General features: G+C 37.1%; 1 protein-coding gene across 17 annotated transcripts; it reads left to right on the top strand.

Annotated features, from left to right (window-relative positions):
- Positions 1-27,105: 27,105 nt before the first annotated feature.
- LOC135584157 (uncharacterized) lies at positions 27,106-41,515 on the top strand. 17 transcript variants are annotated; one of them, XM_009419781.3, is made up of 8 exons: positions 27,107-27,596; positions 29,872-29,952; positions 31,688-31,798; positions 32,224-32,367; positions 32,482-32,694; positions 32,838-33,048; positions 40,217-40,308; positions 40,816-41,093. In XM_009419781.3, exons 1-7 carry the CDS (start codon positions 27,228-27,230, stop codon positions 40,285-40,287), a joined length of 1,200 nt encoding a protein of 399 aa, XP_009418056.2. In that variant the 5' UTR covers positions 27,107-27,227; the 3' UTR covers positions 40,288-40,308; positions 40,816-41,093. The 17 variants fall into 17 exon arrangements, with proteins under 17 accessions (XP_065039757.1, XP_009418056.2, XP_065039753.1 ...); XM_065183681.1 differs by having other exon boundaries at positions 40,649-41,093; XM_065183675.1 differs by lacking the exon at positions 40,816-41,093 and adding an exon at positions 41,313-41,515 and having other exon boundaries at positions 27,111-27,596; positions 29,872-29,994; positions 40,221-40,308.
- The last annotated feature ends 30,574 nt before the right edge of the window (positions 41,516-72,089 follow it).

Below are 72,089 nucleotides of genomic sequence, written 5' to 3'. Positions count from 1 at the left end.
GAAGTGCAAGTCCGAGATCTTTGAGAAATTCAGAGAGTATAAGAATGAGGTGGAGAACCAGACTGGAAAGAGTATCAAAACTCTTCAATCAGATCGAGGAGGTGAGTACTTAAGTACAGAGTTTACTCAGTTCCTCAAGGACCATGGGATATTATCCCAATGGACACCTCCTTATACACCTCAGCTCAATGGTGTCTCTAGAAGGAGAAATCGTACACTATTAGACATGGTACGATCCATGATGAGTTTCGCTGACCGACCCATTTTATTCTAGGGATATGCCCTAGGACCGCAGCTTACCTTCTGAATAGAGTTCCAACTAAGTCGGTAGTGTCTACACCGTATGAGATATGGAAAGGGAAGAAGCCTGATCTTAAAGTTGTTAAGATTTGGGGCTGCCCTACCTACGTTAAAAGACACAACCCCAATAAGTTAGAATCAAAGACAGAGTGATGCAAATTTATGGGATACCCCAAGGAAACTTGTGGGTATTATTTCTATCATCTCGAGGACCAAAAGGTCTTTGTAGCTAAGAGAGCAGTGTTCCTTAAGAAGGAACACATTCTTGGCGAAGATAGTGGGAGCATGATAGAGTTAAGCGAGGTTGGAGAACCAAGCTCAAGCACCACTCTACAGCCCGAGTCTATTCAGGTACCTAATACATAAGTTTCAACTTTACACGGGTCTGATAGAGTATCTCATCCTACTGAGAGATATGTGGGACATATTAGAGGAGAGGATGTTGAGGATATTGATTCTCAGACCTACGAGGAGGCTATTATGAGTATAGACTCCGGGAAGTGGCAAGAAGCCATGAATTCTGAGATGGATTCTATATACTCCAATAAGGTTTAGAACCTAGTTGATGTGCTCGAAGGTATTGTACCCATCGGTTGCAAGTGGATCTTTAAGAAAAAGATCGGAGTAGATGGAAAGGTAGAGACCTATAAAGCAAGGCTAGTGGCTAAGGGGTATCGCCAAAGGCAAGGTGTTGATTACGATGAAACCTTCTCACCCGTAGCAATGCTAAAATCCATCAGAATTCTATTGGCTATTGCAGCACACTATGATTATGAGATCTGGCAGATGGATGTGAAAACCACATTCCTCAATAGGAACCTCGAGGAGGAGGTGTATATGATGCAACCTGAGAGATTCGTGTCCAAGAACTGCCCAGATAAGGTGTGTAGGTTGCTTAGATCCATTTATGGACTAAAGCAAGTTTCCCGAAGTTGGAACATAAGATTTGATGAGGCAATCAGATCTTATGACTTCATTAAGAACGAAGATGAGCCTTATGTGTACAGAAAGGTAAGTGGAAGCGCTATCACCTTTTTGGTGTTATATGTGGATGACATCCTCATCATTGGGAATGACATAGGAATGCTATCCACAATAAAGGCTTGGTTATCTAGACATTTCTCCATGAAGGACTTAAGGGAAGCATCCTATATCTTGGGGATTAGAATCTATAGAGATAGATCCAAGAGGATGCTTGGCTTGTCCCAGTCCCGGTACATAGAAACCATTGTCAAAAGGTTTGGCATGGAAAATTCCAAAAGAAAGGGCGAACATGAATATGATACCTTATGCCTCAGCAATAGGGTCTATCATGTATGACATGCTATGTACTAGGCCTGATATAGCGCATGCTCTGAGTGTCACGAGCATGTTGAATCTCGTATTTTGATGATGAAACAACTTGATATATGTTTATGATTTAATCTGCGTTTTGAATGACGCAGGGTGCTTCGATCAGGATGAGACAATTAAAGCAGGAACATCATGTTGTGCCGGAGGAACATGTCAGAAGATTGGACGTCAGGCCGGTGGATCGGTCAACGTATCGACAGAAGGCTTCGGGTCGTGGACTCGGGCAACGGGCCAAGAAGAGTGGGTATTGTGCCAAGGATATCAGAGTTGCGGAGTCAACTGGCCGATTGGGCAATAGGCTGCAGGAAAGGACGATGCGCCGAAGAATCGGACGAAGCGTCGAGGGACCAATGGCATGCCGGACAACTTGGTTAATTACTTAGGATTAATTGTCTCGATCGAAGTTTTTGTTTTTGTGTGTGCAGGATTAACTACGATGAAAGTAAGACATGCAGTAGGAGTTGCGCCGGAGTCATGACAATGATCACATTGGGAGTTCGTGAGCTCGATGAAAGTTCGGATAGTCGTCGGAGGTTCTGCGGGAACAAATCCGAGAAGTCCAGAAGCTTGCCAAAGGAGCTCGTCGAAACTTGCCATGTGGATCGTCACAAGTCCAGGAGTTTGCCGGAAGTCCACAGGAGCATCACCGAGGGTTCATCGGATGATCGACGGAAGTTCACCGGAAACTCGCCGGAAGAAGCGAGTGACGCACCGAAGCAAGCTGCAGAATGTCTTAGGAAATAATCGTAGTTAGCACTTTGATTAAGTTAGAAATGGGAGGTGATCCCATTAGCTTAATCTTGGGGCAATTGGGCTCCCGAAGAACTCAAATTGGGTCGAATGGTTCAACCCATTCGGACCCAGGTTACTATGGGAGGTGCAACGACCTAGGCAGGGAGGTAGCACCGCCCAGGCTATGTCTCCCAGCGAGACTGGGCGGTGCAACCGACCCAGCCAAGAGGTGCAACCACCCAGGGCTCAGTCTCCGAGCGAGGCTGGGTGGTACAACCTCCTCTGTCAAGAGGTAGCACCGCCAGAGCTCAAGTTTCGAGCTCTGCCAGGCGGTGCAACCTCTCCAGTCAGGCGGTGCAACCGCCTGAGCTCAGTCTTCGAGCTCTGGCAGAGAGGTGCAACCGCCCCTGATAAAGGTAGCACCGCCCAAAGGCTCAGTCTTCGAGCTCTGCCAGGAGGTGCAACCGCCTGATCCCGGAATTCCGGGAATTGACAAAATTGAGCTCCAAATTTGAACTGGGTTGGGGCCTATAAATACCCCACCCATTCAGCACTGAAAGCACAGAACACACACACGAAATCTTGTTGTCTTTCTGTGATTCTTAGAGCTCAAAACTGTTAGTTCTCCTCTTTCTGTTCTTCAAAGTTTGAGTTGTAAAGAGAGGAGAGAAAACTTCTATAAGGGTTGTCTCCTAAGCCCACTAAAAGGAGTGAATCTGTAAGAGGGTGGTTGGCCTTCGCCTATTGAAGGAAGGCCTCTAGTTGACGTCGGTGACCTCATCGGTGGAGGAAGCCAAAAGTGGAGTAGGTCAAGATTGACCGAACCACTCTAAATCTCGGTTTGCATTTCCTTTGAGTATTTTACCTTCACTGCAAACTTCTCAATAGCTTACTGCCCTCTGCAATTTTACGAACGAGTTTCAAGGTTTAGACAAAAATCTGCATTTAGACGTAAAACTGCGTTTAGACATAAATCGGCTTTCCTCGTACAATCATCAGATTTCAGTTTACGTTTACGTCTTGATTTCAACTGCTTACTACCTTCTGCGATTTTACGAACGAGTTTCAAAGTTCAGACGTAAATCTGCGTTTAGACGTAAATCTGTGTTTAGACGTAAATCTGCTTTTTCGTATGATGATCTTATTGCAGATTACTTTTATATTTTGAGCTATACAATAGCAGCACACTATCTTTATACTTATGCTTAAACTGTGTTTTATCTAAACAAGTGATTTACGAATCGGCACTTAGATGTAAATCTGTTTCTTCGTACGAACGTCGGATTTCAGTTTGCGTCGATATTCTGGTTTTCTTCATCGCTGCAAACTGCCTGCATAGATTGACTGTAACCTTGCTTATTATCAACTTTCATATACTGTTGTCTTTATCGTTCAAACGTAGCTTTAGGTTTTAATCGCTGAAAGTTTTCCGCTGCACTAATTCACCCCCCCCCCCTCTTAGTGCTCTCGATCCTAACAATTGGTATCAGAGCGGGGTATTTCTCATTTCGAATTTACACCCGAGAGAAATGGCTCTTCAAGAGGGCTTTTCGGTCTTTCATCCACCGTTCTTTAACGGATTGGACTACACTTATTGGAAAACTCGAATGAGAGTTTTCTTGATTTCTCTAAATCTGGATTTATGGAATATCGTTGAAAACGGTTTTCAACTTCCCTCTAAACCGATGAACGAATTGTCGGATTTAGAGAAGAAGTATTTTTCTTTAAACCCAAAGGCTATGAATGCCTTATTTTGCGCTTTGGACAAAAATGAGTTCAATCGGGTTTCTTTGTGCGAAACGGCTTTCGATATTTGGCGCACTCTTGAAATCACGCACGAGGGAACTAGTAGAGTCAAAAACTCGAAAGTTAATATTTTACTGTATGATTTCGAGCTTTTCCATATGAAACCAAGCGAAACCGTTGTTGACATATACACCCGTTTTACGGATATCGTCAATGGTTTAAAATCACTTGGTAAAAGCTTTTCGGATTTTGAACTCGTTAACAAAGTTTTGCGCTCACTTTCTAAAACTTGGGATTCAAAAGTAACTGCTATTCAAGAATCGAAAAACTTGAACCAATTTCCACTTGAAGAACTAATTGGTTCATTGATCACATATGAAATGACGTGCAATGCACGTGAAGAACTTGAGAACCACCTTCCAAAGAACAGGAAGGATTTGGGACATAGAACATTTGAAGACCACTCGAGCATAAGCTCAAGTGATGGTGAACTTAAACTACAAATGAAACAAAAATTAAAAAGTAAAAAGAACGGAACTACTTGCTTTGAACGCAAGAAGAAGAACAAAAATTGGGATGAATCGAGCTCCTCCGAAGACGAGGAGAAAATCAACAAAGGCGAGGTGGCAAACTATGCCTTTACGCCTTTCGACGCTGAGGTAATCAAAATGCCTTTAATTTACTTTGAAATTACGTAATGCTTTTCATAATGCATTTTTCTTTTAATTACATGTTTAATAATTTTATAATGAAAATACAAAAAATTAGGAATCATGGTTATCATTCTAGTAATTTTGAAAATAATCATGAAAATTGCATGTTTATGATAAACAAAATGATTTTGATTAAAAATACCTTATGAAATCATGCTATATGTGGTTGAGAAGTAATAATGTGTATCATGTTGATTTCCATTGTTATTTCTCAATTTTGAGTATATGAAATCATGTTCAATTTGAAGTTATGATTAATGAGTATATATTTTTGAAATTATAATGATTCTTGATTATCGATTTTCATGATAATAACAGTGGCTTTAAAAAAATTGATGCATGTTTTCATAAATGAAAAGGCATGCTAACATGAAATCGATCACTTAAAATGAAACGATTAAAAAGGGGGAAAATATATTATCAATGAAATCATGAATCTATTTATGTTATAAATTTTGTGAGCCATAGAAATGATTTTGATGACTTAAAATTGAAATGAGTTTTATCAAAATCATGATCTTGATTTATCAAATTGAATGAATTGAAAATGAATAATGATTTTTCTCTTGAATGATTATGACTTGTATTCCTTGTATTCATGAAATATTTATCTCATCACCCAATTATTTCTTTTCAATATTCCTCAAGTGATGATATGAATGCATGAGATATTCATGAATTTATTTTTTCGATCATGCATGGTAGGATGCAATGTGATAAATTAATACCATGATGATTTGAAATATTTATGATTTGGGATAATGCATTTGCTTTTTATTATGATAATGTATGATGTGTATCATGAATGCTTAAAAAAATTAAATAAATAAATGTTTATATCATGTTAGATGGTTTTACATATTATGCATGATAAGCTATAGTGATGAGTGAAACAATGATTGAAATAATATGAATGATGATTTGGAATCATGCATATAATAATGAGTTTATATGTTTTGAAAATGTGCATGTTTTAATTTGAAAATATAATGATGCACAAATGAGATTGATACTAACCTTTGTCATGATTGATGTAAAGGATTTTTCTCTTGTTTTTGACAATGACAAAAGGGGAGATAGCTAACTTGCACAATTCAAGAAGAAAGCAAAAATTGCACTTCTCAAAAGAGAAGAAATTGCTATCTTGAACATCACCAAGAAGTGCTATCTTGCAAATCTCAAGACACACAAATGCAATCATGCAAAATTTATAATTTTGCACATCATTAAAATTTATGATGCTTTGGTGATTATGCATGTTCTAAAAAGTTATAAAATTCACTAGCTTGCATGATGTAGAACTTAGCTATATTGAACATCACCAAGGAATGCTATCTTGCCTATCTCAGGAAGCAAAAAGTTAACTTGCACATCTAGCAAAACTTATATTTCAAGAAGCAAGAGTTGCTTTCTTGAACATCTCAAAATTGCTAGCTTGCGGGCCTTAAAATGTAAAATTTTTTTGCTAGCTTGTATATGGTAAACTTGCTATCATACTACCATGATGATGAGCATGCCTTATCTTCATGATTATATTTGAAAAACTATGGCAAAAATATGTCTGAATGATTAAACGTGTTAAAATTATTTTTCGGACTTTTTTGATTGAATGATCAAATCACTTGATTGCCATAATAATTTTACATAATTACTTGCCATGATTACATGTTGAAAATTATGTGCTTGAATACAAAAATTTCCATGATAATAAGCATGTTTTACCTTCATGATTGTAATTGAATATCTCTAGTAAAACCCTGTCCGAATGTATGAAAGTGTCAAATTTCATTTTCGGATTTTCTTGATCCTAACAATTGGATTTTCTTGATACATTATCCTCTTCAAAACTTAACAAGCATATGTTATATCTAGTTTAATTCACATCATTGATTTTTGACATATGGAATCATCTAGCAAATGCACTTATCATGTGAAAAATATTTTTCGAGAAACATATTTGATGGTTCCCTCTTATAAAAGGAAGATATTTTTACATACAAGGATTTGAGTCACTTACATATCTTAATCCTTGCAAAAATGAAGTGTGCTTTAATATCTTATCGATTTGAACTTCACATATGGCTTTCCTCCTTCATGTAAAAAGATAACAAATAAAAAGGAAGAAGCAATAAAAGCTATCTCCATGTCATGTTTTCCTCGAGATGTTTGCATTACTGGTATCCTATCACTCATTGTTGGAAAATGACATGAACCAACTTATGGCATCGCACTTATATTTAAAATTTGCTTATATCATTCTCCTTGTTGTTGATGACAAAGGGGGAGAAATATATGAATTGATATGTTTGCTATCACTAATGATGATATGGTTGCTATTACTGATGTTGATATGTTTGCTATCACTGATGTTGATATGGTTGCTATCACTAATGCTATGATTAGGCCATACTTGCATCACCAAGAAATATATGATTGCTATCATTGCTATGATTAGGCCATACTTGCATCACCAAGTAATATATGATTGCTATCATTGCTATATGCCCTGTATCAAGATATCAAACAAAAATTTGCATCGTACGAGCTGATATCTTACCATGTGATGCAATGCTACACTTGCTAAAATATTCGAAATGTGTACATCATGAAATGATATCAAAATCTTGCTTCACGGCTTTACATGTCGATATCATGCCATATGATGAAATGCTACAATTGATAAACACTTGAAATAGTTGCGTTACGATATCAAAAGCTAACACCGCAAAGGAAGCAAAAATTTGCTAGCTTGTAACTTGCATATTTCAAGAAGCAAGAGTTGCCTTCTTGAATATCTCTAAACTGCTAGCTTGCAAGTTCTAAAATGTTGTAACATTGCTAGCTTGCATGTGCTATCTTGTATGCCGTAAAACTTGCATATCTAAAACTTGATAGCTTGAATGTTCTAAGCATGATGTAACATTTGCTAAATTTTCTGGCTTCAAACTTGCATGATGATAACAAAAGATATTATGTTTTTCATGCAATGAGTTAAACTTATATCACAAACACTTGATTGTAGTATTTCTCCTTTTTGTTGATGACAAAGGGGGAGAAGTATGTTGATGACATGACATGTTATACATAAGTTTATGATGACATTTTGCTTGGATTTTTGAATCCAAGAGTTTCTATCAATATGACATATTGATAGAGGGAGTTTGTTTAAACTCTGGGAGTTAAGGTTAACTCCGATTATGATGACATGTTGCTTAGATTTTTGAATCTAAGAGTTTCTATCCATATGGCATATTGATAGGGGGAGTTTGTTTAAACTCCGGGAGTTAAGTTTAACTTCGTCATCAAGTAGTTGTCATCATCAAAAAGGGGGAGATTGTTGAATCTCATATTTTGATGATGAAACTACTTGATATATGTTTATGATTTAATTTGCGTTTTGAGTGACGCAGGGTGCTTCGATCAGGATGAGACAATTAAAGCAGGAACATCATGTTGTGCCGGAGGAACATGTCAGAAGATTGGACGTCGGGCCGGTGGATCGGTCGACGTATCGATAGAAGGCTTCGGGTCGTGGACTCGGGCATCGGGCCAAGAAGAGCGGGTATTGTGCCAAGGATATCGGAGTTGCGGAGTCAACTGGCCGATTGGGCAATAGGCTGTAGGAAAGGACGATGCGCCGAAGAATCGGACGAAGCGTCGAGGGACCAATGACATGCCGGACAACTTGGTTAATTGCTTAGGATTAATTGTCTCGATCGAAGTTTTTGTTTTTGTGTGTGCAGGATTAACTACGATGAAAGTAAGACATGTAGCAGGAGTTGCGCCGGAGTCATGACAATGATCACATTGGGAGTTTGTGAGCTCGATGGAAGTTCGGACAGTCGTCGAAGGTTCTACGGGAACAAATCCGAGAAGTCCAGAAGCTTGCCAAAGGAGCTCGTCGGAACTTGCCATGTTGATCGTCGCAAGTCCAGGAGTTTGCCGAAAGTCCGCAGGAGCATCACCGAGGGTTCATCAGATGATCGACAGAAGTTCACCGGAAACTCGCCGGAAGAAGCGAGTGACGCACCGAAGCAAGCTGCAGAATATGCATTAGGAAATAATCGTAGTTAACACTTTGATTAAGTTAGAAATGGGAGGTGATCCCATTAGCTTAATCTTGGGGCAATTGGGCCCCTGAAGAACTCAAATTGGGTCGAATGGTTCAACCCATTCGGACCCAGGTTACTATGGGAGGTGCAACCGCCCAGGAAGGGAGGTAGCACCGCCCAGGCTATGTCTCCCAGCGAGACTGGACGGTGCAACCGCCCCAGCCAAGAGGTGCAACTGCCCAGGGCTCAGTCTCCGAGAGAGGCTGGGCGGTGCAACCTCCTCTGTCAAGAGGTAGCACCGCCAGAGCTCAAGTTTCGAGCTCTGCCAGGCGGTGCAACCTCTTCAGTCAGGCGGTGCAACCGCCTGAGCTCAGTCTTCGAGCTCTGGCAGAGAGGTGCAACCGCCCCTAACAAGGGTAGCACCGCCCAGAGGCTCAGTCTTCGAGCTCTGCCAGGTGGTGCAACCGCCCCAATCAGGAGGTGCAACCGCCTGATCCCGGAATTCCGGGAATTGACAGAATTGAGCTCCAAATTTGAACTGGGTTGGGGCCTTTAAATACCCCACCCATTTAGCACTGAAAGCACAAAACACACACACGAAATCTTGTTGTCTTTCTGTGATTCTTAGAGCTCAAAACTGTTAGTTCTCCTCTTTCTGTTCTTCAAAGTTTGAGTTGTAAAGAGAGGAGAGAAAACTTCTGTAAGGGTTGTCTCCTAAGCCCACTAAAAGGAGTGAATATGTAAGAGGGTGGTTGGCCTTCGCCTATTGAAGGAAGGCCTCTAGTTGACGTCGGTGACCTCATCGGTGGAGGAAGCCAAAAGTGGAGTAGGTCAAGATTGATCGAACCACTCTAAATCTCGGTTTGCATTTCCTTTGAGTATTTTACCTTCACTGCAAACTTCTCAATAGCTTACTGCCCTGTGCAATTTTACGAACGAGTTTCAAGGTTTAGAGGAAAATCCGCATTTAGACATAAAATTGCGTTTAGACGTAAATCAGCTTTCCTTGTATAATCATCAGATTTCAGTTTACGTTTACGTCTTGATTTCAACTGCTTACTGCCTTCTACGATTTTACGAACGAGTTTCAAAGTTCAGACGTAAATCTGCGTTTAGACGTAAATCTGCTTTTTCGTATGATGATCTTATTGCAGATTACTTTTATATTTTGAGCTGTACAATAGCAGCACACTGTCTTTATACTTCTGCTTAAACTGCGTTTTATCTAAACAAGTGATTTACGAATCGGCACTTAGATGTAAATCTGTTTCTTTCGTACGAACGTCGGATTTCAATTTGCGCCGATATTCTGGTTTTCTTCATAGCTGCAAACTGCCTACATAGATTGACTGTAACCTTGCTTAGTATCAACTTTCATATAGAGTTGTCTTTATCATTCAAACACAGCTTTAGGTTTTAATCGCTGAAAGTTTTTCGCTGCACTAATTCACCCCCACCCCCCCCCCCCTCTTAGTGTTCTCGATCCTAACAGAGTAGGTATCAGGCGGATCCAGGCTTGGAGCACTGGAAAGCAGTAAAGTATATCCTTAAGTACTTGAGAAGGACTAAGGATCTTTTACTAGTATATGGAGGTAATAGCCTTAAGGTTGAAGGCTACAATGACTCAAGTTTTCAGTCTGATGTCGATGATAGCAAGTCGAATTTAGGGTATGTGTATACCTTAAATGGAGGAGCAGTGTGCTGGAAAAGTTCCAAGCAAGATACAATTGCTGACTCGACCATAGAGGTGGAGTACATTGCTGCATTAGATGTAGCAAAGGAGGGAGTCTGGTTGAAGATGTTCATCATAGATTTGGGAGTCATTCCGGATAGCGTGAAGTCGACTTCCTTATATTGCGACAACTATAGGGCGATTACTCAAATAAGGGAACCCGGGTCTCATCAGAAGTGTTATGAGGAGGTTCCAGCTTATCAGAGAGATCATAGCCCGAGGAGATGTAGCAGTGGAAAGAGTTCCATCCGAAGATAACATTGTAGATCCACTGACAAAGCCGTTGTCTCAGATTGTCTTTGAGCGTCACAAGGGTCTGATGGGGATCAGACACATAGGTGATTGACTTTAGGTCAAGTGGGAGATTGCTAGTCATAGGTGCCCAGCAAGCCAATCACGTAAGTGATGGCACGTGTGACTTGATACAGAATCCTTTTGCTTATTATATTTTGAAGTATATCACTTTATAACTATTGCATAAATGCATATATATATTGTGATGTCCTTGGATTTGTGCAATGGGAATCCGATCATGATGAGATCACGATAATGAGATCGATTCACCTTTAAACACATATCCTAAATAATCCCGGTCATAGGTTACTCGAGAGGGACATCGTGATAACCGGATAGACAAGTGTGCTGTATACCCGTCCATATGATGGATGCAGTTGGTCTCATAGCTGCTTGTGTAGGGACACTAGGGATACAGTACAAGTGCTCATTGGAGAATGTGTTCATTGATTGATCCGCTTACGGAATGCTGGATGGTTAATGATGACTTATTGTCAGACAGCAATTTCGTAGTCCTAGTGGTGTATCTGGTCCTTAGACTTGAGACACCAAGGATGTCCTATATGAGTGCTCCACTCTTTGATACCACACTTATAGGTTTGGCTGTCCCAGATCTAGTACAGCTGGTCATTGGGAGTGGTAGTCGACCTTACGAGGGCTATTGAGTGTCGATAGAGGATCATCCACTCTCGGCGTCATGAGAGGAATATCCCATGTGTTCTTGCTCAGACAAATCTCTGGCCAGGGTCATTCGGGTTAAGAGAGAAAGAGTTCTCCGGGAGAATCCGATTAGAGCGAGACTCGAGTAGAAACCGTATGGGTATGACAACACCATGCTCGATATACGGTCTCTGGGATATTAGATGGATGAGGGACTATAGGTACACGATAACTGAGGACAGACAGGTCCAATGGATTGGATTCCCCTGTATCGTCTGGGGACTACGGCGTAGTGGCCTAGTACGTCCGTAGTCGATGAGTCAAGTGAATTATTACAGAGATAATAATTCACTGAGTTAGAAGGAGTTCTGATAAGTATGACTCACGGCCAGCTCGATATTGGGCCTAGAGGGTCACACACATGTGGTAGGCATTGCGATGAGTAGAGGTTCGGATATGAGATATCTGACGGAGCCCTTGTCTTATTGGATGCAGATCCAATACCCAATAGGGGAGGACCCATTAGGGTTTGACAGGGGACCTCTATAAATATGAGGGATTCATAGCCTCATAGGCTAGAGTCTTTGCTTGCCTTTCCTATTCTCCTCTTCCTCTCCACCTCAGAGCAGGCCTGGAGTTTTGAGGAGCGTCGTCACAACCCTACTGTATGGATCACCGCTAGAGAGGAGGACACTTGACCTCCTTCACCCTCTCCTAAGGATCTGCAAGGAAACAGGGATATACGATCTCCCTAGGTAACACAATCTACTCTATACGCAGTTTTGAGTTTTGCGGATTTTGCGCATCAATCTTCGCACGACGATGAACATCTTTTTGGGAATCGGAGATTTTATTTTCTTGTTCTTCCGCTGCGCATGTGATGTCGCCCCCAAGATTTCCCAATAGATATGTATATGTGATGTATGATATGTGGATGGATGATCTTGGACTGTATGATGTGTATACTTGTGATTATTATTGTTGGGGCCTACGAGCCTCCATTTTATTTCTCATTTATTGTCAGGCTTGCGTGCCTATGATTATATTGTAATCACATGAGGAGATGCAGTAGGAGCGTGGAAGCGATGGCAGGACCCACGAGACCGAGATGGATGATCGTGATGCATGGAGATGTGTCGAGATGCCAACGGAACTGACGAGGATGAGATGGACGATCACATAGCATGGAGATGCACCGCTATAGACATAAATCTTGATGCGAGTGATTAGGCCCACTAGCTCGGGCCTGATCACATTAAGCTATGGTTCATGGTCATTTGGTGGAATTGCTAATGTGATGTGTGATTGCTTTTATACCTACTAGATAGGTATATATATTTATATACGATGTAGATATATATTAAATATGTATGTATGTGACACATTACATTAGGACACCAAATCAAAATTCCATCTCTCGATAATATTAAGTTGGTAAACGTGAGACAATTAGATTGACCCACGTTGCCTTTTTGTTAGGAACGAGTCGGCACTAAGAGCGGGGGGGGTGAATTAGTGCAATAGTAAAATATGTCGGTTTCGGATAATTCTTTGTATGTTGAAAATTGATTTCAGAAACTTAACTTGAAACACGTGTTCATAAATATATTGAAGGCGATAAGCAAGTAAAATGGTTTGTAATAAAGTAAATGATAATCGATAGAAATGCAAACCAGAGAACACGCCAATTTTATAGTGGTTCAGTTGTCGTGACCTACATCTACTCCGTCGATTCCTCTTCCGTCGAGGCCACCAGCATCCACTATCGATCTTCCTTTAATAGGCAAAGATCAACCTCATTCTTACACCCCTCTTCTCCTTTTCATAGGTTTAGGAGACAACCTTTACAAGAACTCACTCCGCCTAAACATAATTCTAAACTTAGACTAGAGGAGGAGATTTCTTAAGTGATTATAACATCGTTTCTTCACTTTTAAACTCTCTATGCTTGTGTATCTTAACCAAGAATAACAGGGGTATTTATAGACCTCAAGTTGATTCAAACTTAGAGCCTAAAAACATCTCATCCTGGGTTTCCTAGGTTCGGGCAGTACCATCACCTATGTTGGGCGGTACCACCGTCAGTGTTAGTCTGACACTAACATTGCATTGGGCGGTACCACCACCTGACTCTCTGCCACTGGGTAGTACCACCACCTAGACTGGCGGTACCACCACCTGACACCCTGCCAGGGGTGGTTCCACCACCCAGAATAGCGGTACCACAGCCTGACACAGTCTCGAAGACTGTGCCACGATAGTGTCACCTCTTGAGGCACTGTTTGGGCCTTTTGATTGAGCCCAACACAGTTCTTACATGGGCCTAACTGGCCCCTAATTGGGTTGGCCCAATTCCAATCCCAATTATGTGCTAATTATGAATTCTAAGACATTTCCTAAGCTAAACAAGTCCGTAAGTCTAGTTTCTTCCGGCGAGCTTCCAGTGATCTTCTGGCAAACTTCCGATGAACGTCCGGACTTCCGACGAACCCTCGAACTCCAAACGAAATCACGTTCTTGACTCTGAGACTTCATTTTGCTTTATTTCTTACTATCGTAGTTAATCCTACACATGTAAAAATACACTTTGATCTAGATAATTATTACTAAGCTTGAATCATGTTGTTCGACATGTTATTGGTCTATCGATGCTTCGTCCGATTCTTTGGTGCATCATCCTCTCTTACAGCCTATTGCCCGATCGGTCAGTTGACCTCCGCAACTCCGATATCCTTAGTGCAATATCCGCTCTTCTTGGCCCAATACCCGAATCCATGGCCCGAAGCCTTCTGTCGATACGTGACCGATCCTCCGGCTCGACGTCTAATCTTCTGAAATGTTTTCCTCTGGCCTAACATGATTTTTTCTGCTTTAATTATCTCTCCTTGATCGAAGCATCCTATGTCACTCAAAATACAAATTAAATCATAAACACTTATCAATTGGTTTAATCATCAAAATTTGATATTCAACAATCTTCCCCTTTTTTATGATGATATCAAATTAATGACGGAGTAAACCTTAACTCCCGGAGTTTAAACAAACTCCCCCTATCAATTTGCCATATTGATAGAGACTCTTGGATTCAAAAATCCAAGCAACATATTATTATAAACTTATGCATAACATTATACTTCTCCCCCTTTGTCATCAACAAAAAGGAGAAGTATAACTATCTTAGTGTTTGAGATACAAGTTCAAATTGTTGCATCATAAATCTCCAGTTGTATCATCATGCAAGCTAGCAAAAATTTTACAAAATTTTAGAACATGCAAGCTAGCTATGTTTGCTTCCTTTTGCAATGTGTAAATTGTAAGTTTTGCTTCTTAAGATAGGTAAGATAGCACTTTTACTTGATATTGCAAGATAGCATTTCTTGCTTTTGAGATGAGCAAACTAATAAGTTTTGCCTCTCTTTGCGATATGTATGTTTATAATTTTTTCTTTTCTTTAGATGTGCAAGCAAACTAGCAAGTTTTTTCTCCTTATAATTTGTGAGCTAGCAAATTTTGCACATGAAAGTTGGCAAGATTATTGCATCTTTTGAGATGAGCAATCTTCTTGCTTCTTCTTGAAATATACAAGATAGCTAGCAAGTTAGCAAAATTTGCTACCCCTATGTCATTGTCAAATAGAAGGGATGTGCATTCTAGAAATTCTTTCTCCCTTTTTGTTATTGACAAAAAGAGGGGAATAACTAAAATAATTGTGCAATTCATCAATTTTCAAATTATGACAAAAGTTAAACAACAAAGATAAAAAATCAAGTCATGAATGTTAAAATAATTTTTCATCATAAACATTTCGTCATTGCATACATCATTATCATAAGTTGAAGTATAGCATGCATAATACCAAATTATCATGTATATTTCTAAAATATAAAATGTATGATTCCAAATCATTACATCAATATTTCAATCATAAAAAATGAAAGATCAAGTCTAAAATTCAAAAGATTAAGATCATAATCCAAAAAATATATAAAAGGAATTTATGCATTTGGAAGATATAACATGTCTAAGTTTATCATTCAAGCTAGCAAATTTGGTTCTCTTTAAGATGCTAGCTATTTTCTGTCCCCCTTAGGTTTACAACCACAAATACAAAGGAATTTGCATATCATGCCATGAAAGATAATAATATCAAATCATGAATGCCACAAGACATGATTTATTTAATCAATTTTCAAAAAAAAAATAGTAAAAAGAAACATAGGAGATCAAATGATATAATATCTTGATTCATGTATAAGAAATCTCAAGTTATAAATCTCAAAAAATCAAGATAAGTCTCATTCAAATTCAACTCATTAAAATCATTTTCATCATCCAAGAGATTCATAAAAGTGATATAAATAGATTCGTTAATCTTCTTTTTAGAAAAATCAATAAAGTAGGGAAAAATAAAATTTTCAAGGAGTAACCTTTCCTCTTTTTAGTTATTTCAATTCATGTGATTTATTTTATTTATGCTAAATAAAAATATGCATCAACGTTTAAAAACCGAAAAAGCCACTTTTATTACCGTAAAAATCGATAATCCATAAATCTCAAGAATCATCATGCATAATCTCGAAATTTATTAAGCATGATCATTATGCATGACATCAAAACATGATTTCAAAATATTTAATATTTTCATTACATAATTACATCATTATGCATCATCGAAATTGATTTCATCAAACATAAAGCATTTTTCATCAAGATTATTTTGTTTGTTGTAGTCATGTATTTTTCTTTTTAGGTGAATCTAACTTTTTATACTTAGTTTTCCATACAAAAGCCATACATCATCATTAAGCATGATATCAAACTTCTTAATATTTTCATTAAGACATCAAGCATGGTTTCAATCAAAATCGGAAATCATCAAGATACACATTATTTCTTCTTGAAAAACAAACATAGGATCATTAGATTTAAATTTAACATTTTATTCCATTAACATAAAATATGTAATTTTCATTATCATTTTCAAAATTACTAGCATGATCATTTTTTTTGCATTTTCATTTTTAAACATGTAATTTTTAAGAAAAATAATTATTATAAACTAAATTAAAAATAACTCATGAAAAGCATCATGTAATTTCGAAATAAATTAAAGACATTTTGATTACCTCATTGTCGAATGCTGTTAAGGTGTAGTTTTCCACCTCGCCTTTGTTTTTCTCCTCGTCTTCGGATGAGCATGATTCGTCCAAAGTCGTCTTCTTCTTTTTAAGTTCATTTTTTATTTTTGATTCTTGTTTTAAAATTTTCATGAGGAGTTCAATTGTTCTAAGTCCGAAATCATTCATGTTCTTTGGAAGGTGGTTCTCAAGTTTTTCACGTGCATTGCACGTCATTTCATAGGTCATCAAAGACCCTATAAGTTCTTCAATTGGTAAATAGTTCAAGTTTTTTTATTATTGAATAGTCGTTACTTTTGAATTCCAAGTTTTAGAAAGTGAGCGTAAAACTTTATTTACAAGTATAAGATTCAAAAAATATTTGTCAAAAGCTTTTAAACTATTGACAACATCCGTAAAGTGAGGTGTACATGTCAATAATATATTTGCTCGGCTTCATTTGAAACAGCTCAAAATCATACATTAAAAAATTAATCTTCGAATCTTTTACTCTATTCGTGCCTTCATGTGTGATTTCAAAAGTGTGTCATATATCGAAAGACGTTTTGCAAGTAGAAACCCGATTAAACTCAGTTTTATCTAAAGCGCAAAATAAGGCATTCATACCCTTTACATTTAAAGAAAAAGTCTTCTTCTCCAAATCATTCCAATGGTTCTTTAGAAGAGAAGACCTTCGAAAACCGTTTTCAATAATACTCCATAAATTTAAATCTAAGGAAAGTAAGAAAACTCTCATTCGAGTTTTCCAATATGTGTAGTTCATCCCATTGAACAAGGGAGGACGAATGAGAGAGTGACCCTCTTGAAAGTCGAACAGAGAAATTTCTCTTATGTGTTAAACCAAATGAGAAATTACGAGGCTCTGATACCAATTATTATGAACGAGTCGGCATTAAGAGGGGGTGAATTAGTGCAGTGGTAAAACACGTCGGTTTCGGATAATTCTTTATACGTTAAAAATCGATTTCGAAAACTTAACTTGAAACACGTGTTCGTAAATGTATTGAAGACAGTAAGCAAGTAAAATGGTTTGCAGTAAAGTAAATGGAAATCAATAGAAATGCAAACCAGAGAACACACTAATTTTATAGTTGTTCGGTCATCGTGACCTACATTTACTCTGCCGATTCCTCTTCCGTCGAGACCACCGGCATCGACTATCGATCTTCCTTTAATATGCAAAGATCAACCTCCTTCTTACACCTCTCTTCTCCTTTTCATAGGTTTAGGAGACAACCTTTATAAGTACTCACTCCTCTTAAACAGAATTCTAAACTTAAACTAGAGGAGGGGATTTCTTAAGTGATTGGAATAGCGTTTCTTCACTTTTAAACTCTCTGTGCTTGTGTATCTTAACCAGGGATGAGAGGGGTGTTTATAGGCCTCAAGTTAATTCAAACTTGGAGCCTAAAAATATCTCATCCCGGGTTTCCTGGGTTCAGGCGATACCACCGCCTATGCTAGGCGGTACCACCGCTAGTGTCAGTTTGATGCTAACACTATACTGGACGGTACCACCGCCTAGTCTAGATGTACCATCGCCTGACTCCCTTTCATTGGGCGGTACCACCGCCCAGACTGACGGTACCACCGCCTGACATAGTCTCGGAGACTGTGCCATGACAATATCACCTCTTGGGGTACTATTTGGGCCTTTTCATTGGGCCTAACACAGTTCTTACATGGGCCCAACTGGCCCCTAATTAGGTTGGCCCAATTCTAATCTCAATTATGTGCTAACTATGAATTCTAAGATATTTCCTAAGCTAAACAAGTCTGTAAGTCTAGTTTCTTCTGGCGATCTTCCGGTGAACTTTTGACGATCTCTCGGCAATGTTCCAACGGACTCCCGGCAAGCTCTTGGACTTCATGACGATCTTCTTGGCGAGTTTCAACGAGCTTCTTTGGCAAGCTCTTGGACTTCTCGGTTGGTTCCAGCAGAACTTCCGATAAACGTCCGGATTTTCGATGAACTCTCGAACTCCCAACGAAATCGCGTTCTTGACTCCAAGACTTCATTTTGCTTTATTCCTTGCTATCGTAGTTAATCCTGCACATGTAAAAACACACTTCGATCTAGACAATTGTTACTAAGCTTGAATCATATTGTCCGGCATGTCATTAGTTCATCGATGCTTCGTCTGATTCTTTGGCGCATCGTCCTCTCTTGCGGCCTATTGCCCAATCGGCCAGTTAACCTCCGTAACTCCAATATCCTTGGTGCAATATCCGTTCTTCTTGGCCCAATACCTGAATCCATGGCCCGAAGCCTTCTGTCGTTATGTCGACCGATCCTCCAGTCCGACGTCCAATCTTCTGACATGTTTTCCTTCGGCCCAACATGATTTTTCCTGCTTTAATTATCTCTCCCTGATTGAAACATCCTGCGTCACTCAAAATACAGATTAAATCATAAACACTTACCAATTGGTTTCATCATCAAAATCCGAGATTCAACACTTCCATCATCATAGGTAGGGACCGATTCTTGGTGTAGGTTAAGTTAGTCAAGTCCCTCGAGACTCACCTATATCGTAATTTGCTATCTTGCTTATGACATAGAGATGTCACTGGTGACCTGAGGACATAGTATGTTTGGTCGAGTCCCTCGAGGGTATATCATCGAATCAGACTCATCTTGTAATAATGGTGTTGACTTAACCGAACATCATGGTTGGTCGAGTCCCTCGAGACCATGGTAGTTCGGAGGCCGAACAGGATATGAATCACAAGGAGTTATGATCAACAAGAGTTGCCTACCTTTTGGGCTTAGTGTGATTGGTCGAGTCCCTCGAGGTTACACTAATACGCTGATTGGATCCTGATCCCCACTAGAAGTCTACCAAAGACTTCCATTTCACATGCTGAGGGTATCGCGTGACTCCCTAGTAAAATATTGGAGCAGATTAAGATAGAAGTTTATATCTTGATTGTTTATTTTTTATAAAATCTATATGTTATTTATTTCTACTACATCTTTATTTTTAAAAAATATTGCTTTCAAATCCCTTACATTGCATACTTGATGTCAACCGCATCATTGGTCCAAATTATATAAATTGGCTCCGTAACTTGAGAATTATTCTCACGATGGAGAAAATCACGTATGTCCTGTTGGGAAATCTTGAGGCGACATCACATGCGTAGCGGAAGAGCAAGAAAACAAAATCCCCAATTCCCAAAGAGATGTTCGTTGTCATGCGAAGATTGGTGTGCAAAATCCGCGAAACTTAAAACTGCGTATAGAGTAGATTATGTTACCTAGGGAGATCGTATATCCCTGTTTCCTTGCAGATCTTTAGGTGAGGGTGAAGGAGGTCAAGCGTCCTCCTCTCTAGCGGTGATCCACATAGCAAGGCTACGACGACGCTCCTCAAAACTCCAGGCCTGCTTTGAGGTAGAGAGGGGAAGGAGAATATGAGAGGCAAGCAAAGGCTCTAGCCTATGAGGCTCTGAATCCCTCCTATTTATAGAGATTCCCTGTCAAACCCTAATGGATCATCCCCTAGTGGGTATTAGATCTGCATCCAATAACCTAAGACTTTTAGATTAGTGGATCTCTATCCAATAATCTCTCATGGGCTCTTATTGGATCTCGTCCATGGGATCCAATAATTCAGGGGCTTATTGGATATCCAAGAAGAACAAGGGCTCTATCGGATATCATATTCGAACCTCTACTCATCGCAATGCCTACCATATGTGTGTGACCCTCTAGGCCCAATATCGAGCTGGCCGTGATTCATACATGTCAGAACTCCTTCTAACTCAGTGAATTATTATCATTGTAATAATTCACTCGACTCATCGACTACGGACGTACTAGGCCACTACGCCGTAGTCCCCAAACGATATAGGGGAATCCAATCCAATGAACCTATCTATCCTCAGTTACCATTTACCTATAGTCCCTTATCCATCTAATATCCCAGAGACCATATATCGAGCATGGTGCTATCAGACCCATATGGTTTCTACTTGAGTCTCGCTCTAATCGGATTTTCCCAGAGAACTCTTTCTCTCTCAACCCGAATGACCCTGGCTAGGGATTTGTCTGAGCAAGAACACATGGGATATTCCTCTCATGATGTCGAGAGTGGATGATCCTCTATCGACACTCAATAGCCCTCGTAAGATCGACTACCACTCCCAATGACCAGCTGTACTAGATCTAGGACAGCCAAACTTATAAGTCTGGTATCAAAGAGTGGAGCACTCATACAGGACATCCTTGGTGTCTCAAGTCTAAGGACCAGATATACCACTAGGACTATGGAATCGTTGTCTGACAATAAGGCATCATCAACCATCCAACATTCCGTAAGCGGATCAATTAGTGAACTCATTCTCCAATGAGCACTTGTATTGTATCCCTAGTGTCCCTACACGAGCAGCTATGAGACCAGCTGCATCCATCATATGGACGGGTATACAGCACACCAGTCTGTTCGGTTATCACGATGTCCCTCTCGAGTAACCTATGATTGTGATTATTTAGGATATGTGTTTAAAGGTGAATCGATCTCATTTTTGTGATCTCATCATGATTCGATTCCCATTGCACAAATCCAAAGACATCACAATATATATATACATATATGCAATAATTATAAAGTGATATATGCCAAAATATAATAAGCAAAAAGATTCTGTATCAAGTCACATGTGTCATCACTCACGTGATTAGCTTGTTGGGCACATATGACTAGCACATCATTAATACAGTGATGCCTACGCCCGAGGAAGGGGCAAGCGAGGATGAGATCGCTCGCTACGTGAAGTACATTGATACCTTGTAATATAATCAAATGAGTGATGGCATATGTGACATGACATACATTCTTTTTTCTTATTATTATTATGGTATTTCTCACTTCATATTACTTATTGCATAAATATATTGTGATGTCCATGAATCTATACAATGAAAATCGGATCATGATAATAAGACTGCACCTTTAAATACAAACCCTAAATAATCTTAGTTATATGTTACTCGAGAGGAACATCGAGATAACCAGATAGGTTGGTGTACTATATACATGTCCAGATGATGAATGCAATTGGTCTCATAGTTGCTCGTGTGGGGACACTAGGGCTATAGTGCAGGTGATCATTGAAGAATGAGTTCACTGATTGACCCGCGAAACTGAAAACCACGTGTGAGCCCCTATCTTATTGGATATCCATTAGAGGCCATGAAGGCGAGGGCTAACAGTCACTATTAGGCTAATTATTTATTACACTTACCTTTAACATCCTTGTTTCTATAATTTCAGAAGTTACATTATGATCTCTATACTTATGAAAGTAAAACATTTAACCTCGTTTCTCTTTACGTTATCAATTTTGTTGATGGAAATACCATACATGCTTGGTGGTAAACTTAAGTGAAGTAGAGTCATCACGTGCTCAAGGGTAAACTTTACGGTATTTTCTCCAGCAAAGTCAAAGACATAAAGAGAAATGAGATTAAATATTTCACTTTCATAAGTATAATGATCACAACATAACTTTTGAAAGTACAAGGACCATATAACTAATTATAGAGGATAATATATAATTAGTCTATCACTATACTTAATCTATTCAACCTTAGGACTTGCACCATTCAGGCTAAACTAACGAGTATGTTATCAAACGTTGCAAGGAGGTGGGTCATTAGGGAGCTCGATATCTTTCGAGTCTCATCAACATGCTATAAAGGTCTCGAGGATAAAGGTAAGACTATCAACACCAGTCAGATTTCAGCCTTTTTTTTTCCCCTTAGCAACATGTTCACAGCTTAAGGGTAGTCTCCAAGATAAATTAGGAGAGTTTTCAAAATGTTTATAGTCTTTTTAACGACCAAAACCCCATTAGAGAAGACCAATGTAGGGGATAAGGAGGCTACCAATGGTTATAACTTTGAAGTCATGGTAAGAAAGGTTATTAAAACTTTTCGATGAGCATCAAAGGAGGGAAGCGTGGAAGACATAAGAGTTACAAACGAAAGTAGCTGAGCCAGAATGGATGATCTTTGCTCCATCTGAATGACATCGAACAAGTAAGATAAAAAAAATTGACAAGACAGAATATTATAGGACCAAGGGAAAGTCACCAGAACTTCAAGTTAATCTTGTTAAGATAATTTTATCTTAAAATATAGAGGAGTCAAAGACATATATTGTTGTGCTTTTATTTTATTTCCCATTAAGCACCGTAGCATCTCTATTATTGTTCTATTGGAAGACTGTCTTGTAGGAGAAAAGTGCTAGGATTCTAAGTGGTTGGTAAGGCAATGGACGGGTGCCTTCATCCAATAGATGCTTCGGTGAAACCATTATCGCATGGGAAGTTTGGACTCTAACGAGGGAGAAAGTTGTATGTGCTCTCAGTCATCAAACAATGTATTGAAATGGTTAAATAAAATCCCTTGCTAATTACCGCAATATATGTTTAGTAATAATGCTGGTAGGAATCAATTTTATCAATGTGAATTTTTTATTTCTTCGTGGATTATATATGTGGTGACATAAATGTTATTTCTCGTCGTCGTATGAATAAATGTGAATTTTACCCATCTCTATTAAATATTCGGGATTTTATCTCTAAAACTAGGCTGTTTAATCTTGGTTTACAAGGTAGTGGATACACTTGGTATAAATAACCACTATAGGAACTCGAGGATCTCAGCTTGTCTTTGTTAATTAAAAATGCTTCTCTTCCTTCGATGGTCTTTGACTATTGCATCTACCTATATCGATCTGATCCATACCCACGTTCTTACTAAAGTAAGCCATACTAGTCAAGCCCTTAAGCTCCACTGGTTGGTCGATTCAATGGTTGAATCTTTGGTTAATCAGAACTGGGAGTATTATGAGCTCTGCAAACTTGACAAAAGACTTTTCCTTATGCAGAAAGTCTAGTAATGGCAACTTAGATGTCAACATTTATGAAACTCTTGGTGACATTGTCCAACTTGAAGAGAAAGAGCTAGAAATGACTTTTCTGAGGATTATAGAATCATAATAATTTAATCGCTTCAAATCATCAGTTATACTTAAAACTTTGGACTAAGGCTGAGTTTATCATGACAAAAGAGGGTGATGAAAATACTAATAGGAAAAGAATTACTTCAATCAAGTCCATTATCTTAGATAAAGGGCACTGCATTAATAATAGCAAAGACATCGAGAAGGATTTGTTAACTGGTATGTACAACTCTGGAACGAAGGGACAATGCATTAATGATCAGGGACAATCAAGCTGAGTTCGAGTTGAACTCTAATATGGCTCAACCAAAATTCGAATCAAATTCCAAATCGATCTTAATCTAACTCAACCAAGTTCAAGCTCGAATCTAAGCTCAAGGACTAGATTCAAGTCTTATTAATGTTTAACTCAACCTAAGTTCAAGTTGAACTCTAATTTAGGTCAACCGGACTTGAACTCAAACTCTAATTCAATCTCAATGCTGCTGGACCCAACTCGAGCTTAATCTTAAGCTTCAAAGTTGGATGTGGCTAAACCAATTACATATCTGACCACCTCAAACTAGCAACATGGAGTCGGATTAGGAAAGGAGCTGGCAGCCAATTGAAGGCAACAACAAGGGGCGCCAGCCCTGGGAGAGTCCTAAACTCCCTGGCACTCTCCCTTATGCCCCAACCTATAAACTAAGGGGGGTGCACAACCATCCCTTATGCCCTAGCCTATAAGCCTAGAGAAAGAGAGAAAAAGGTGAAGAAAATAAAAGAAGAAGAGGAGAGTTTGACATCTTCGTCTTCCTCAAGCAGCAACTCAGTTTAACCCTTCTTCCTCCAAGCCTGCTGCAACCACCTTATAGCAACCTACAACCTGCAACAAGAGTAGTCGACAGCAACCTACAACCAAAAGAGTTGCAACTGCAATCATAATAAATAAAATTATTATATAAAAATTTAATATTAAAATTAAAATCAAATATTTTAGATGTGTGTCTTTTGAACATGATAATCAATACAATACCTCATATGTTGCGAACATTAATCTACACATGAAAAGAAGTTAAGCTCTTCTCTCTTCATATTTTCAGGATTACTAATAGAGTCGGAACCTATCGAGAGAAATGAACTTTATAATCATGATATGATGTATCTAGAATATAAGGTCTAAGAAAATTAATTAGAAAAGTCCTTTAGATCATGTATCCTAATATAAGTAGACATCCTTTTTATTTGCTAATGACTTTAATCACAATCAAATTTGAATCTCAGTATATCTTAATCAATTAATTAAGGTCATAAAATATAATATTCTTCTACTTTACTTATTAATTGATAAGATACAAAAGGATACAAATCAAAATAAATAAAATAAAATTTATTTAAAAGTAGTTTTACCCAATTGGATTAAAAAAATTTAAAAATTATTTATATGCACATGAATATAAAATAGGTCAATAAGTTTAGTAAATATAATAATATTATATTAAGTTTAACTAATCATGTGAGTTATAGCTATTGTATATCATTAGTGTCATACTTTTTTCTATGTATTATAATATTGTTAGTTTCTCCTAATACAATCCAAGATAATTTATATAACTTATCTTGTCAAGATAATTTTATTATTCATATTCAACCATAATATATATAAACACAAATACAAAAATAATAATAGAAATAAATAACTTTAATTATGTAAATAAGAATATCAATCATAAAGTCCATTCAAACAAACATCATTATATCTTTTATGGGCTGCTGATAGGTCTAATAATAATAATATATTTTTTTAAATACTTTAGACTGTAATACCTAAGTGAATGGATCAATAACAATATAGTAAAATTTAGGTTCTTAATTGCATTAGTTATTTCTGGACTCTTTCTCTAACCACAAAGTATTTTATGCTAATATGTTTAGTCATTCTCAAAGAAGAAAGTTGTTGTGGTATGTCATAAAATATATTTAGTGATTGGTCACTGTCATACTAAGTCTTAAAATAAGATTTCATAATCATAAAGTTTGATTAGTAATCTCAAATCATATCATAAAATCAACTTTTGCTATTGATAATATAATTTATATTATATTATGCTTGTAAATTACCTCTCTAGCTAATATAAACATAAATAATAAAGTGGACTTCGTATATATAATTTTAAAATTAGCATATGAAAATATCATCATTTCTAATATCTGATTTCTTATATACGAGCAAATAGTTTTTCATCGCTTACAGATATTTTGCTAGTTTCTTTATAATTTTTAAATATTTTATTTCTAAATAACTCTAATATCTATCTAATATTCTAAGTATAAAACTAATATCCAGTTTAAAAGGTGTATTGTATTAAACATTTTTCAACTGGCGGTTCTACAAAGAATTTTGACATTGCATGTGACAGCTCATTCAGTATTTCCTACTGAGGTGTGGCTTATGGCCTTGCAATTTAGAAGGAAAATAACACACACCAGCAACTGCTACATACCTGAAGTTGTACTGGTTGAATCGGATAGCAGAGGCCTGCCAAAGTTGTACATGCGACGGAAATAGTCACGAGTAAATTTCTCTATTCTATTAAGAAAAATCTTCTATTTTATTAAGGAAAATCTTTTCTCCTAATCTTTATAAATAGGAGAGGAAATATGTTAATATATTGAAGTATTTTTTATTTCTTTAATAAAACTTCTTCACTTCTTCAATAAATTTTTTTTAATAATTATTCTTATCTTATATTCTTTTTTTTTAGTTTGAACTTTAAGATCAAATTTGATTGATATTATTTAGCTGGCACAGAAGGTTAGGTTAATACGAGTGGTCCAATTCAGGATTTGCTCGTAGCTAGAGAATTTGTTTTGGAGGGTTCCCTCTCCATTTTGATTTTGATTTTGATTTTGATTTTGATGTTTTGATTTCCTAATTGAATGAATGCCTTTTATTTTTATACAAAAACAAAACTGAAGATAAGGAGGAGCCTTATAATTAATTAGTACTAAGCAGAGGTGATTGATGCAGGAACTATTTTTGTTCCCCGCATCCGAAATGGATTAAGAGTTCCTGGTCCCAAAGATGATCTATCTGTCTATGGTGATCTTAGATATACATGATATGACATGGTTGGGATTTGTATTACTATGATCAAATTCAATATCGGAAGTACCAAAGAAGAAATATTTTAGATGTCTTTTTAATTTAATTTTATAAAAGATAAATAATAATAATAATAATAATAATAATAATAATAATAAGAATAATAATAATAAATAATAATAATAATAATAATAATAAAAGCGGGATTTCAACCTAGAATTATATGATAAATTATTAAAATCTTTATAAATGACACAGGGAGCTAGCTGTATAATCATATTGCCATCGCAATTGCATCATAATCGAGTAAGGAAGCAATAAAAATGCTCTTCGGAAGGCTGGGTTTGGCACCAGTCTTCGGGCTTCCTCCCAAGTCAATCAATCGTATCTCTCTCCCCTCCACCCCAAACCTACCCCCTCCCCTTGCCTTACCATCGAACAACGACCCATGTGGCGCTCCTCCTCCTACTCTCGATCCCTCCTCCGCACCCTACTGGGCGGCTCGCAAAGGCGCATCGAGTGCCGCTCCGTGAAGCACCCGATCCTGCTGTGGCCCCCTCTTGCTTTCCTCTCCTCCTCCTCCCTTTACGTTGCGGCCGGAGGCGTGGGCGGCGGCTCGGCGGCGGAGTCGATTACGTTTGTGGATGCGCCGAAGCAGAAGCTGGAGCGGGACGGTGCGGAGGTGATCGGGTACCCGCAGCTCCTAGAGGGAACCGGGTTGGGGCGCTTCCGGGATGAGGCCGTCGCTTGCCGGATGTTCCACGGGCCCGGCGCCGTCCTCTTGTTCAGGACCACGGTCTGTTCCCGACCGAGTAAGGTGATACATCTCTCCTCTTCTTCTTTCGTTACTAGTTCCTATATTTGTTTCTACTTTCAATCTGTTTTGTTCTTGATCCTTGATATCAAGTAGTCAGAAGTCAAAATTTTGATCTCGTGTATGCTCAGGCGCTCAATTTGAATTCTTCTGTCTAAAAATGATCTTTTCTTCATTTATCCTATCTTTGTGGGTTTTGATATTAATCGAGTATACCATAACTATTTTCTTTCAGTGAGATCTGTGTTTATCCTTCACTTATGCATTGGAAAGATCTCATAGTTGTAGCATAGGAAAGAACTTGAACCTGACAGGTTGATGCACTTTTCTTTCATAAATCAAGAATTTCTTTGCTTCCTGCAATATGATGGTTCTTTGTTTAAATGTTAAGTAGAGGATCCTTTCTTCCGTCATTTACTTGTGCATATCTTTAATCTTATTAACGCTAGTCCTCTGGGATTTGATGTTTTGGTAAGTCGGTATGAAGATTCTTGTGATTATGTAATGGAAGAGGATTGGCATTTGTCTTCAATTGCTGAGATGATAGGATACATGCAAAGTAAAATGAAGGACAAATGAACAAGAAAAAGAAATAAGGTACTTAAACCTTCATTTCTTCTTCTTGTTTTCCTTTTGTAGAATTCATAAAAGCATCTGAATGAAGGACAAATGAAGTCAAAGAACACATGCAAAGTAAAATGAAGTATTCCTCCTTGTCAATTGATTGCTCAACACAGCAAGTTTGATTGCTTTTGTTTTTATTGCTCAACACCTCAAATTTATTTGCTTTTGTTATTTTTAAATCCATATGGTAAAGCGATAATTATCCTAATTCCAAAATTTTCTTTGGAGCCCAATGTAGATGATCATCTTTTGCTCAAGCTGCTAATTCCAATGTCAAATTTCTATTGTTTAAAAGTTCTACGGAACCACAAAAGAAGTAGTTTATTTTATCCAATGAGTTGTATTTATTTGCTAGGATTTGTCAGTTTGTTGAGCACTCTCATCTTGTATAATATAAACTATAAATTGATAACTCTAAATTTCTACCTCAATTATCATCAGTAATATGCAAAGTTCTTTAATTATTACCATAGAAATATCATTGCTCATACAACCACTTTTTTAATCAGTGGGTATCATCTTCGAGTTGCGATGCTTGAATAAGTAATGAGAGACCAATATGAATCATTGTAAACATATAAAAAGGTAAAACACAAAACAATAAAATTATTAATGAAAATCCTATTAATAAAATAAGAGATAATACTACTGAATTATTCATCCACTTTAATGAAAATACTATTATTAACTTAATAACATATGAGAGTTATTAAATCCTAATAAAAAATATTTACAATTTCTATAAGTATATGGATATATCTTAAAATTAATTATGTATAAATTTTAGGATCTTATTATTCTATGATCCAATCCTTCAATCTGAGTTTATGATCCCCTTTGAAATGAAAACAAGTTTGACATCCTTGGTGGACTTGCATATCATTTTTTGTGCAAAAATAGGTCTTGGGGCAAAATAGACATTCTTGGAATTTAGAATTATGTCATCTAGCAATGGATCACTTGTAAGTCACCACTGTGATCTGTCTTGAAGCTTCTTGAGCAAATCAGGGTTTGCATTGAGGTTGGCTGAGTTATAATGTTAGTAGAAATCTGGACTCTATATGTTGGTATTTCAAATTGTACAAGAACTTTTGCTTTCATTCTGGATGCTATGTTGAAGGACATTTCCCTACCTGTCATTTTGCTCATCATTTGATTGGCTCTATCTTCCCTTGTCTAGGTCATGTCTTGTCTCAATCCTTGAAGGATAGTGTGACTTATGACTTTAACCAGATTGTTGATACGTGGGTGAGTCATTGAGGTGATTTGGTCTGCCATACTCGTGTCACTTATTCGACTTATGAACTTGACAGTAGTCCTTGTGATATTCGTCCTATGTTTAATTTCAAATCTCTTGCATATTTTCCAATGTCTTGCTTATTTTCTCTTCTGCATCTTTATATGATATTGTTTCTTTTGGTGAGGCAGTGAAAGTTTTATTTCTTTTATTTTTCATTTGAGTTTCATTTGACAAGTATAATTTATGGAAACCAAGATTAGCCTTCCTTTCAGTGTATGTACTTTATAATGGAATACATTATTATCTATTCCAGAACACTGACTTACAAACTTGATCTAAGGTATTTCTTTGTTTGGCATTAGTAGTGTTTATTGTTCATGCTGATATAATTATCCAATTATGTCTTTTATGTAGTTTGTAGCAGGGTACTGTTGTGAGAATTATGCAACCAGCTCGTCTAGTTATTCTACATATGATGGAACAATGGATGGTCAGGTACAAATGCAAAATAGATTGGGAGCAATGATGTCTTTAGAGGTTTCTCCGTACTATATTTCGAAGGATCTGACCCTGTTGCTCATGTTATAAATTCATTTACACAAATTTTCATTATTAAGTTGCTGTCAAGCAATTCTCTTTTATGCATGAATCAACCAGTGATTTGTTCATTTGATTTATTTTCTTCAAAGCATGTCATAACTTTTAATAACTCCAAATGAAACACTGATGTTAAGGAGGTGAAACTTGAGTTTATGATCAATGTTGTTGTTTTGCTTTCTGGATTTTTCCAAATTTAGTCTTTGTAATTATTTCCTAACTAAGAAGCATATAACTTGGTGGAAGAATGGAAGAACTGTGCTGCTGTTATTGTTACTTTTCTTTATGGATTAATTAGACCATTTTACTTATAAGACCTTAATATATGCATTTTATATTTTATAGACTACAATAGTGCATATTATCTTTGACAGGACCTCATTTCTCATCCTATATTCTTTGATGATATTGTATTTCTTTAACAAGCCATCTTCTGAAGTTTTCCATTATCCACAATCCACCCGTCCAAAAGCTTAAAAACCACAAATCTTTAGGTTTAAGTATTTTAGATCACATTCCTTAAGTTATTTTCTAAATAAAATGGCTTGAGAATGAAGATAAGTTATCGCTTGAAAAGTTATTATATCAAGAATGTTGGAGTGTGAATATCAAGAATGTTATTATAGTTGAGATTGAGATTTACAAAAGATCAAGGAAGGGACAAATATGCATGGGACAAATGCTAGAGTAATAAATCATTAAACATTTAACCTGAATGATAGGAATGTTCCTGGAACATTGGTGGTTGACATGGTTTGATAAATCCGAAGGACTTCATATAGGTTTTGAGTTTTGGGGATTAAATGTGTTTATAAACAGTTGAGGGATTTATTATTTACATTTCAAAGACATTAGTTATTGGCAATGCAAAAAGAAAAACTGCTATCTACAGAAATGCATTTCATAATATCAAGTTAGCCATTACTACTAGAAATAGAAAGTAGAAACACATTTTTTTAGGTTTTGAATTTTGGGGGTTAGATGATCTCATGAGCAGTTGAGGGATTAATATTCACATTTTAAAGCCATTACTTATTAATAATGCAAAAAAGAAAAAACTATTTACAAAAATGCATTGCATAATAACAAGTTAGACATTACATTACTGAGGAGAGGTGATGCAGGGGTTCGTTTGTTCAGAAACTGAGCTATTTTGTTCCCTACATCAATAGGCATTGGATGGATAGTTTTCTGATCTCAATGAGGGATCATAGATGGAGCATAAGGGCTTTCTATTATTATTTTTATTTATTTTTGATAAGTGTGTATGGGCTGATCTAGTGTGTTCAGATGTTCAGATGAACAATTTTCCAAATATCTGAGATTGGATGATCGGTTCTTCAATCTCATATGTTAAATGAGCTACCAATTATCTATGAGTATTTGGTAAACAATCTCTGATAATGATTGATTCCTGTTTTGAAATTTCAGATGTAAGAATATATTGTTTTTTTCGGAGAACTAAACATGCAAAACATTAAATGCATCAGTTTTCTTACATAAAAAATGCTGACAAACATTAATGATTCAACATGCTCTTAAAAGAAAATAATCTGTTTGTGGGCATTTGGTTAATAGTTTCAGCTTCTCAGATTCTATCTAGTAAAAGATGAATCATTAACTATTTCTACAGAAAGTTTGTAAAGTGCGTGATTGCAACTATTCTAATCTTGAAGAGCCAGTGGAGAAAAAAGTTGGGAAGAACATCTCATCAGTGGAGAAAAGAAAGTTCCTTGTTAACACGGTATGCAGTATGTTTTTGTTGTTCATTCTTTCTTGTACTAATAAATTAACAAAAAAAAGGACATTTATCTAAAGCTTTTGGAATCTAGTTCTTAAGAATTCATATTCCTAGGATAGGTGATTGGGCTTCTTAAGTATAATAATGCTTAGTTTTCTGCTGCATTCCTTGAGTAAAAGTAATTGTTACAAAATAATATTAAGCATTACCCAGGATAATTGATGGAGTATGTTGTTCTCTGAATGATGACCAGATGAGGAATTCTTGTTTAAAGCATCTTCTAGGATAAACCATAGAGGATTCTGTTGTTAGAGAAACAAATGCTCTTTATCATTTTTTTTACAATATCAACTATATAAATTTTCTTCATATGCACCACCTTTTTTCCTTTAAATTGATCATCTAATAAATAAAACACGCTTTCCTAGCTTCTTGACCTTAAAGATTCCAAAGAGGCTGTATATGGTACCCTTGATGCTTGGGTAGCATGGGAGCATAGCTTTCCTTTGGTTACACTCAAGAAGGCACTTCTTGTTCTTGAAAAGGAGGAACAGTGGCATCGAGTTGTACAGGTATCAGCATTTTTTGTTGAAGTGTTTTGAACTTCATTAGTTTCACCTTACTTGTGCTCCTATTTCTGTCTTCTTCTAGCATCTAAATTAAGGGTGAAGTATAATTTCCATTAGGTGATAAAATGGATGTTAAGCAAGGGCCAAGGAACAACAATGGGTACATATGAGCAATTAATACGTGCTTTAGAAAAGGACAACAGGGCTGAGGAGGCCCACAGAATTTGGGTGCAGAAGATTAGCCATGACTTGCATTCAGTCCCTTGGCGATTTTGTGATCTTATGCTTTCCATCTACTACAGAAATAACATGCTGGAGAGGCTTGTAAAGGTACTCTTTTCTAACCATATGCCTTTTCACTAATGGACAATTATGTCAAAATAATTGTCTCTATTTTGTCTCGAAGTTGAATGTTAGATCAATGATTTCTGGTATTTTTATAGTTCCCTTTTGTCCTTCCTCCAACTATGCAGCTTTTCCAAGAACTTGAGGCATATGATCGAAAACCACCAAGTAAATCAGTTGTGAGAAAAGTAGGAGATGCATATGAAGTCCTTGGTTTATTGGAGAAAAAGAATAAACTATTGGAAAAATATAATGATCTATTCAGTGAGATTTCAGACAAAACTTCCCGGAGTTCTAAAAGATCCAAGAGAGTTGCAGGAATCAATGGTGAAAGAACAGGTATATCGCTGCTTTGATTTTAAAACAAGTAACTTGACATCTGAACTTGGTAACCTTAACTTTTACCAGCCTGAACTGTCAATGAAAAAGATTGATAATAACAAGTCACAAAAATATCACCACATTATGCTGATCCAGTAATGAGAAGCCATAAGAGTCAAGAACATACAAAATCTTCAGATATTCACATGCATAGCAAGCCAAATCTAACTTTGAAAATCTGTATTAGTGTCTGAGATGTTTAGGAGCTTTCTGTTGACGATTGACCTTTATTTTACATATATTCACATCCATACCAGTGATTATGCTTCACTGTTACTAGACTTCTTGCCTTTAAAATTTATGTCTTTTAGCTTTATAGAATTTCTTTCTTTATATTTTGTCCGTGGTTATAGTTGGATGCCTAGACAGCTGGACACAAACAGTTCAAAGCCTCTCTTACTTTCAAAACTTTACTCCTAGACCAATATAAAAGAAAATGGGCACATTTTCTAAAAGAGCTCCTAGTTTTATTTTTTTTCCTGCGCTCCTATTTTGATTTTTTCCCGCACAGTGCTTCTAATTTTCAAAACAATAAAAATACACTCAACAACTTATTTGTCCTTTACCTCATCTACCTCCCTTTTCAAACTCATATTAAACCAACTCATTCAATTTGATCAACTAATTCAAACTAAATCAATTGATGCGTTACTCAAAAATTTGAGAATTTTTGAAAAATGTTTGATGTGATTTTCATTAGGACCTCAAAAATAGTGTAGCCCCATTCAAAAATAATATAATAATATTCAAGTGGTTTTAATCCCAAAAGGTGATAAAATAAACCTTAAATTAGGTAAAATTAAAAATAATAAAATTTATATCTTTAAAATATGAAAATAAATAAAAGTATCTATTAAGGATTTTAATTTCGAATAATACCGTCCGTACCAAGCGGTATGTATCAGTTCGTCAACAGACCGGTACACGGACCGTCCGCTACCGAGTGGTAGCATCGATCGGTGTCGGAGAAGAAAGAAAGGGAGAAGAAAGAAGAGGGAGAAGAAAGAAGAAAATTTAGAGATCCGGTGCAGCAACAAAGCCTCGACGATGTCGCGGGGAGAAGCGATCTCTTCTCCCCAATAGAAGAAACTGAGTGAGGCGATGCCTTTCTTTTTTTTGTTTTTTTTCGCACGGGAAAACCGAGCGATGTCGCCGAGGAGATGTCGCCTTTCCTTGTTTTTTTGCGTGGGGAAATCGAGCGACATCGTCGAGCCCTTTTTGTTTTTTTTTACATGGGGAAACCGAGGCGACGTTGCCTTTCCTTTTGCGTTGGGAAACTGAGCACTTTTTTTTTTTGCGTGGCTCCTCATGCAGGCAGAGCTGTCGTTTTATATATATATATATATATATATATATATATATATATATATATACACTGAGCGGTATACCGAAATGTATCGCTCGGTATACTTATATCATACTATACCGAACTGAGCTCAAAACTCCGGTACAGTACGAAATCACAAACCTTGGTATCTATTTTAAAGGCTTAAAAATAGAAAAAAATAATCACTTAGGCCTTGGTAAGTTATTTACGAGGTTTCCTAAAAGTTTAAGAAATTAAGAGACAGATCAAATGTGAGCCACACTATTTTTTAATGGGTTACACTCTATTTGAATATAATCCAAAAACAATATAATCTCATTGAAGAACTTCATGTCTTCAATTTTGTTTATATTATTCAAATTTTCTATAAAAATATTCAAATGATTTTTGTCCCAATGGGATGGTAAATTCATCTTAAATAGGTAAAATTAGAAAAAACATAAATTCATGCTTTTAAAAGGCTAAAATAAATAATAAATATTTATTTTAAAAGCTTAAAAAATCATTTAGGTTTTTATAAGTTGTTTGAATGATTTTCTAAAACCTTGAGAATTTTTGGAAAAAAATGAGATATGATATATATTGTTTTTGAATAAGGTTACTTTCTTAATATGGTTCAAACACAGTGTAACACTATTTAAAAACAGTGTTCCTCGAGTCTTTAAAATTTTTTATATCCTTAAAACAGTGTTACTTGTATATTATTATAATGTGCTGCAGGATGCTCATTATAATAATATATATAATAAAAAATGATCATTTAGGTCTTTATAAGTTATTTGGAATGTTTTTGAAAAAATTAATTGTTTTTGAAAAATGTGGGATGTGAATGACACTATATTTGATTGATGATGTACTATCTTTGAATAGGACTCAAAGTATAGTGTAATCTCATTCAAAATTAGTGAAACTCAAGTATTTTTTTGTTTCTTTATGTTCAAGTGTTTTTTGCCCCAAAGGGTAATAAATTAACCTTAAATTGTGAGAAATTAAAAAATGATATAATTTCATGATTTGAAAGGGTTGAAATAAATAAAATTTATCTATTGTAAAGGCTAAAAACTAGAAAAAATAATCATTTAGACTTTTGTAAGTTATTTTTAATGTTTTTTGAAATTTAAAACATTTTGGAAAATGGGCTGTAATTTACATTGTTTTTGAATGAGATTACACTGCTCTTCAAAATTTAAACAGTGATACTTAGGTCTTTAAAAACTTTTTCATGTCCTTAAAACTTCAGAATACATTCTATAATAATATTCAAATAGTTTTTGTCTGAAAGGATGATAAATTATCTTAAGTTAGGTAAAATTAAAAAAAGATATAATTTCATGATTTTAAAAGACGAAATAAATAAAAATACTTACTTTAAAGTAAAAAAAATAAATGATCATTTAGGCCTTTTTAAGTTATTGTTAAGGTTTTCTGAAAATTTAGAAATTTTTGAAAAATATGGGAAGTGAGTTACATTTACATAAATAAAATATTTTGAACTGTTTATATTGTTTTTGAATACGATACCTCATTCAAAACAAAACAGTGTAATGGTCTTTAAAATTTTGTTGTCTACCTCAAAAAAATTTCTATACTAATATTAAGTGATTTTTGTCCCAAATGGGTGGTAAATTCATCTAAAATAAAAAAATAACATAATTTCATAGTTTTAAACACCAAAATAAATAAAATATACCCATTTTAAATGCACAAAAATAAAAAATGATAGTTTATGCCTTTATAAGTTGAATATGAGTTTGACTTTGGTTATACTATTTTTTGAATTGGACCCAAAAAATAATTAACCCATTTGAAAGTAAAGTAACTTAGGTATCCAAAATTTTTTTGTGTTATTAAAACTTCAAAAGATCTATAATAATACTCAAGTGGTTTATTGTCATAAGGGTTATAAATTCACCTTAAATTGGATTAAATTAAGAAAAGACATAATTTCATGCTTCAACAATTGAAATGAATAGAGGTTTTTCTAAGGAATTTGCCCAGAGAAAGTTATTGTATGTATAATAAAAAAAAAAAAAATGAAAATGACTTAGTTAGCTGGACACCCCACCTAATGCCTCTAGTGTGGTGCTTGTCTAGATAGTTCTTTAGAAAAAGAGAGCCTTGCCTTGGTGTGATTGAGGTGCTCCAAGGGCGCCAGCCTTGCCTTAGTGCTAGGTTGGTCCCTGAAGGGTCTAGTGAACATTGATCTGAATGAGGTCCAATCAGTGATTTAAAAAGCGCTAGGCGCCAAGGTCCAAAAACGCCCGAGGTGCTAGGCGCTCGCCCAAGCGCTTGCCCGAGCGAAGCGAGGCGCTAAAATATAAAAATATATAATATAATTAATAAATATAATTATTTAAAATTTTAAATAAAAATATGCTATTAAATTAAGAAAATCTATTAATAGTATTGAAAATTAATCATTTCAAATAAACTTAATATTAACAGTATACTATATACTAAGCCTGCTGATTAAGAAACAAGGAAGCAGCGGCGAGCAACGACAGTGGCAGCGGGAGCGACGAGCAACGGGAGGCGCGAGCGGCGACAGTGATAGCGTTTGCGAGTAGCGACAGCGGTGAGCAGCGAGAGGCGCGAGCGGCGACAGAGATAGCGTTTGCGGGCAGCGATAGCGGCGAGCAGCGGGAGCTGGAGCGACGAGCAGCGGGAGGCGCGAGCGGTGACAGAGGTAGCGTTTGTGAGCAGCGACAGCGGCGAGCGGCGACAGAGGCAGCGTTTGCGAGTAGCGACAGCGGCGAGCGGCGACAACGACAGCGTTTGCGAGCAGCGACAGCGGCGAGCAGCGAGATCGGGATCGGGATCGGGAGTGGCAGCGGCAGCGGGTTAGGGTTGGGTAAGGGTTATATCGGTTTAGTTGGTTCGATTGAACCAACTAACCAACCAAACCAGGACCGAACCAGACCTAAAATCCTGGTTCGGTTGCCTTGGTTTACCCAGGCGCTCGCCCGAAGCGCCCAGCGCTTAGGCTCGGGCGAGCGCCCAGGCGGCGCCTGTTTGAAGCGCGCCGCCTGGGAGATTAGCGAGGCGCTCGGGCCTCGCCTCGCCTCGCCCGAGCGCCTAGGCGAGCGCCCGAGCGCCTTTTTCAATCACTAGGTCCAATACATATTTTTTATCCACTTATTCTACAAAAAGTCTTGCAAAATTTAGTAAGATTTCACTTCTCTTTAGGGACTTTGATTAAAATAAAATTTTCACATTGATTATTCTGCTTTGCCACCATGAAATGTAGTGGTCTAAGCCAGTTAATTCAACCATGAAATACCTTAGTTGTAACGCAGTAAAAGCTAATGGAAAAAATTTCAGTATAAACTCTTGTAATCTAAAGTCTGACTTAGATCAGGAATATTTTAGGCCAGTCTATTTTTATTTTCTTGTGAGTTTGAATTCGTTCATTAGATTTATCTTTTTATAGGATTTAACTCTTATTCAGGGTTCTCAATTTCGATGTGTACCGTTCGGTACGAGCGGTACGTACCGGTCTGAGAGGACACCAATATATGGATTGTCCTATACCGAGCGGTATCAGTGTTTTGACCGGTACCGAGGCATACCGATCGGTACCAAGGTGTACCGATTGATACCGTCTCGGATTTTGACCGTTACCGAGGCGTACCGATCAGTACGCTCTGGTGTGATAGGTGAAAGTATTTTTAAGATTTTAGAGTATACCGTCAGTACGCCTTGGTGTACCAATGGTACATTACAGTATGTGTCGTATCAAGCAGAGCTTAGTATGAACCGATATTCAAAACCCTGCTCTTATTTATGTAGAATGGTGTTTGTCCTACCTTAGGTATACATTATTTAATTCAGATAGTTTTTAGATTCTCCCGAATAGTGGATGGAATTAGTTTTATATATCTACATAGAACACTGGGCTGTTTACTAAATTTCGGAAGTTTTGATACATATGGGACTCAACCTATAAAAGGTTATTTTTCTCTTGACATAACAAAAGCCGACATGAGTAGTGGTGATTGATGGACTTATATCTTCTACCATGGCTGGTTGGAGAACTGATATGTAGAAGTACTTTTTAGCAAGGTATGAAATATCGTACCATATCGACGTTTCGACATTCGCTCGGTACGGTACGATACAGTATACCGAGCGGTATACCGTTCGGTATACCGCTTGGTGTATATATATATATATATATATAATTCGGCGACGTCACCTCATTTTTATATATAAATATTTTTAAAATATTTTTTATATATAAAAGATTTTTTATATATATAATATTTTATATATAAATTTTTTTTATATATAAAATATTTTTATAAAAGGCAACACAACTTCACCTTTAAAATGTATATATGTATTTTTTTTTCCTTCTCCGGGCGACGTCACCGAATATATATATATATATATATATATATATACTGTCCGGTAACGGGCGGTATTATTCAAAACTGCATACATTGCTTTTTAGAAACTAGAAGGTGTGTGCTTGCTTTATCTTCATCTTTTTGTATGTCCTTTTTATCTTCTGAAAGAAGTGGATATATCACTGCAACATTTTAATATGACCCATGCTCTGTTTATCAAAGAACAAAATGAAATAGTAAATACAATTTCAATGTCTGTTCATCTTCCAGATCCTATTGGTCATTGATTGTTTGGTAAACTTAGGTAACCAGTGAACCCTCCTATTTCCTTCTCTATATGTATGTGAAAGATTCTGCATTCTTGAAATTGCTCTTGATAGCATTTCTAACATTATTTATAAGGAACCAAGGTAGATGTGTCTCTTTGTTTAATGTCTTAACCAATATATCTGTATCAGATTCAATCTCTATTTTGTATGCCTTCCCACAGTGCATATTTTATCCTTTTTTTTATAGTCATCTGTTCATTGTACCGGCTGCTTCCTTCATCCTTCATATTTTATCTGTGGGTTTCTGCTTTACCTCCACCACTTCTTGTGTTGGAATGGATTGGAAAAGAGCTTAAACCAGACCTTACCACCTGCTGTTACGGTACTGTTATATTATTACAATATATGCAGTAGTAGAACAAGACCATACCATATTTCTTCAGTAATGCCATTATTTGTTTTAGTTTCCACTTTGATTCCTTATCAAACATAAACTTGAGGGTAGCCACAAATTTCAGCAGGCTTCTAATTTGTTTGACTGCTCTGATCTGAAAACTACAACATAAATTTAGCACCACATCAGTCTATAGGTTCACATTCATCTACTTACATAGGATTTTGTTGAAATTTATGGAGTCAGTACAAATTTGCCTTCTGTGCAATTTGGATCCAGTATTGCAGCAAATCTGTTCTTTGACATGAACTGGTAGGGTTTAGGGCTTTCAAAAAACTATATTCTTTTAAAAGAGAAAAAAGACATGAACTGGTAGGACCTTTTCCTGACGTCTATCATCATCAGAATAAATTTAATCCTTTCTATATCACCTTGTTCCACATAAAAATCTTGAGTTGTCTATTCTGAATAGTAATGTCAACTGTCAACCTGAGTATCCTGTCTGACATCTTTAAGTTTGAGATGTATCCTTTCTGTATTTATAATTTGTAATGTCATGGCACGTGGTTTGAGTCTCAGAAACAGCCTCCTCCTGGGTTAAATTGTGTTGAGCCACCCATAATTTGTAATGATTTATTTTTTTCAAAGTCACATGATCCAGTTGTTTGGAACCATATCACAGTTCTTTTTTATAATGTATAGCATGTAAACATAAATATTAAAAAAGCTATAATTTATAATTCTCCTTTACTTGGATGCATGTTTTATTCAATCCATTTATTTTCAGACAGAACTCATACATCTGCAAAAGATTCAGATAGTGGGCCTTTGGATGCAGAAATTGATGCAAGAGTTTAAGTTACTGGTATAATTTTAAAGGTAGATACATTGCAATTATATCAATTTTGACATATTCATTTCCTCTAATTTGCTACATCGCTCATTCTACAATTATCTTTCAATTAGAAAGCTTTTTTATGTTAAAGATCTTAATTTTCATTCATGAATAATTAATTATAGTTTCTATATGGGATAAAATGAATCAGAATTTTCATTCATGACGTGGTAACAATATTCATAGGTACTATAGTCAAAGAAAGTGAAATAATTAATATTAATATTATGAGGAGATAAGAACAAACTCTAATAGGATCTTACTAGAAATGATAAATAAATATTTATATGCTCTTAATTTAATTAACTGTGTTGTTTTGTACAGAGCTAAACGATGACAAAATATCCATATTGCTTGCTAAAGATGTGAACTTTTGCACATTCCCTTTATCAAACAATGTTATCAAGTGGATATCAACTTGAGATGATTTTTTTTTTCTCCGGAAATCTTGGCCTTGTTATCTTTATGACGACAGATATCAACTCGTGCAGTTTCTTCAAGTCCTCGTGACTAGCACGTTACCTCAGCAATCTGGTAATGGCATCAGCAGTTACGCAACAGTGGATTGTGCTGCACTAGTAAGGTGGTCTGTTAAATTTGCATTTGTAGTTAAATATGGTCGAGAAAGATTGTTGAAGGAAATATGGTAACTAAATGTTTTATGGCTCTATGATATTGGAGACTGCAACGAGGCTGTCAATAGTCCCATCTTAAGTCTTTCAAATATTGAAGTTATATTCCAGAATTGGCATGAATTTCTTGATCTGCATCCTACTGCCTCAGTCTAAGCAATTAAAAAAAAATGTTGGCCTGCCTCTTTTTTTGTACTGCTTCTAATCTGTTTGTTGTGATGAAATTTGATCATTTGGGGCAAGCAAATGATGAGTTGTACTATCATAATTTAACTTTCTTTTGCCTTTTCTTTTAGGATCTGAATGAAAAATTTTATTGACGCCTTGGAAACCTGTATTCCCTTTTCTCTAAGCAGGTCGGAAGGGATGAAGGTAGGATTTGATCCAGGACTTGTTATCAGCTATATCAACGTCTTTACTATCTCGGTGCACACTCAACCAGCTTAAGTTTGTATCGAATTTACCTAAGAATTCTTAATTTAAATTTTCTGCAATTTTGTGTAATGAGACTAAGGTTGGTTAATAATTGGGCAGACAGCACCAACCTGTAGTTTTGGGCCAAAGTAGGTATGAAATTAATAAGTGAATTGATAGAAAATATGATAAATACAGTGTAAATATTAAAAATGCTAAATAGCTTAAATTCATTTCTTGTTAAGAATATTTAATTTGTAATATAAGAAAACAGTTGGAACTTTGACTAAAAAGGAGATGTTATGGGAGGTAAGTATCAAAAGCCTCTAGAAAAATTTGACTTTTTTTTTAATTATTATTATCATACTTTACTATTAAAACATAAACAGTCCTATTAATCAAAAGATTAATCCTCAGATTATGAAATTCTTCATTTAATATAATAATAGTTTTGATATAGCTTAGATATCATTTGATATTTCTAATTCTCTAGATACAAAATCAATTTCCAATTATACCTTCGTCCTTCATAATAGCATTGTCCATAAAATTTTTTTTCTAATTTATAGAAATATTCTCTTTCTTGATTATTGTGTTATCTCTTCTTAAATTACTGAACAAAGCCATTGAATCAGGGGCTCTATAAAAGTTAACGAACTTCAATTGATGCCACTTGTTCTAAAGTTGAATGGTAAAAGGATTTTATCTATTCTTCCTCTATTTTTTTTTCTCCAATACATCCTGTAACATTATTCATTATGATTGTAAAGGTACACTGCGATTATGCAAAATGAAACTTGTATATATATATATATATTTATCGACAAAAAATTAGCAAATGACAATATTTTCATTAACTTGTTAATTGTATTATATCAAATCTGATATAATCTAGTTGATTGTCTTCCAGACTTGAATGCAACTAAACTGTAGAATCATTGAGCGTGATAAAACTTAGTGTACAGTGTAAGAAATAAATTTTTTTCTTGAGTTAATCTAAATCCAATTCTCGAATCCCTCGTATATCCTTCAACCTCAAGGAACATTATATTCTAATTTCTAAGGATTTCTTTTCGTAATTGAATTTTTTGTCCTCCAATTAACCTGTTATCCAAGTAATTGGGCTAATACTTATTGATCCTCACATCACTAAGCTATCATCATTATTGTCTGGTTCAAGAAATATAACAAGACGTGATTCACATGGTCTACTCATCCATTTTCTAGCTCTTAGATCGAGATTTCGCTGTGTGCAATTTGTTGGTAAAAAAATATTAAATGAGACTCAGACTAAATCCTGTGCACCTCATTGGACTAAAAGTTTTAAGAAAATAAATTGATTGGATGAATATTATATTATAAAAATATTATATGATAATATTATTGATAGAAGATCATGGTACAGATAAAACATGGAATAATATTCTTGTATTCTCAATCATTTTATGATTTGAATAATTGATTTGACTGTGAGTACATGAGCAAAAATCTAGTCTTCAAAATCTATATAAATACGTATTATCTTAATAAATAAAATCAATCCCTTTAACAACTTATTTCTTCAATTCTATATAGTACTAAAGCCTTCTTGCTTCTAAGCAAGATTTTCTCCCTCTTCTATTCTTCTCTTGATCTTCATTAGAGTTTTCTTGACACTTCTCGCTACTCGTTCCTCAATTTAGGAAGATCACACCATGTAACACCACCAAGGATCAAACTTCGTTTTCTCATCTGAAGCATTCTCATTGATTTTCTCAAGCAATTATAATGCCATCTTCTTCTTATTGGTTTACCTCGATCTACATATCTCATATCTCATATCCCAGATCCTAGATCCTAGATCTATAGATATGAGATCTCTCGGAATTGAAGCAAGCACTAGAGATAACTCTCTAATTGCTATTGACTCTATTGGCAATGGTCATAGTTGTTGATTGACCGGTCTCTATTGCTGCTCCCCCTTCCATCGCTCGCCTCCCTTTATCATCGATGCTCCCCCCTCTATCGTCGTTGATTGTGTTCATAGTGGGCACAATCGTTGGCCCACTATTGCTTGTCTCCCTAGAAAATGATGTTTCCCACTTTATCGTTGTCAACTCTGCTAAGCTATGGACGTAATCATTGTCCTGTTGCCCCTTTTTTGTGACTCCTCACAACTATTGGGGTGCCGCAATCACAAGAAGAATGATTGTGATCAAGAGAGAATAGACCTACTTCACCTCGTAAATATGATCTGTTCCACGATCATATTGATCACATATTAGTTCTGCCTTCTTTGGCGATCCTCCACGATTACTCATCTCTACTCAATAGATAGCAAAGCAGACCATTGTTGACCCTCCTTTGTTCAACTTTACTTGCCAAGCATTTTACTGTAAGTAACCAATCCACATCTATGTCTTCTTCTTTGTATATATCTAATGCTCCAATTATTGTTTTATCATGAAATAATAGCTAATCTCAATTTACAGTACTTATATTCATCAATGCAATAACTCTAATCCCCTCTCGACTATCTAAAAGTGGCAACTATATATCTTGACAAGTACAATTCACTAATCTCCTATTTTATTTAGTATAATCTATTATGTTACATCAATGACTCTCTTCGTTACCCACTATAAAAGATCCAAATACCAATAAAACCCATTCCAATGCCAAATCCTAATTATAAGTTATGACTACAATAAAAATCATCTTATTCGATAAGCAATTCAAGCCTCAATTGCTGGCTCCATAGCATCAATAATTTCTTCGTGTAGTATTACAACAAAAGCATAGTTAAAGTTATAAACGACTCTCGCCAATCACTCTTACACTCGTATGCTAAGTCTCTTATCTACTTTGATAAAAATAACACAAGAGGGAGGCACTATTGCTAATTATATGCAAAATCTAAAAGTTATTATAAATGAATTAGCTTTATAAGTCATCTATGTTAGGATCGGAGCGGCACTAAGAGGGGGTGAATTAGTGCAGCGGTAAAGTACGATAAACTTTTGACGATTTAAACACTTTCGAAAACTTCGTACGATAAAAGCAACGTTTCGTTTGAAACTGTTTCGATTGTGTTTTAACTTGAAGGGATACGTAAGAAGGAGACAAAGAAGTAGAGCATTAAAGTGAAGATGGTTTGTAGTAATATAAATGACAATAAGATAAATGCAAACCGATTTATAGTGGTTCGGTCATGCGACCTACATCCACTTGCGAACCCTTCTTCGATGAGGCTCCCAACTTCCACTAGCAAATCACTTTGAAGGGGAAGGACAAATATCCCTCTTACAACCTTTTACAAGTGGTTCACTCTCTTACAAATTTTCAAAGAGAAAGAAGGAGGTGAACACTCAAGCAATTGAAAACAAAAACTTGCTAAAGACTTTGCTAAGACTTTTATCTCAATCTCTTGCTTCTCAAAGGTTGTTCTCTCAGCTGAGAATTGAGGGGTATTTATAGGCCTCAAGAGGATTCAAATTTGGGCTCCAAAATTTGAATTCTCTTTGGTTCCCGATGCTGGCAGTGCCACCGCTTGTCAGTGTCTGACACTGACAGTGTACTGGCGGTGCCACTACCCAGTCCGGCGGTGCCACCGCCGGACCTCTCGGGTGCTGGGCGGTGCCACCGCTTAGTCCAGCGGTGCCACCGCTTGGTTCTTGGGTTCTAGGCGGTGCCACCACCTACACTATTTCAGCTCACTAGTTGGGCTCCAAACTTGGCCCAAACCAGTCCGAACTCGGGCCCAATTGGCCCATACTTGAGTTATAGGATTAACACCTAATCCTAACCCTAATTAACATACTAACTATGAATTTAAAGACATTTTCTAAGCTATTACAAAGTCCGTAAGTCAAGACTTTTTCCGACGAGCTTCTGGCGAACTTCCGACGGTCTTTTGACAAACTCTCGGAAACCATTCTACGGACTCCCGGCAAGCTCCTAGACTTCACGATTTGATCTTGGTGAGTTCCAATGAGCTTCTTCGGCAAGCTCCGATCTTTCTCGGCGAGCTCCGCGAACTTCTAACGAACCTTTCGGCGAGCTTCCGAAAAACCCTTCGGCAAGCTCCCTACTCATTCTCGGCTAGTTCCGGCAGCATTCCCGACGAACCTTCGGACTTTCGTCGAACTCTTGAACTCACAACAAATCCTTCACGCTTGACTCCGACACTTTGTTTCGCTTTATGTCTTCATCGTTATCGTAGTTAATCCTGCACACACAAGCCAAAACTCTACTCCGATCTAGACAATTATTACAAAGCGAATTGACATTCTGTTGCCCGGTACGTCATTGGTTGGCGCTTCGTCCGATTCTTCGGCGCATCGTCCTATCTTGCGGCTTGTTGCCCAATCGACGGTTGACCTCCGCAACCCCGATATCCTTGGCATAATTTCACTCTTGGCCCGATGCCCGATATCCGAAGCCTTTTGCCATCCAATATCCTAACGTGATCTCCTCCGGCGCAACGTCAATTCCTCCTGTGTTAACTGTCTAATCCTGATCGAGTAGACCTGCATCACTCAAAATGTAGTTAAACATCTAAACACAATCAATTAGGTTCATCATCAAAATCCGAGATTCAACAATCTCTCCCTTTTTGATGATGACAACTAATTGATGACTAACGGAGTTAACCTTAACTTTTAGGAGTTTAACCAACTCCCCCTATTAATATGCCATTGATAGAAACTCTTGGATTCAAGAATCCAAGTAACATGTCATCATAAAGTTATGCATAACATGTCATGTCATCATACTTCTCCCCCTTTGTCATCAACAAAAAGGAGAAGTTCCTACTCTTATGTGTTTAGAGATAAAAAGTTCCATACATTGCATGAAAAACATAGTATCAAATGCAATCTAGCAATTAAAGATGTGTAAGTTTACCATGTTTGCTTTTCTTGAGATAACAACTAATTGCTTCTCTTTAGACTACAAGCTAACAATTTTCATGATATGCAAGTTGCAAGCTAGCAAATTTTTGCTTCCTTTGCATTGTTTGAGCTAGCAATTTTGCTTTCATAACAAGTTAGCATGTTTTGTATTTTGAGATAGGCAAGATAGCACATTTGCTTTTTTTTTTTTTTTTTTTTTTTGAGATAGCAACTCTTTTGAGATAGTGATCTTAACAAATTTTACATCATGCAAGGTAGCAAATTTTTGTAATGTTCAAGACAGTAAGTTTTTTCTTCTCTTTTGAGAAGTGCTATTTTTGCTTCCTTTACAAAGTGCAAGCTAGCAAAGTGTTTGAAAAAGTGAGCAAGTTTTGCAACATACAAGCTAGCAAAAATTTTGAAAGCAAATACAAGATAGCTTTCTTGTTGAAGTGTGTAAGCTATCGATTCTTGCTTCCTATTATAATGTGCAGGTTGCAAGTCTTGCTTCTTGAGATAGGCAAGATAGTGATGTTCAAGAAGACAACTTTTGCTTCTTCAAATAAGCAAGTTAGCAATCTTTGCTACTTAAGATAGGCAAGCTAGCAATCAAGTTTTTGCATCTTCTTGACTTGTGCAAGCTAGTTATCTCCTCCTTTGTCATTGTCAAAAAGAAGGGAAGACCCTTTACATCAATTATGACAAAGGTAAGTATCAATCTTATTTGTGCATCATCATATTTTCAAATTAGAATATGCACATTTTCAAAAACCTTATATTTATTCATGCACGATATTAAATAAATTGATCAACATTATGAGGATATCATACATGATACTAAAATTTTTAACTATTTGTCAACATTTTGATCATGATACCAAACATTCATCATTTAGAGTATTCATGATATAAAACATTAAATCAATATTTATAATACATTATTTTAGCAACAACTCATAGTATTTTAAATCATGATTTACATCATATGTAATACATCACATCATAATTAGAAGGCACAAGTATTACATACATAATTGCAAATCATAAATGTTTCATATCATGATGGTATCAATTTGTCAAATTATATCTTACCATGCATGATCAAAACTTCTCCCCATTTGTATTTCATGCATAATTTCACTTCATCACATTAGGAGTATCAAGAGGAATTAATTGGGTGATGAGATAAATATTTCACGAATACATGGAATTGTATAAAAAATCATATCATAAGTGTTTCATATATTCATATCATCACATGAAGGAATATAAACAAAAATTAGGGATGAGATATTACTTCATGAATACAATAAAATTCATATAGCATATCATGGTTTATTAGAATTAGTCTTCCTTTTGGTGAATAGCAAAAAGAATAGTAGGAGAGCAAGATCTCAATTCATGCACATCAAATATTCAATCATCAAAATCATGATTCATCTAGAAAATTCTCCTCTTTAAATATTCAAAGAGAGAATCATGATGAACATTCTTGGTTTACATAAAGTTTCAAAACATAATTATTAAGATCGTGAATACTAAAAGACTATGAAACATTTCGACAAATCTCCTTTTAAATAGAAAACAATCTTGATTCATAAAGGATTTCATGTTATAAATTTCAAGAGATCAAGATCGTGATTTCGATAAAAAATTATTCAAATTTAAATCATCAAAATCATTATCAAAATCTAGGAGATTCACAAAGATGATACAAATGGATTCATCAAAATCAATAAGATTGAGCAAAATAATTTTCAAGAATGTTTCCCCCTTTTCGATTGTTTCAAAACATATGATTTTGTTTCATTTATGCCAAATAAAAACATGTATCATGTTTAAAACCGAAAGAGTAAGCTTTATTACAACAAAGATAAGGTACTTTCATTATGGTAAAAATCAATAATCCATAAATTACCCAAAACTCATCATCATCATGCATAGCTTCAAAAAAATAAATTTATTAGGCATGATATCATATTTCATAAGGCATTTTTAATCAAAATCATTTTGTTTATCACAAAAATACAATTTTTATGATTATTTTCAAAATTACTAGAATGATAAGCATGATTTCTAATTTTTTTTATTTTCATGTAATTTTTAAGAAAATTAATCCTAAACTAAATTAAAAATAACTCATAAAAAGTATTATGTAATTTCAAAATAATTCAAGAGAGTTGAGTTACTTACTTTGTAGTCGAAGCTCGTCAAAGCCCAATTCGCCGTTTCACCTTTGGAAGTTTTTGATTCATCCTTGGTTGCCTTCCTCTTCTTTGGCCTCTTCCTTCGTTCAAGTTCATTGTTTATTTTAGATTTTTGTTTAATAAAATTATTAAGATTTAGTGTTCGAAGTTCAAGTTCATCATTGTCCTCATCACTTGAATCATTGCTCAAGTGGTATTCATTTGTCCGGAGTTCCAAATCCTTCCTGTTCTTTGGAAGGTGATTTTGTTCATCATGTTCATCATATGTATTATGCACCATTTCATATGTCATCAACGAACCAATTAGTTCTTCCAGTGAAAAAAAATTTAAATATTTTGTTTCTTGTATTGCGGTTATTTTAGGATCCCACCTTTTTGGAAGGGATCTTAAGATCTTGCTTACGAGATCAAAATTCGAAAAAGATTTACTAAGAACTATTAGATTATTGACGACATCCGTGAAACGGGTGTACATGTCACATATAGTCTCGCTTGATTGCATTCGAAAAAGCTCAAAATCATGCAATAAAATGTTAACTTTCGAGTCTTTAACTCTACTAGTTCCCTCGTGCGTGATTTCAAGTGTTCGCCAAATATCAAAAGCTGTTTCGCACGTAGAAATCCGATTGAACTCATTTTTGTCCAAAGCACAAAATAAGGTATTCATAGCCTTTGCGTTTAAAGAAAAATACTTCTTCTCCAAATCCGACCATTCGTTCATCGGTTTAGAGGAAAGTTGAAAACCGTTTTCAACGATATTCCATAAATCCAGATTTAGAGAAATCAAGAAAACTCTCATTCGAGTTTTCCAATAAGTGTAGTCCAATCCGTTAAAGAACGGTGGACGAAAGACCGAAAAGCCCTCTTGAAGAGCCATTTCTCTCGGGTGTAAATCCGAAATGAGAAATACCCCGCTCTGATACCAATTGTTAGGATCGAGAGCACTAAGAGGGGGGGGGGGGGCGTGAATTAGTGCAGCGAAAAACTTTCAGCGATTATGATAAGTCAACATATGATAAGGAGATGCTCGCTATTGTGCGCGCAGCAACGCGGTGGAGACCCTACTTGATTGGTCGACGATTTCAAATTAAAACCTACCATAAAAGCCTCAAGTACTTTTTGGAGCAAATGATATCATCCCCTGAGCAGCAAAAATGGGTAACAAAACTTTTTGGATTTGATTATGAAATAACTTATAAAAGGTGGAAAGAGAATATTGTTGCAGATGCGCTTTCGCAGCTACCTGAGCAAGCTGAATTTTCGATCGTTTTACTTCCAACCAGTGACTTCCTTGAGGATATTAAGATGGAATGGCTGGAAGATTCGGAGACCAATAAGATACAAAAAAAAAATTAGAGGAAGCACCAAGCTCCGTGGCTCATTACAATCGGGACTCAAAAGAATTATGCTATAAGGGACGCATTGTGCTTGTGACAAATTCTACTTGCATCTTCAAGAGCAGATTTTGGACAAAGTTATTCCATATGCAGGGTACTAAATTAGAAAGGAGTACGACATATCACCCACAAACCAACAGCCAGACGGAAGTTTTAAATAGGTGCTTGGAGACAGCCCAAAGCCACCCACCAAATATGACTACCCAAAGAGAACTCCAGACCCAGCCATGTGCCATTATTGATCGACGGATCGTGACTCGATGACGACCCACCAATGAAGTGCTAATATAGTGGACGAACCTACCAATAGAAGATGCCACTTGGGAGAACTATGACGACTTGAAGATCAAATTCCTAGAATTCACGAATCATCAGCCTCGAGGACATGGCTGATTTGAAGAGGGCGAGTCTGTTAGGACTCTAGCTTGGAGAGTCCTAATTGAGAGGGACATTCATGCAAACTGTTAGGACTCTAGCTAGGAGAGTCCTAATTGAGAGGGACATTCTATTAGGACTCTAGCTAGGAGAGTCCTAATTGAGAGGGGCATTCATATAGGAGATGTTTTCTTAGAGAAGAATTAGGAGTTGTAAGGGAATAGGAGTCTTGACTAGGAGTTGGTTAGAAGTAAGAGTCTTAAATATGAGTCCTATTAGGAGTTAGGGTTTAGAAGCCCTATAAATAGCCATGTATTCCTTCTCTTTTGATAAGCAATAGATGAATCTTTTCTGTAGCCTTTGAGCAGCAACTTGGAGGGAGGAACCCCTATAGAGTTCCAAGGAGGCCGATCCCCTTAAGAGATCAACCCCAAGTTTAGAATTTGCAAGGGTTCTACCTCTGGCGCCGTCTGTGGGAACTCTATAGGAGTTGGTTAGAAGTTTAGAATCCACAAGGGTTCTAACACCTGGTATCAGAGCAGCATTCTTGGCATCTCGCTGCCCTTCCACAGCCATCCATCAACCCTCCACAACCGTCCAAAGCAATTCCCACAATTGCTTAAAAGATCATCGCCGAATTCCGCCATCATCTCCACCACCACGGATCATCCTTTGATCTCCCCGTGAGTTGCAACAGGTTTTGGTTTTCTACCTTACTGCTGCTGCAATTTAGTTATCTTTATTTGAAAATCCCAAAACAATTATTCCTATATTGCTGCATAAACTTTTCGTCATAAAGTTTTCATCTGTACGACGAAAGATACATTGCAGACTGTCTGTTTGATCTTGCTACTATATTTTTTCTATCCAAATCTCCACGAAATTTTATGACATATTTGACACTTCCTAACAGCTGATTTCCCTTTAGTTTTGTCAAAAAATTCTCAATATAAACCATTGATATTTTACATCTAATCTGCTATACTTGAAAATCTGCACCGTAAAATTTCAGTCGCATAGCACTGATTGTTTGATCTTGATACTACGTTGTTTCTATCCAAATCTCTACGAAATTTTTATGATAGCTTTGACACTTCCTAATAGTGGATTTCCCTTTGGTTTCATCAAAAAATTCTCAATATAAACTTCTAATCTTTTACGTCCAATCTGCTATACTTAAAAATCTATGCTGCAGAAAATTTCAGCCACATATTGTTGCCTTAACCCATCTATTTGCAATCTTTTTTGAATGAAATTTTTTATACACTTTATAGATCATCTTGGCTTCCATCTAAGATTGATCTATTGAGGAATTCATCTCTAAAACTGAATTTTGTGTTGCTATAAATTTTCATCGTAAACTGCTGAAATTTTTCGATGAGAATTCTGCTATCACAACTTGCACCAATTTCCTTGCTGTTATACTGCCGAAATTTTCTTGATTAAATTAGTCATCCTTGCTGTCATATAAACTGTGATTTTGCTATCAATTCCCTCCTCAATTCTCTCAAGGTTTTGGTGGAAATTACGTCGAGAAACCGCTGTTTCTTCGACGACAATTCTGCTCTTACAAGATAGCACATACTTGCTGCAACTTCCATTGATTTCTCTCAAACCTTTGCTGCCATTTACCACAGATCCAAAACTTTCATCCACAGCCCTAAAACTCCACCAAACCACACCCTCAAACTACACCCAAAACAGCCACAAAACAAGCCTAAATCGTAGCCTACATCCACCGATCCACCAACCCTTTCGACCATCACTTCTCTCAACCTATACATGCCTTTAACCTGACAACAAAAAAGAGATCTTAACATCATAGATTTGGAGGCATATACTATGGCATCTAAGGAGGCAATCGATGCTAAATTCGAAGCCTTGGAGGCGCGAATGGAGGATAAGATTCGGACGCTCTTTACCGAACTCAGATTGGGCCGACTGCTAAGCCCGAAAAAATCATATCAAGGAGAGAGCTTTGCCCAATCGCACCAGGCCCGAAGAGATGAGTTCCAAGGGAGGGGAGGCTCTATGATCGATCCCAACTATCCACGCATAAGGGTGGACTTCCCTAGATGGGAAGAAGGAGACCCGATTGGTTGGATCTTGCACGCGGAGCGATATTTTCGGTACCACAAAACCGCGGATGCATCTATGATGAAAATTACAGCTATACATCTTGAAGGGGATGCTATACAATAGTTTGACTGGTTTGAACATACTTATGGAGTTCTTTCATGGCAACAATTCAAAGAAGGACTGCTGATCCGCTTCAGACCAACCGATTACGAGAATATTGACGGACAACTAGCAAAGATCCGACAAACCTCCACCATTCAGGAATACCAAACTAGGTTTGAAAGGTTATCTAATCAAACTCTTGATTGATCTCAAAAATAGCTATTGAGGACCTTTATTGAGGGCTTGAATCCAGAGATCCGATGAGAAGTTAAAGCACGACAACCGTACACGCTTATGGCAGCCATCTCTTTCGCACGACATCAAGAGGAACAATTGAACCATGAAGCTCGAAGGACTAGGGTCACTCCTCAACCAGTAATATTGAAGCCCTTAGCCCCCCCTACTATTGACCGAGTCCCTGCACCAAAAAGGTTGACAAGAGAAGAGCTTCAGGAGCGATCTGCGAAGGGGTTATGTTGGCATTGCGACGAGCCGTGGAGCCATGAGCATCGCTGTAGTAAAGGGAGACTTTTTATCATTGAACCAGTAGAAGAAAAGGTCATTGAATATCTAGAAGAGAGCATTGAACATAAAGAAGAAGATGCAGAAGAAGAGCCACAACCGACCGAAGTTACGGTACATGCACTAGCCAGCTACTCAAACCCGCAAACGATGAAAGTTGGAGGCCTTCTCAAACAACAACTGATCACTGTTTTCATCGACACGGGCAGCACTAATAATATCCTAAACAGTAAGGTTGCTATCCGAATGGCATTACCTATCGAGAATCGCTGCAGGTTTGATGTTAAGGTCACCGACAGACAGATTTTGAAGTGTGATCGTAGGCGCCCGCAGAAGAAACTATTGCTGCAGGACCAAGAGATAATTGCAGATTTCTTCCTTCTTCCTCTTGATGATCATGAGGCCATGCTCAGAATTAAATGGTTGACAACATTAGGTGATTTTTCTTGGAATTTTATGAAACTAATTATGAAATTTTACAGAAAGGAGAAACATGTGATACTGCACGAGAAACGTGGGGGCGACGTAACGATGATTTGCACACAACAAATGAAGAAAGTTTTGCATAAAGCATGCAGTGGTTTTTTGGTACAACTTGAGCAACAAACTAAGGGAGAGTCAACAAAATTTGAAGTTCCAAATCTACTTCCTTTGCTTGCTGAATTTTTAGATATATTTGACGAACCGCGCAACCTACCTCTTACCCGCCAGCATGATTATTATATAACGATTCTTCCAGGAAAACCTCTAGTAAATGCTCAGCCATATCAGTATCCACATCTCCAAAAGGATGAAATAGAATGGATTGTAAAAGAGATGCTCGAAACAGGAGTTATTCGGCCATGTTGCAGCCCCTACTCTTCACCGGTGCTCCCCATACGAAAGAAGGACGGAACATGGCGATTATGTGTTGACTACCGAGCTCTCAATGGCATAACCATCAAGGATAAATACCCTATTCTAATAGTAGATGAATTGCTTGATGAAAGGGAGCACAAATCTTCACAAAGTTGGACCTTCGATCCGGGTATCATCAAATACAAGTATGCGAAGAAGACATACCGAAAACCACCTTTTGAACACACAACAACCACTATGAATTTTTGCTTTCTTCAAAAGAAGGTAGAATATCTTGGGCATATCATATCAGAGGAAGGTGTGGCAGAAGACCCCTTCAAAATTGAAGCAATACAAAACTGGCCTACCCCGAGGAACGTAAAATTGGTACATGGCTTTCTGGGTTTAATAGGCTACTACTGCAAGTTCGTGAAAAACTATGGCGACATTAGTGCACCACTTACTTCCTTACTGAAAAAAGATGTCTTCCAATGGTCGGATAGAGCCTCCGTTGCCTTCGACAAACTTAAGGCAGCCATGATGACGACGCCGGTGCTAACACTACCAGATTTCAACCGACCTTCATTATTGAGGCCGACACATCTGGAGTCAGAATTGGAGTCTTTCTCATGTAAGATGGTCGACCACTCGCATACACAAGGAAGGCATTATCTCCCTCCTATCAAAATAAGTCAACATATGATAAGGAGATGCTCGCTATTGTGCGCGCAGCAACGCGGTGGAGACCCTACTTGATCGGTCGACGATTTCAAATTAAAACCGACCATAAAAGCCTCAAGTACTTTTTGGAGCAAAAGATATCATCCCCTGAGAAGCAAAAATGGGTAACAAAACTTCTTGGATTTGATTATGAAATAACTTATAAAAGGTGGAAAGAGAATATTGTTGCAGATGCGCTTTCGCAGCTACCTGAGCAAGCTGAATTTTTGGTCGTTTTACTTCCAACCAGCAACTTCCTTGAGGATATTAAGATGGAATGGCTGGAAGATTCGGAGACCAGTAAGATACAAAAAAAAAATTAGAGGAAGCACCAAGCTTCGTGGCTCATTACAATCGGGACTCAATAGAATTATGCTATAAGGGATGCATTGTGCTTGTGACAAATTCTACTTGCATCTTCAAGAGCAGATTTTGGACAAAGTTATTCCATATGCAGGGTACTAAATTAGAAAGGAGTACGACATATCACCCACAAACCAATAGCCAGACGGAAGTTTTAAATAGGTGCTTGGAGACAGCCCAAAGCCACCCACCAAATATGACTACCCAAAGAGAACTCCAGACCCAGCAATGTGCCTTTATTGATCGACGGATCGTGACTCGACGATGACCCACTAATGAAGTGCTAATACAGTGGACGAACCTACCAATAGAAGATGCCACTTGGGAGAACTATGACGACTTGATGATCAAATTCCTAGAATTCACGAATCATCAGCCTCGAGGACAAGGCTGATTTGAAGAGGGCGAGTCTGTTAGGACTCTAGCTTGGAGAGTCCTAATTGAGAGGGACATTCATGCAAACTGTTAGGACTCTAGCTAGGAGAGTCCTAATTAAGAGGGACATTCATGCAAACTATTAGGACTCTAGCTAGGAGAGTCCTAATTGAGAGGGACATTCTATTAGGACTCTAGCGAGGAGAGTCCTAATTGAGAGGGGCATTCATATAGGAGGTGTTTTCTTAGAGAAGAATTAGGAGTTGTAAGGGAATAGGAGTCTTGACTAGGAGTTGGTTAGAAGTAAGAGTCTTAAATATGAGTCCTATTAGGAGTTAGGGTTTAGAAGCCCTATAAATAGCCATGTATTCCTTCTCTTTTGATAAGCAATAGATGAATCTTTTCTGCAGCCTTTGAGCAGCAACTTGGAGGGAGGAACCCCTATAGAGTTCCAAGGAGGCCGATTCCCTAAAGAGATCAACCCCAAGTTTAGAATCTGCAAGGGTTCTACCTCTGGCGCCGTCTATGGGAACTCTATAGGAGTTGGGTAGAAGTTTAGAATCTACAAGGGTTCTAACACCTGGTATCAGAGCAGCATTCTTGGCATCTCGCTGCCCTTCCACAGCCATCCATCAACCCTCCACAACCGTCCAAAGCAATACCCACAATTGCTTAAAAGATTATCGCCGAATTCCGCCATCATCTCCACCACCACGGATCATCCATTGATCTCCCCGTGAATTGCAACAGGTTCTGGTTTTCTACCTTACTACTGCTGCAATTTAGTTATCTTTATTTGAAAATCCCAAAAAAAATATTCCTATATTGCTGCATAAACTTTTCGTCATAAAGTTTTCATCTCTACGACGAAAGATACAGTGCAAAATTCCAACCGTATAGCACTATCTGTTTGATCTTGCTACTATGTTTTTTCTATCCTAATCTCCACCAAATTTTATGACATCTTTGACACTTCCTAACAGCTGATTTCTCTTTGGTTTTGTCAAAAAAATCTCAATATAAACCATTGATATTTTACATCTAATCTGCTATACTTGAAAATCTGCACCGTAAAATTTCAGCCGCATAGCACTGATTGTTTGATCTTGATACTACGTTGTTTCTATCCAAATCTCTACGAAATTTTTATGATAGCTTTGACACTTCCTAATAGTGGATTTCCCTTTGGTTTCATCAAAAAATTCTCAATATAAACTTCTGATCTTTTACGTCCAATCTGCTATACTTAAAAATCTATGCTGCAGAAAATTTCAGCCGCATATTGTTGCCTTAATCCATCTATTTGCAATCTTTTTTGAATGAAATTTCTTATACAATTTATAGATCATCTTGGCTTCCATCTAAGATTGATCTATTGAGGAATTCATCTCTAAAACTGATTTTTGTGTTGCTATAAATTTTCATCGTAAACTGCTGAAATTTTTCGACGAGAATTCTGCAATCACAACTTGCACCAATTTTCTTGCTGTTATACTGCCGAAATTTTCTTGATTAAATTAGTCATCCTTGCTTTCATATAAACTGTGATTTTGTTATCAATTCCCTCCTCAATTCTCTCAAGGTTTTGGTGGAAATTAAGTCGAGAAACCGCTCTTTCTTCGACGATAATTCTGCTCTTACAAGACAGTACATACTTGCTGCAACTTCCACTGATTTCTCTCAAACCTTTGCTGCCATCTACCACAGATCCAAAACTTTCATCCACAGCCCTAAACCTCTACCAAACCACACCCTCAAACTATACCCAAAACAACCACAAAACAAGCCTAAATCGTAGCCTACATCCACCGATCCACCAACCCTTTCGACCATCACTTCTCTTAACCTATACATGCCTTTAACCTGACAACAAAAAAGAGATCTTAACATCATAGATTTGGAGGCATATACTATGGCATCTAAGGAGGCAATCGATGCTAAATTCGAAGCCTTGGAGGCGCGAATGGAGGATAAGATTCGGACGCTCTTTACCGAACTCAGATTGGGCCGACTACTAAGCCCGAAAAAATCATATCACGTAGAGAGCTTTGCCTAATAGCACCAGGCCCGAAGAGATGAGTTCCAAGGGAGGGGAGGCTCTATGATCGATCCCAACTATCCACGCATAAGGGTGGACTTCCCTAGATGGGAAGAAGGAGACCCGATTGGTTGGATCTTGCACGCGGAGCGATATTTTCGGTACCACAAAATCGCGGATGCATCTATGGTGAAAATTACAGCTATACATCTTGAAGGGGATGCTATACAATGGTTTGACTGGTTTGAACATACTTATGGAGTCCTTTCTGCTAGTCATAAATGCCCAGCAAGCCAATCACGTGAGTGATGACACGTGTGACTTGATACAGAATCTTTTTGCTTATTATATTTTGGCGTATATCACTTTATAACTATTGCATAAATGCATATATATATTGTGATGTCCTTGGATTTGTGCAATGGGAATCGGATCGTGATGAGATCACGATAATGAGATCGATTCACCTTTAAACACATATCCTAAATAATCCCGGTCATAGGTTACTCGAGAGGGACATAGTGATAACCGGATAGACTGGTGTGCTCTATACCGGTCCATATGATGGATGCAACTGGTCTCATAGCTGCTCGTGTAGGGACACTAGGGATACAATACAGGTGCTCATTGGAGAATGAGTTCACTAATTGATCCGCTTACGGAATGCTGGATGGTTGATGATGCCTTATTGTCAGACAGCGATTCCATAGTCCTAGTGGTGTATCTGGTCCTTAGACTTGAGACACCAAGGATGTCCTGTATGAGTGCTCCACTCTTTGATACCAGAGTTATAGGTTTGGCTGTCCCAGATCTAGTATAGCTGGTCATTGGGAGTGGTAGTTGACCTTACGAGGGCTATTGAGTGTCGATAGAGGATCATCCACTCTCGGCGTCATGAGAGGAATATCCCATGTGTTCTTGCTCAGACAAATCCCTGGCCAGGGTCATTCGGGTTGAGAGAGAAAGAGTTCTCCGGGAGAATCCGATTAGAGCGAGACTTGAGTAGAAACCGTATGGGTCTGACAACACCATGCTCGATATACGGTCTCTGGGATATTAGATGGATGAGGGACTATAGGTATATGGTAACTGAGGATAGACAGGTCCAATGGATTGGATTCCCCTGTATCATCTGGGGACTACGGCGTAGTGGCCTAGTACGCCCGTAGTCGATGAGTCGAGTGAATTATTACAGAGATAATAATTCACTGAGTTAGAAGGAGTTCTGACAGGTATGACTCCCGGCCAGCTCGATATTGGGCCTAGAGGGTCACACACATATGATAGGCATTACGATGAGTAGAGGTTCGGATATGAGATATCCGACGGAGCCCTTGTCTTATTGGATGCAGATCCAATACCCACTAGGGAAGGACCCATTAGGGTTTGATACGGGATCTCTATAAATAGGAGGAATTCACAGCCTCATAGGCTAGAGTCTTTGCTTGCCTTTCCTATTCTCCTCTCCCTCTCCACCTCAGAGTAGGCCTGGAGTTTTGAGGAGCGTCGTCGCAACCCTACTGTGTGGATCACCGCTAGAGAGGAGGACGCTTGACCTCCTTCACCCTCTCCTAAGGATCTGTAAGGAAATAGGGATATACGATCTCCCTAGGTAACACAATCTCTATACGTAGTTTTGTGTTTTGTGAATTTTTGCGCACCAATCTTCGCACGACGACGAACATCTTTTTGGGAATCGGGGATTTTTCTTTTCTTGATCTTCCGCTGCGCATATGATGTCGCCCCCCATGATTTCCCAACACTTTCATGGCAACAATTCAAAGAAGGACTGCTGATCCACTTCAGACCAACCGATTATGAGAATATTGACGGACAACTAGCAAAGATCCGACAAACCTCCACCATTTAGGAGTACCAAACCAGGTTTGAAAGGTTATCTAATCAAACTCTTGATTGGTCTCAAAAACAGCTATTGAGGACCTTTATTGAGGGCTTGAAGCCGGAGATCCGAGGAGAAGTTAAAGCACGACAACCGTACACGCTTATGGTAGCCATCTCTTTCGCACGACATCAAGAGGAGCAATTGAACCATGAAGCTCGAAGGACTAGGGTCACTCCTCAACCAGTAATATTGAAGCCCTTAGCCCTCCCTACTATTGACCGAGTCCCTGCACCAAAAAGGTTGACAAGAGAAGAGCTTCAGGAGCGATCTGCGAAGGGGTTATGTTGGCATTGCGATGAGCCGTGGAGCCATGAGCATCGCTGTAGTAAAGGGAGACTTTTTATCATTGAACCAGTAGAAGAAAAGGTCATTGAATATCCAGAAGAGGGCATTGAACATAAAGAAGAAGATGCAGAAGAAGAGCCACAACCGACCGAAGTTACAGTACATGCACTAGCCAACTACTCAAACCCGCAAATGATGAAAGTTGGAGGCCTTCTCAGACAACAACCGATCACTGTTTTCATCGACGGGCAGCACTAATAATATCCTAAACAGTAAGGTTGCTATTCGAATGGCATTACCTATCGAGAATCATTGTAGGTTTGATGTTAAGGTCACCGACAGATAGATTTTGAAGTGTGATCGTAGGCGCCCGCAGGAGAAACTATTGCTGCAGGACCAAGAGATAATTGCAGATTTCTTCATTCTTCCTCTTGATGATCATGAGGCCATGCTCAGAATTAAATGGTTGACAACATTAGGTGATTTTTCTTGGAATTTTATGAAACTAATTATAAAATTTTACAGTAAGGAGAAACAGGTGATACTACACGGGAAACGTGGGGGCGACGTAACGATGATTTGCACACAACAAATGAAGAAAGTTTTGCATAAAGCATGCAGTGGCTTTTTGGTACAACTTGAGTAGCAAACTAAGGGAGAGTCAACAGAATTTAAAGATCCAAATCTACTTCCTTTGCTTGCTGAATTTTTAGATATATTTGACGAACCGCGTAACCTACCTCTTACCCGCCAGCATGATTATTATATAACGATTCTTCCAGGCAAACCTCCAGCAAATGCTCAGCCATATCGGTATCCACATCTCCAAAAGGATGAAATAGAATGGATTGTAAAAGAGATGCTCGAAACAGGAGTTATTCGGCCATGTTGCAGCCCCTACTCTTCACCGGTGCTCCCCATACGAAAGAAGGACGGAACATGACGATTATGTGTTGACTACCGAGCTCTCAATGGCATAACCATCAAGGATAAATACCCTATTCTAATAGTAGATGAATTGCTTGATGAAAGGGAGCATAAATCTTCATAAAGCTGGACCTTCGATTCGGGTATCATCAAATACAAGTATGCGAAGAAGACATACCGAAAACCACCTTTTGAACACACAACAACCACTATGAATTTTTGCTTTCTTCAAAAAAAGGTGGAATATCTTGGGCATATCATATCAGAGGAAGGTGTGGCAGAAGACCCCTTCAAAATTGAATCAATACAAAACTGGCCTACCCCGAGGAACGTAAAATTGCTACATGGCTTTCTAGGTTTAATAGGCTACTACTGCAAGTTCGTGAAAAACTATGGCGACATTAGTGCACCACTTACTTCCTTACTAAAAAAAGATGTCTTACAATGGTCGGATAGAGCCTCCGTTGCCTTCGACAAACTTAAGGCAACCATGACGACGACGCCGGTGCTAACACTACCAGATTTCAACCGACCCTTCATTATTAAGGCCGACACATATGGAGTCAGAATTGGAGTCTTTCTCATGCAAGATGGTCGACCACTCGCATACACTAGCAAGGCATTATCTCCCTCATATCAAAATAAGTCAACATATGATAAGGAGATGCTCGCTATTGTGCGCGCAGCAACGCGGTGGAGACCCTACTTGATTGGTCAACGATTTCAAATTAAAACCGACCATAAAAGCCTCAAGTACTTTTTAGAGCAAAAGATATCATCCCCTGAGCAGCAAAAATGGGTAACAAAACTTCTTGGATTTGATTATGAAATAACTTACAAAAGGTGGAAAGAGAATATTGTTGCAGATGCGCTTTCGCAACTATCTGAGCAAGCTGAATTTTCGGTCGTTTTACTTCCAACCAGCGACTTTCTTGAGGATATTAAGATGGAATGGCTGGAAGATTCGGAGACCAGTAAGATACCAAAAAAATTAGAGGAAGCACTAAGCTCCGTGGCTCATTACAATCGGGACTCAAAAGAATTATGCTATAAGGGACGCATTGTGCTTGTGACAAATTCTACTTGCATCTTCAAGAGCAATTTTGGACAAAGTTATTCCATATGCAGGGTACTAAATTAGAAAGGAGTACAACATATCACCCACAAACCAACAGCCAGACGGAAGTTTTAAATAGGTGCTTGAAGACAGCCCAAAGCCACCCACCAAATATGACTACCCAAAGAGAACTCCAGACCCAGCCAAGTGCCATTATTGATCGACGGATCGTGACTCGACGACGACGACCCACTAATGAAGTGCTAATACAGTGGACGAACCTACCAATAGAAGATGCCACTTGGGAGAACTATGACGACTTGAAGATCAAATTCCCAGAATTCACGAATCATCAGCCTCGAGGACAAGGCTGATTTAAAGAGGGTGACTCTGTTAGGACTCTAGCTTGGAGATTCCTAATTGAGAGGGACATTCATGTAAACTGTTAGGACTCTAGCTAGGAGAGTCCTAATTGAGAGGGACATTCTGTTAGGACTCTAGCTAGGAGAGTCCTAATTGAGAGGGGCATTCATGTAGGTGTTTTCTTAGAGAAGAATTAGGAGTTGTAAGGGAATAGGAGTCTTAACTAGGAGTTGGTTAGAAGTAAGAGTCTTAAATAGGAGTCCTATTTAGAGTTAGGGTTTAGAAGCCCTATAAATAGCCATGTATTCCTTCTCTTTTGATAAGCAATAGATGAATCTTTTCTGCAGCCTTTGAGTAGCAACTTAGAGGGAGGAACCCCTTTAGAGTTCCATGGAGGCCGATCCCCTAAAGAGATCAACCCCAAGTTTAGAATCTGCAAGGGTTCTAACAATCGTCCTCTCTTGTGGCTTGTTGCCCAATCGGCGGTTGACCTCCGCAACCCCGATATCCTTGGCACAATTTCGCTCTTGGCCCGATGCCCGACGTCCGAAGCCTTCTGCCATCCAATATCCTAACGTGATCTCCTCCGGCGCAATGTCAATTCCTCCTGCGTTAACTATCTAATCCTAATCGAGTAGACCTGCATCACTCAAAATGCAGTTAAACATCTAAACACAATCAATTAGTTTCATCATCAAAATCCGAGATTCAACAATCCATTGAGTGATGAAGAAGTCATTGTTCATACTCTCAATAGCCTATGAGATGAATATAAGGAACTAGCGATAGAAATTTGGGCACGTGACTCACTGATATTATTTGAAGAACTATATGATAAGTTAATTGATCATGAATCATATCTAAAACAAGAAGAGAAGATGACAGGATCAACTATCGTAATTCAATCCAGTCAAAAATATAAATGAATGAGTAATCAAAGTAACAAGAACTTCAACAAAGGACTAAACAAGATGTCTCCTAGATACATGGGTAACATGTAGAGCTCTCATACTTCATTATACTATCAGCCCTCCAATCATGATGACAATTTCAATCCAAGTAACCCAGGAAATAACATTAATTATAACTATCAATAGCTTTGGCATCCCAATAATAACAATCAACATAAAGCCATTTGTTAGCTTTGTGACAAAATTGGACACAAAGCAAAAGTTTGTCGGTCTCACCTTAGCCTACTACTATACCTAATTGACCTCAAGTAAATATCATGACTATTCTAACTACTCATCTAAGTAATTGAATTGTTAACTCTAGTGCTTCTCATTATATCACTTTTGATTTACAGAACTTATCCATCCACAATAACCATGGAGGCAATAAAGACATCATCATTGGTCATGATAATGAAATCCCTATTACTCACACTAGTTCTGCTAGTTATAGGTACCCTACAAGCCAATCATATGAGTGATGACATATGATGTTAGGACCATAAAGGCACTAAGAGGGGGGGAGGTTGTGAATTAGTACTTTCGAAAAATTACGATTTGAAAATTCGTTCTTTCGATCAAACTCATATGGAAATACGTTTAACTTGGAATATGAGTAAAAGTAATAAGCAACTAAATCAATAAGTAATAAGAATAAAAAACACAAAGGAAATGTAAACCAATTTATAGTGGTTCGGTTGTCTCGACCTATGTCTACTCCTGATTCCTCTTAACTGGAAATCACCTACTTTCACCATCGATCTTTTTTTCAACAGGCAAAGATCAACTAGCCTTATTATAACTCTTTCTCTTTTCATAGACTCAAGAGAGAATCTTCATACCTCTCTTTTACAAAAGACCTCACTCCTCCCCTAACTCTAGGAGGAAGAGACTCAACAATTCAAGAAAGATTACAACACTTTTATCCTCATGAATTTTTTTTCTCTTTCTACTCTTTTTCTTGCTATCTCAAGAAAGAATGAGTAGGATATTTATAGGCCTTAAATGACTTCAGAAATAGAGTCAAAAATTTAAATCTCTTAGTTTTCGGGGTATTGGCGGTACCATCACCTGTATTGGGTGGTACCACCACCTGTCACCTTATGTACTGGCGATACCATCGCTTGACACAATTGTAGGTCACTGAATGAGCCTTCCAATAAGCCTAATTTAGCCTTGATTTAGGCCCAATGAGCCCCTAATCAAGTTAGTATGATTACACCAAAACTAACTCAATTAAACCCTAAACTATTTCGATCAAGACAACTTATTACAAACATGAATCCTATATTGTTCGGCTTGCCATTGGTTCATCCAATGCTTTATCTAAACCTTAGCGCATTGTCCTCTCCTTTGGTGTATTACCTAATCCATCGGTAAGTTGACCTCTCACAACATCAGATCATCTTGGCGTAATGTCCGATCCTTCTAGCCCGATGACTGAACTCATGGCATGAAGTCTATCTTCTGGCATGTTGACCAATCCTCTGGTTTGACATTCAATCTTCTGACATGATGCTCTTCAGCCCAACATCTGATTCTCTTGCTTCAGTTAATTCATCTTTCCATGATCGAAGTTAGTTCCACATTACTCAAACGCTCATTAGATTATAAATTCATCAGTTGATTTCATCATCAAAATTTAAGATTCAACAATCTCCTCATTTTTTATGATGACAATCAATTGATGATGGAGTTTTAACTAAACTCCCCTTGTCTATATGATGTTGAATCTCATATTTTGATGATAAAATTAATTGGTAAAATGTTTGATCTAATCTATAGGTTGAGATAAGTGTTGTAGGATTAATTATGATAGCAATGAAGGCATAAAGCAAGTGTTGGGCCAGAGTCAAAGATCGGATGATACATCAAAGATTCGGATGATATACCGAAAGTTTGCCAGATGCTCACCGAGAGTTCACCAGGAGCTCGTTGAGAATTCATCGGTAGATCGCCAAGAGTTCGTCGGGAGTCCGCTAGGAGTTCGTTGGGAGTTCTTTGGAAGTTCACCGAGATGCTCATCGAAAGTTCGTTGAGAGAACAATTGATATGCTAAACAAAAATTGCTTAGTTAATGTCTTCAATTATCATAGTTAGAGCTTAAATTATGTTAAGATTAGAAGATAATCCCACTAACTTAGTTAGGGGTCAACTGGGCCCTTAACAGGGCTGAACTGTGCCAGTTGAACATTCAGCACCTGAAGTCACGGCCGGCGGTGGCACCGCTTGATGACCCAGTCTCCTAGATGGTCTGGGCGGTGGTACCACCGACAGTTAATGCTGCCAGTGGTGGTACTGCTCAGTGTCAGTCTGTAGGCGATAGTACCACCCAATAATGGCGGTGATATCACCAGTATCCCGAAATTCAGGGATATGATATTTTTTGGTTCCAATTCTAAAGCTATTGGGGCCTATAAATACCCACCCTTTTCTACATGAAAGCGTAACAAAAGTGCAATCAAAGTGTTAAAAAAATAAGTGTTAGGGTGTTAAAAGTGTTGTAAACGTAAGAAGAGTCCTCCTCCTCCCTCTCCTTAGATTTGTAATCATTCAAGAGAGGTGTGAGGGCTATAAGGGTTAACTCCTAAACCCATAAAAAGGAGAAAGTATTGTAAAGAGGTGGTTGGTCTTCGGCTATTGAAGGAAGACCATTAGTGGACGCTGGTGATCTCGACGGAGGAGGAATCGGAAGTGGATATAGGTCACACCGACTGAACCACTATAAATTCTGGTTTGCATTTCTATTATTACTATTTACTTACTTTGCAATGTTGAATCTCGTATTTTGATAATGAAACCAATTGATAAGTGTTTATGATTTGATCTACGTTTTTAGTAATGCAAGATGCTTCGATCAGGATGAGACATTTAAAGCATGAAGAATCATGTTGGCCTGTGGAACATGTCAAAAGATTGGACGTCGAGCCGGAGGATCGGTCGACGTATCAACAGAAGGCTTCGGGCATCGAGCCAAGAAGAGCAAATATTGTGCCAAGGATATCGAAGTTGCAGAGTCAATTGGATGATTAGGCAATAGGCCGCAAGAGAGGACGATGCGCTGAAGAATCGGATGAAGCGTCGATGGACCAATGACATGCTGGATAACATGATTCAAGCTTAGTAATAATTGTCTAGATCAAAGTATGTTTTTACATATGCAGGATTAACTACGATAGTAAGGCATAAAGCAAAATGAAGTCCCGGAGTCAAGAATGCGATTTCGTTGAGAGTTCGAGAGTTCGTCGGAAGTCCGGATGTTCATCGAAAGTTCTGCAGGAACCAGCCGAGAAGTCTTAGAGCTTGCTAAAGAAGCTTGTCGGAACTCACCTGAAGTCCAAGAGCTTGCTGGGAGTCCGTTGGAACATTGCCGAGAGATCGTCGAAAGTTTGCTAGAAGATCGGCGGAAGCTCGCCGAAAGAAACTAGACTTACGAGCTTGTTTAGCTTAGGAAATGTCTTAGAATTGATAGTTAGCACGTAATTGGGATTGGAATTGGACCAACCCAATTAGGGGTCAGTTGGGCCTATGTAAGAACTGTGTTGGGCCCAATAGAAAGGCCCAAACAATGTCCCAAGAGGTGACACCATCGTGGCACAATCTCCGAGACTGTGCGGTGATACCGCCCAAATATAGCCTCCGAGAGGCTACAGGCGGTACCACCGCCCAGACATAGCCTTCGAGAGGCTACAGGTGGTGGTACCGCCAATCTGGGCGGTGGTACAACCCAGTGTCAGGTGGTGGTACCGCCCAGTGCAGCGTTAGTGTCAGACTGACACTAGCGATGGTACTGCCCAAACCTAGGAAACCTGAGATGAGATATTTTTATGCTCCAAGTTTGAATCAACTTGAGGCCTATAAATACCCCTCTCATCCCTAGTTAAACTATACAAGACTTGAGAGTAAAAATAGAAAGAAACACTTCTGCAATCTTGTGTGAAGTTCTCTCAAAAGTTCTAAGCATTAGAATAGTTTGAGAGAGGAGTAAGTGGGGGTGTAAGAGTTATCTCCTAAACCCGGTAAAAGGAAAATCGAGTTGTAAAAGGTGATTGGTCTTCACCTATTAAAGGAAGACCGATAGTGGATGCTGGTGGCTTCGACGGAAGAGGAATCGGCGGAGTGGATGTAGGTTACGATGATCGAACCACTATAAAATTGGTGTGTTCTCTGGTTTGCATTTCTATTTGTGCAATTTATCTTTACTGCAAACCTTCTTACTTGTTTTACTACGCCTACTCTTTTCCATACGCTTTCAAAGTTATTACCTTTATGAAACGGTTTTCGTCGGAAATGGATTTAATCGCAACGAAGTTTTGAACCGACGTAATTTTTACCGCTACATTAATTCACCTCCCCTCTTAGTTCCGACCCATTTCGTAACATATAATAGCTTCACTTCCTTCTTACTTAGCTTTCACCTCCCTTATGAGCGAACACGCTTTCAAATTATCTTCCGAGATCGTTCTTAACGTATAAAAATTTTTAAATCGACGTTTTTAATATGTTGCACTAATTCACCCCCCCCCCCCCCCCTTAGTGCCGACTCCATCCTAACATATGACATATTGAAATAAACTTGAATTCAGAAAATGATAACCTTCTAATCATAATATCTTTGAATTTAAGTCAAAATAATTTTAATGATGGTGACTTTCACATCATTGCATGCATCATAAAATCATGAGTATTGCATGCATAATTTCAAATCATCATAAATTCAAAATATCAAAGTATATCATGCCATGCATTATTCAAATTTCAAATCATCATAACTCCTCCTTTGTCATCAATCAACAAAAAGGAGAAAAGTGCTAAGAGTTTTACTTCTCTTTGAAGTATGCAAGCTAGCAAATTTTTGCTTCTCTTGAGATGTGTAAGCCAGCAAATTTTTGCTTCTTTTGGAAATGTGCAAGCTAGCAAATTTTTGCTTCTCTTGAGATATGCAAGCTAGCAAATTTTTACTTCTCTTTTGAGATATGCAATCTAGCAATTTTTTTGCTTCTCTTGAGATATGCAAGTTTACAAGTGTTTGCTTCTTCTTGAAATGTGCAAGCTAGAAATTTTCTCTCCCCCTTTGTCATTATCAAGAAGAAGGGAAGGATACAATGGTGAAAAATTTACATCAATGTACAAATCATCACATCAAAGATATCATGAAAAATCAATTTAGTGATGGGATATACAATTCATGAGTGTAAGGGAGTTATATGAAATAAATCTTAAGTAGTGAATATCAAAAAATAAAGAGAAAAATTATGATTCATTTAGATAAATCAAATAGTGAAAAGAAAGAATCATAGTAAAGAATCTTGATTCATCAAGTTATAAATCTAAGAAATCGAAAGAAAAATCATGATTTATTTGAATAATTCTACTCTTTAGTAAATAGCAAAAAGAAACATACAAGATCAAATAATAAGAGATCTTGATTCATATGAAAAATCTCAAGTATTAAGTGAAAGATCATGATTCGTATGGATAAATCTCATTTAAATTTAATTTATCAAATCATCAAAATCACTTTCTTAGTTCAAGAGATTCACAAAAAAAAACATAAATAGATTCATCATTAAGGATCTCTTTGATGAAAACCTAAAAAAAAACCTAATTTTCAAGAAATGCATTTCCTTTTTTGTTCTTTCAATCTATGTCATTGATTTCATACTAGTATGCCCTAATCATCTATGCTAAAGCCATGCATTATCATTTAAAATCAAATAATAAGTTTTATCATAAAAATAATCAAGAACAATAGCATAACCATTAACTAATAAACCATTTTCAATCATTTTGTTACCGGTAATTCCTAATTCTAATTATCTTTCCTTTATTATTATTGTTTTGGCTGGTGAGCTTTGTGAAGTATGTTGGATCTCCGACCATATGCCTTGAGCATCCACTATCAAGATATTATCTTTTGCTTATAGCTTTTGATTAAAGATATTTCTACAAGAAAGATAGATTTGTTCTAGGTACCCATTTAACTTTGGGTCCCTCATGATTAGATCTATCTTAACTATTGGTATTAAGTCATTTATGGTCTCTTTAGGAACCCAAACTAATTTATAAGAGTTGTACTTTTTAAATAAACATTTATACACATAATGACCATATCTACCACAAAAATTATATTTAACTTTAGGGAAACATATAATATGGGTCCTTTAACTAATGTAGTTGGCTTTTGTTGAGTGTTACTCGCAAAGCCAATTCCTTCCTTTTTAGTACTGACCTTTATTAGCAAGAATAATATTTAATGATTTGCTACCAATTTTAAAATTTTTTGATATTTATTGTAATAATAAATTTTCTTTTTTATATGAATATAACTCTTTACATTTATTGCACGTGATAACAAGCATTTATTATATGTATTTTTTAATTTATCAAATTCATTAGAGAGACATACATGGTTTTTTTAGCAATTTATATTTCTTGCCAACTAATTTAAATTCATCATACATCATGAAATACATTAAGTAATTCATTATAAGGTAAAGACATTTCAGGTGAATCACATACCTCGTCGTTGAGAGCCATCAAAGTGTAGTTCGCTACCTCATCTTCATTAGCTTGTTCTTTGTCTTCTAATGCACTTGATTCATCCCATGTTGTTTTGAATATTTTCTTCTTTTTTGGTAACTTCTTCTTAAGTTATGAATACTCAGTTTTGAAGTATCCTAGCTTTTTGCATTCATAGTAAACGATTGTATCCTTTTTGAGTTTATTTTTTATTCTTAGAGTCTTGTTTTACAAGATTTACCTGGTTCTTTTTCATGAATTTTTAAAATTTTCTTATCAAAATTTCTCTGTCATCATCATCACTTGAGCTTTCGCTCGAGTGGTCTTCTTTGGTTTTAAGTGTTATATTCTTCTTGTTTTTTTGGAAGGTTGTTCTCATGTTCATTGTGTGCCTTATAAGTTATTTTATAGGTCATTAATGATCTTATGAGTTCTTTAAGAGGAAAATTATTCAAGTCTTTTGCTTCTTGTATTGCAGTTACCTTTGAATCCCAACTTTTTGAAAGGGATCTTAGAATTTTGTTAACAAGTTCAAGATTAGTAAAACATTTACTAAGAGCTTTCAAACCATTGACAACATCCGTAAAATGGGTGTACATGTCACTAATGGTTTCACTTGACTTCATTCAAAATAATTCAAAACTATGTACTAACAGATTAATCTTAGAGTCTTTAACTCTATTTATACCTTCATGAGTAACTTCAAATGTGTGCCAAATATCTTGTACAATTTCATAAGTTGAAATATGAATTAACTCAATTTTGTCTAAAGCACAAAACAAAGCATTCATAGCTTTAATATTTAACAAAAATAATTTCTTTTCAAAATCATTCCATTCATTGGTTTAGAGGGTTTTTAAAACTAAATTTAATAACATTCCATAAATTAAAATATATAGAAAGCAAAAAAATTCTCATTCATATTTTTCAATATATGTAGTCCCCCCCATTGAACATAGGAGGACAAGTGATAGAGTGACCCTCTTGATTGCCCGAAAATGCTATTTAATCTTATTAGGATCAAGTTGGCACTAAGAGGGAGGGTGAATTAGTGATTACGAAAAATTACATCAATTCAAAAATATCATTCGATAAAGCTCATATCGGAAAGATGAATTTAACTTGAAATCACATTCGTAAGCATAGTGAAAGTAGTAAGCAAGTAAATCAATTTGTAATATGAGAATGAAAAACAGAACATAAATGCAAACTGAGTACACCGTATTTATAGTGGTTCGGTCGTCGTGACCTACGTCCACTCCCAATTCCTCTTTACTCAAGAATATTGGCTTCCAGTATCAATCTTTCTAATGGGTGAAGATCAACTACTCTTACACTCTTTATCCTTTTCACAGGTTCAGAAGAGACCCTTTACACCTCTCTTTTATAAGTATTCCCTCACACACCTCCCTTAGAACTATCACTAAGTTCTTGGAGGAGGGACTCTATACTTGAAAGAGTTTATAACCTTGGAATCACATAGTTTTTGCTCTATTTTCGTGTATATTCCAAGCAGGAATTTGTGGAGTATTTATAGACCCCAAATGACTTCAAAAATTAGAGCCAAAATTCAAATCCCTAGGTTTTCGGGGTACTGGCGGTACTACCGCTAGTATTGGGTGGTACCATCGCTAGCCAATCTGACACAGGGTGGTACCACTGCCTAGGCTAGCGATACCATCACCTGACACAGTTTGAAAGATTATGTCTAAATGGTGCCACCACCTAACACAGTCTTGAAGATTGTGTCTGGGCGATACCACCATCAAACCTTACTATAGGACACTAAATTGATCAAATAATAGGCCTAATTCAGCCTTGATTTAGGCCAAATTGGCCCCTAAATTAGTTGACATTATTTTACCCTAATAATAATTCAATTAGACCTAAACTAACTCAATCTAGACATATGATTACAAGAATGAATCCTATATTGTCCGGCATGTCATTGATTCATCTAGCACTTCGTCCGATCCTTCAGTGTATCGTCCTCTCCTTCGATGTATTGCCCAATCGACATATTGACTCTCGCAACTTCTGATCTCCTTGGCGTAATGTCCGATTCTTCGGCCTGATGCCTAAACTCATAGTACGAAATCCTTCTATCGATACGTCGACTGATCCTCCGACTCAACATCTAATCTCTTAACATGTTTCACTCTGGCCCAACGTCCGATTCCTCATGCTTTAATCAATTTATGTTTTCTAATCGAAGTTAGTCATATGTCACTCAAAACGTAGATTAGATCATAAACTCATCAATTGATTTCATAATCAAAATTCGAGATTCAACAATCTCCTGATGATAATAACCAACGGAGTTTAAACTAAACTCTCCCTATCAATATGTCATATTGATATACTCATAATTTATTGCTATTCTTTTGATTTTATGAAATGGATGGCTATGTTATATTATATTAATGAATTGGATTATGATATTACAGTTTTTATTTTATATATTATGAGTTTAAATCATGAGTAATTTGATATTTATGTATTATGTGGTTTGTTAGCCATCAAAGTGGTCGAATATTAAGATTACATAAATATTAATTGCATAAAGTTTATAAATCAATTATCATGATTTATTGATGATTATGAATGAGAATGACATGATAATGAACTTTATAGTGGGTACGATGAGATTCATAGTTTATTAGAACTTTGGAGATCGTCCAAAGGTTGATCTATTATTCTTATAACTAATGAATGTAAAATTGATAATTGATATGTTCTACTAAATTGTTTTGTGTATCCAAAGATAGTAAATATTATCTAATTTGAATATATTCAATTGTCAAGTAAAGTGAGATATAGAAAAGC

The sequence above is a fragment of the Musa acuminata genome, chromosome BXJ1-5 (assembly GCF_036884655.1).
Source record: "Musa acuminata AAA Group cultivar baxijiao chromosome BXJ1-5, Cavendish_Baxijiao_AAA, whole genome shotgun sequence".
NCBI classification, from domain to species: domain Eukaryota; kingdom Viridiplantae; phylum Streptophyta; class Magnoliopsida; order Zingiberales; family Musaceae; genus Musa; species Musa acuminata.
The sequence above is the reverse complement of the archived record's forward strand: the minus strand, read 5'-3'. Positions and strand labels throughout refer to the sequence as shown.

Coding starts and splice junctions, on each gene's coding strand:
- LOC135584157 (XM_065183671.1), top strand. CDS start 27,228: ATGTGGCGCTCCTCCTCCTACTCTCGATCCCTCCTCCGCACCCTACTG. Junction 31,799..32,223: donor GAAAGTTCCTTGTTAACACG/GTATGCAGTATG, acceptor ACGCTTTCCTAG/CTTCTTGACCTTAAAGATTC. Junction 32,368..32,481: donor AGTGGCATCGAGTTGTACAG/GTATCAGCATTT, acceptor AATTTCCATTAG/GTGATAAAATGGATGTTAAG.